Source organism: Euprymna scolopes, chromosome 1 (assembly GCF_053919585.1).
Source record: "Euprymna scolopes isolate OS-2025 chromosome 1, ASM5391958v1, whole genome shotgun sequence".
In the NCBI taxonomy this organism is placed as follows: Eukaryota; Metazoa; Mollusca; class Cephalopoda; order Sepiida; family Sepiolidae; genus Euprymna; species Euprymna scolopes.
The window spans coordinates 106,994,971-107,067,059 of NC_136482.1; positions in this window are offsets into that span (position 1 = coordinate 106,994,971).

Genomic DNA, 72,089 nt, shown 5'->3' on the forward strand with positions numbered 1-72,089 from the left:
TTTATAGAAATGTAAATTATGAAAGATTATATTACTTTTTTAAATATGACATTCCTATATGAATATATGTCAAATATTATACAATTATTTATAGAAATGTAAAAATAATAGTTATCATTTTGATTGCTTTAAAAAAGTAAATTTCGTTTTCGTTCTATATTTTCCAACTTTTTTTTTTTATATTTATGTAAACCCAGTTCTAACATTGCGTACTGAATTTTTAGACATTGCGTACTGAATTTACGGAAAAGTCGAACATTGGCTCTTATTGTCATTAGGCTTTTGACATATGTAATCATTCCATATAGTTTCATCTGGATTTTTAATCTTTAATTTAATATTAACTTTTAGATTTTTCCCATTTCATAAACTCTTTGTCGTATAACATTTTTTTGCATTTGTGATTTGTTTTTATATAATTAAGTCTCAATTTTGCTTAAATGTAAATTTGCTAACATGTTTGCTCTAATGTAAAGCACACATTTATTTTAAAATCCATTGATTAAGAAAATCGTAATATGTCTCATTCCAGTATCTTCTCGAACAATTTTTTGTGAAATATAATTTACAGTCTTAAAGTTGAACAGTATAATAGACTCCCCACATAGGGATGGTTCACAAAATGATTTAAGGTGAGGATCAAATCTCATGGCTATAGCCTATGTACATATACTCCACTACATCTCACACTACTGAACTGATCACTAAGTATGCAACCATAACGAAATAGAAACAGAAATAAAAAAGATTTGTAAAATAAAAGTTAATATATATATATATATATATATATATATATATATATATATATATATATATATATATATATATATATATATATATATATGTGTATATATACTAGCATTTCAGCCCGGCTTTGCCCGGGTGTTTTGAGGTGTACGCTTGGCAAAACAAAAAAAAAGTCAATTTTTTTTTAATTTGACCCCTATTATGACCACTTAAAATTTATAGTTTCGGGCTCAAATCACTTTATTAAGTTAGATCCAGGTTCAAGGAACCTATATCTAAAATTTCAAGTGTCTAGACCCAAAATTGTCGGAGGAGTTTGGTAGAGTTCTTAAAGGTCAAATCGTTGAAATTTGACCCCTTAACAGCTAAATTTCTGGCTGACACCCGTCACATCGATTTTCCCAAATCTCAGTACCCGGTATTTCAAATTTCAAGTCTTTAGACTAAAAATTGACAGAGTTATTGGCAAAACAAAAAAAAAGTCAATTTTTTTTTAATTTGACCCCTATTATGACCACTTAAAATTTATAGTTTCGGGCTCAAATCACTTTATTAAGTTAGATCCAGGTTCAAGGAACCTATATCTAAAATTTCAAGTGTCTAGACCCAAAATTGTCGGAGGAGTTTGGTAGAGTTCTTAAAGGTCAAATCGTTGAAATTTGACCCCTTAACAGCCAAATTTCTGGCTGACACCCGTCACATCGATTTTCCCAAATCTCAGTACCCGGTATTTCAAATTTCAAGTCTTTAGACTAAAAATTGACAGAGTTATTGCGTAGGGAAATGTACACAGAGAGACAGACAGACAGACAGACAGACACGTTCACTTTTATATATATATATATATATATATATATATATATATATATATATATACAAGGAAGACGTATTATATCTATCTATCTATATATATATATATATATATATATATATATATATATATATATGCGATAGTTCAGGATGAATGCAAAAGTAAACTTTAAGAGAAACATGAGACATAGTTATTCAGCATAAGGTATGAACATAAAACAGAAAATAAATTATTTCTTATTTCCTGTATTAATAAAACTCTTGTACATCATATAATAATTCTAGTCATTTTTAGCCATTTAACTTTTGAATAACCTTTCAAACGGTAGAGATGGCTTTCATGGTTATATATATATATATATATATGATATATATAATATAAAGCTGAATATGTGTGTGTATGTGTGTCAGGTCACGAATAGGGCCGATATGGTTGACTATTTAAAAAAAAAGTGATTACATGTACTGGTAGAAGATGAATCGAGACACAGGAATGGGTAGTTTGATCTAGCAGAACGGTGGTTCATTAAAATTGTGGGGTCTGCGTTCGCGCCTGGTCCACAAGGTATGGAAATAAAAAATTTACAAATTTCCAAAAAAAAATGTTTACAAGTGTTTTGATATAGATGTACATAAGAATACTTTGATAAGTATGTTTTAAACTTAAATAGGGTGGTATAATTAAATTGAAGGAGTCTTCGTTCGCGCCTGGTCTCCATAGAATGGAAATAGGCACCCACTTTAATAAAGACTTTTCATATCTGTCTACGTAAGTATACTTTGATAATTATGTTTCAGTTTGAAGAAATACGGTATAATAAAATTATGGGGTGTTCGTTCGCGCCTGACCTCCATAGAATGAACATATGTCACAAAGTTTAATAAGGTTTTTTAATATAGATCCACAGAATATTGTGATAAGTGTTTCAGTGTGAACAGGTATGGTATAATAAATTATGGGGTTTATCTATTTTACTTTTACTCTCATCATATTTTGCTTTGGTTTTGATACCCCCAAATTCGAAGCTATGTCTTTACAACCCTTCCTTTTCATAACCTATCATACTTTCATAAATCAGAATCAATTTTTTGTAGGCTGTTTTGGAACCCAATCAACGACGGGTACTTTTGCTAGTATATATATATATATATGTATATATATATATATACTTATATATGTGCGACCACGTGTATGTTATTGTGGTTGTGTGCACATAAATGCACACATATATATATATATATATATATATATATATATATATAAACAAATATGTACTCATCTATGTATATGATTCAAAATTACGTACGTAAGTACATACATCGGCCATAATATGTTACGATCGTCAATAATTACAATTTTAATATGTACAATTTTCTCTTAAATTACATTCGTGCGTATCATCACTATCTGATGTTTGCCTTTTCTATTTTCCATGCGCTGAATTCAGCGTTACTAAAGTACTTTGACTGCAGTTTACATGCGCTTCCGTTGTTGTTATTATCGAAGGCCTCAGAAAGAAAATTATATCAAATCGAAATGTACCCACCATAGCATGGTAAAAGTTGGTTGGACGAATGCGCCGAATACATCAATGTTGAACCTTATTCAGGTGAACACTGCTGATGTCACGAGGAAATGACTACGTTCTTTACTCGGTTTCGAGATGAAAGAACTTCCGGTGTCTTTTTGGCTAATGCGTCGGAACGAGACTCTTCCTTTTCAATGGAAAAGAGGCAAAAAAGATTCGCATCCGATTATTGTCATCGACATTACTAGACTGACTTTTTTTAGCCTCCGCCTCAAAATCAACCAATTAATCCTGACGTTTTGCTACTCGTAGTGTGTAATCACTTAGAATTCCCTTTCAGTTGACTATATATATATATATATATATATATATATATATATATATATATATATATATATATATATATATATATATATATATATATATATATATATATATATATATATATATATATATATATACATATATATATATATATATATACATATATATATATATATATATATGTATATATATGTGTGTGTGTGTGTGTGTGTGTGCGTGTGTGTATATGTGTGTGTATATATATATATGTATATATATATATAGTCCACATCGAGGTTATTATCTATCTAGGCATATATATATATATACACATATATATATATATATATATATATATATATATATATATATATATATATATATATATATATAGTGACCTCGACGTGTATGTATGTACGAATGCACGCATGTATTTAGATCTCGAAAAAACTTACGACAGAAGCGACGGATTTTCACGATATATATAAACATTTTTAAGTGCAACACTTCGGACGCAAATATCGAAAAATTGGTCAAAACCTATATGCCTTCACCCTCAACTGGGCCTTGTTCTACAGAGAGGAGTCGCTTTTTAGCCGATATTTTCGATAGTCATCGTCTCTTTTTGATTTTCTACCCTTAATTTAAACCTATGTCACTTCCAGTTTGACGATGGGCGAAACAACAAACGGGTCACGTTTTTTTACGTCTGTTTGCTTCCTTCGCTGTATGGGTTCCAGCCTGCCTACCTACTACCACCTTTTATCTATATAATTATAAAACTCAAATAATCTTTTAACGGATGTTTTAAAACCATATCTGTTTACGACTTCCGGTTGCGCATGCGTACATAAACAAATAATCAACGCAACAATAAAACGTATTGTTCTACTGTGTATGTTTTAAGCGTCCCAATTGTTTTTTTTTCGCGTTTAAATTATCCAAATAAACAATTGTTAATACTTTCTGCATTTTTATAGCGTTCATTTACGTATTACGCTGTTTTTTTACATAGGCATCACCACATTATCAAGGCTCAGAGGCCACTCAAGGATAAGGGTTAAAGAGTGTACAGTAGAAATTGGTCAATATAGTAATCATTAGTAATGACAATTTGGTAAATTTGATAACTTATATGGAACGGCTCATCAAGAACTTATTTACTTTAGACTTGAACACAACCATATTGTAGTCAGCCGGAAAGCAGGAAAACTTTTTTTTTAAGTCACAAGTATCACGGTCATAGGTAAAATAACATACCGACCCAACGGGTAAAGGTAGGCCTAGTATATATATATATATATATATATACATATATATATATATATGTATGTATATATATATATTATGTATTGAGACATGTTTTCATGCAGCCATGTATTGTTGAATAGCATATGCACCCACACATATATATATATACATACACACATACACACACATATATATACATCTACATACATAGATACATATATATATACATACATATATATATATATATATATATACAAATATATACATATACATACATACACATAAATACATATGTATCCACATAAACAAACATAAGTAGAGAGATAATAACATACATATTTATGTATATATTAAACTAAATAATTTTAGAATATTAAAATCATAAAATTAAGCTATTAGTTAATGAATTATATTTTAATTTACTATCAAAAGCCAATATGGAATTATTATGAGAATTTAAAATTTAATCGGCATACATATAAACCTACACACATCTATACGTATATGTAACTGAGAATGTGTACGAATTTTATTATTAACAATTTGTTTAAAGCAATTACTAATATTATCACACTATTATGCCTTATATAAGGTGTAAATTATATCACATTTTATATGCGTTATAAAAGGTGTTAATTAAACTTGTTAATAGGTTAATAAGGATTAAAATTAAAATTACATTATTTTAGCGGAGACAGGTACCGTGCATACTTTACTATGGGTGAAAACCATCTATCAAAATGAATGACTTCTTAGTTATAATATTCGTTATTGTTGTACGGATTAGATTAAAACATAGGCAGAATAGAAAACTTATATTACACTTAAAATATATAATATCTTTTTTTTATATTTAAATATACATTGGAGTTGTGTGGTTCTGGGTTTACGAGGGGCGTGCAATAAGTAATGCCCCTGACCCACTTCACATAGCAACGAAACTTGGCGCAGTTATTAGTCTTTCTCTACATAGGAACAACCCAGAGTTATGTATTTCTCTCATCGTTTGATGCAGCCCTGGAGACCGTTCTTGTAGAACACACCAGGTTGGTGCTCCAACCACGACGTGATTCAGAAATCAAGGGTGCATCATCTAGGAAACGCTTTCCTTTCAAAAACAACTTCGTGTCTGGGAAGAGGTGAAAGTCAGAGGGTGTAAGGTCAGGAGAGTAGGGATGATGGGGGAGGATTTCATAACCAAACGCCCGTGCTTCTGATCTGGCGACATGCGATTTGTGGGCCGTAGCTCATGGATTAGAAAATTCAATAGTTGGAAGTTTGTTCCATGTCAGAAGAATAATGTGAAGGGCATATATACACATACATATACTAAACAGAAAAATGCGTAATGTGCGGACACATGCACATATGCAACTACACATATACACATATAGACAGATAAAAAGGAGGATAAAAAAAATGCAATAGACTCATTAAATGCGTTAGTTTTTAAGCTTGGCAAACCTTGTCGGATCTAAAACATTTTTCTTCTTCCCAGTTCATACATATACATACATGTAGTTATGTAAATATTGAAACATAAACTAAAGGGGAGAAAAGGTACATAAGTTTTTTTGTTTTTTTTTACATAGGCGTCACCACTTATCAAGGCCAAGAGGTCACTCAAGGATAAGGGTTAAAGAGTGTACAGTAGACATTGGACAATATAGTAATAAGTAGGTATGACAATTTGGTAAATTTGATAACTTATATAGAACGGCTCAAGAACTTATTGACGTTAGACTTACAACCATATTGTACCTATTTACTATGCCTCCCCACGGGACAGAGTTAGATACCAGGGTCGTTTTTTTAACGTGGAGAAAAGGTACAAAAATAAAACTTGTCTCAGTCGTGAAGGATTTCTCCTCCACCGACAGAGAACAAGAAATGGAAGTGCAGCATCTGAAGAACAGATGCTACACTTTGATCTTGACAAAAAGGCACAAAAAACACAACCATATTGTAGTCAGCCGGAAAGTAGGAAAACGGAAGACAATTCCACAAACGTGTAGTTCTAAGAAATAAGATTTGTTCATGGAATCTACGTTTAGGTTTAGGCACAGATAAAGAGTGGGGGGAATTATTGATAGTGTTTACAGCTAGATGTGTGTTTCTTGTGACAGCTAGGCGAGGGGGGACCATAGATTGAAACTCAGTTGAACACCTTCCATGAAAATAACGATACATCAGAGACAAACTCGCAACATCTCTTCTGTGAGATAGGGGTTGCAAGGAAGAGAAACTTACATCTCCTCCGAGGCTACGAAATCTATTTTGAACTCTATCAAGGCAGGACAAGTTCTTTCTAGCAGCTCCTGCACAGATGTGGCAACAATATTCCATCCTTGGAAGTACCTGGCTCTTATATAGATAGAGAATAACATTAGCAGTGAGATATTTACAGGATCGATAGAAAGATCCCACCATTTTTCCAGCGGCCTTGGCAACAGATTTGATGTACGTGTTCCATTTAAGATCAGGAGTAAAGGTCAAGCCCAGAAGCTTGTCAAAACTTTAGGCCTCCTGAAGACGAGAGCAATTCATTTCAATTGATGCCAGATGTGGATCAGAATGTTGATGATGTAAAGAGAGAAGCTTGGTTTTAGATGCATTAAAAGTATCCAGCCACTCCTTTCCCCATTGTACTACGTGCTCAAGATCAGAGGAGAGAGAATTGGAGAGAACTTGGTCGTTTACTGTCTTAGATGTGCTACCATAAATGGTAGTGTCGTCAGCACAAATGTCTACAAATGATGTAAGGATGTGATTTGGAAGATCATTAATGTAGATCAGGAAAAGAGTTGGGCCCAGGATGGACCCCTGAGGGACAGCGGCATTAATACTGTGAGCTTCTGAGTTTTGCCCATCAACTACTACTCTTATGAACCTATCAGAAAAAAATGATTTAATAATTGAGAAGACATTTCCAGCTATACCATAGCTAGATATCTTATGAAGAAAACATTTATGCAATACCCTATCAAAGGCCTTAGACATGTCAAGAGCAATTGCCCTAGAGAAATGCCTCCGTCGAGAGATTTGCTAATTCTATGAGATATAACTGTAAGCACATTTGCTGTAGATGTAGCGAAACGGAAACCATATTGAGTGTCACTAAGAAGGTTGACAAATTTGGTTCCTAAAATGCCTTTGATCAATAGAAGCAATGATTGTTTTGTTAATTCAATTGTGCAATCAGTTAATAAGTTGAAAAGAATTATTGGTGGAAGATTCAACAATGTGCTCATGAATTTTGGAAAGAAATGTATCTTAATTTTGAAAGGGATTTTCAACAAAAATTTATCTTTGCCAAATTTGATACTGCCAGATGCATTAGATTGCATCAACAAAATTGCAACTATTTTACAAATGAAATTTGCAACTGCAACATAAGTCCTGGTTGTGGGAGACAAGTGCAACTTCCAATTGATGGAAAAGAAGAATTGCTATTGCAACCAAAAAATGGTCCTCAGCAATTCAAATTTTTAATTAATCGAATTATGAAAAGTTCTCTTCTGAAAAATTGTGATACATGTTCTCTCAATTCAGAACATGAAGTTACTTCAAGAATTGAATTCCCACCTGAATTCAAATATCTTATTATTTAAATCAATAGATTTTTAATCAATCTAAATATTAATATTGAAGAAAGAATCAATTGTGACGTAATGAACTTCAGTTCAAAGAAGCAACAAATCTTTGGCAATAATTTTTCTCTGAAAGCTTCTGTCATTCATAGAGGACCAACTGCCAGAGCAGGACATTACACTGCTTTGATCAAAAATAAAAATGACGTTTGGGAAGAAATCAGTGACAATACAATCACAAAAAGACATACAAAATTTCCTCCCAAATTGCCTGACATTGTACTTTTGTTCATGGAAAAAATGTGAAAAATTCTATGTTTGGACTAAAACAATAGGCTTGAACTTAATTTATAGGCTTGGACTCAACGTATATTATTATTATTATTATTATTATTATTATTATTATTATTATTATTATTATTATTATTAACCAGTGGTGTCTGAAGGACTTTCCTATAAAGTTTTGGTCCTTGCAGACACTTCGCAAAGGTCTGTAAATAGGCCCATTGCGATTATTCACTGTAGGTTATTTATTTGAACTGGATATCAATTATACTCTACAAGTCTTGCTGCCTGCTTGAGATATGTAGCAGTATATGTAGCCAAGAAATAATGTTCAGCCTATCAACCACTGACCTGATTGAATGTGTTGTTGAGCTTAGGTGTGCTAATCAAAGTCCTTTGTAACCTTTACACACAGATACATGATGTTCTGGTGTTTCATACTCTTCACCACATTTCGGGCACGTGGGTAATGATGCCAGATCTAGGATTTTCTTGTGTTTCTCGAGATTACAGTGCCCTGTAAGGATCTGATTTACCAGATCTTTTTATTGTCTGGTGAGACTTAGGATACGTTTACATAGTCAGGTAGATACCCGACCAACGTTATCCTTTGTCTTTTTACAGTCTCTCCTTTTGTTCCACGCCTCCTTTAGGTGTTTCGTAGACCACTCTCTGATGCTAGAAAGACAGATAGCATACGGGACTCGAGCAAAGGGTTCAGGGCTCTCTATTAGAAGTTTTGATCCCTCTTTTGTCATTTTATCCACTTCCTCATTGCGCTGTATCCCTTCATGACCGGGGGCCAGGAAATAGATATGTTGTTTTCTTTTCCTAGATGGTTTAGATTTTCAATGCAGCACAGTACGGTTTGGGATCTTACCATACTATTCTCCAATGCTTTAATAGCTGCCTGAATATCTGAAAGGATAGCTATTTCCTGTTGCTGAACCTCTTCCATGATCAGAACCTCAGATTCAAAAGCCTTAAACATGCGCTATCTCTCCTTCTTCTTCGGTTTTTGTCGTGATGTTTACCGAATGTTAGAGCTGACTTGTCAGACTTAGGTCTGAGATCCTGCTCTTCGGTGAAGGCAGCGGTGGTGTTTGGTACCACATCCAATGGTGCCAGCTCATGACTGGTGTTTGGTGTTGTATCCGATGATACCTGCATGGTGAAGACTTTTGCCTGGAAGACCGTCCTCAGTTTACCAAGATAAGATTTTTGACAGGTGAGGTGGTTTGAGTATTCTATATAAACACTCGCACCAATCCTATCATTCATTTTAGATCCATCAGTATAGCATTTGATTACGTTGCTTTCCAGCTCTTTTTCATAATCTCTTGCGCCTGTTCTGTCATAAACCATACATGTGAAAAGCTTTTCAAATGATCTGGTTTTAGTCATAAGGTCACCCGGCACATGCAAGAGCGGTAGTTCCTTCCTAGCCTCATTACACAAATCCATGTGTCTCTTTGTTTTTCCAGTAGTCCCAACAGATCTTGACCACCACAGACCCATGAGATCTATTCTATAGGATCCCCATATCGCTTCTGCCTTCAGGAATTCTTTAATCGGAGGGATATTCAACAGCATCTCCAATGCTCCAGTAGGTGTGCTCGGATATGCTGAAGAAGTCATTAAACAAGCAAGTCTTTGTACCTTCTGGAGTTTCTTCCTCAAGTACAGTTTCTCTGTCCCGCGGATCCAGGAAACACATGCATACAACAAAATGGGACACACCATAGCAATGTATATCCACCTCATTACATGCGGGTTAACTGCCCAGGTTTTTCCCACAATTTGTTTGCATTGCATAAGGGCTGCAGTCGCCTTGGAGGAAATCTTTTCTATGTGGCTTTTCCTGGTTAGCTTACTGTCCAGGATTACGCCTAACAGCCTTGCCTCCTGCGAAAGTTTCAATTTCTGTCCACTCAGAAAAAGGTCACCAAGTTGGCAATTCCTTTTATATGTAAACAAGACCATTTCTGTTTTACAGCTACTGAATTCTAATTCATTTCGATTAGACCATTTATTAGGAATATTTAATGCCATTTTGGCAATTCATCTGACCAATGATGCTTTTGAACCCGCGACCAGCACTGTGGTGTCATCAGCATCAGCCTGGGCATAAATATTCCTATTTTTAAACTCCTTTAAAAGAGGATTCAGCATACAGTTCCATAGTAAAGGTGATAAAATCCCACTTTGGGGGTTTCATTTAACTACTTCCCTTTTAAAAGTTGCCCTCAGTAGTTATACTTAAACTGTTCTGTGCCTCACCATATACTCAATCCATCGGATGAGTACTGGTGGCACATTGAGTTCTCGTAGCAACTTGAACATACTGCTGAAGGGTATGTTGTCAAAAGCTCCAACAATATCTAAAAAGACACCGAGTGCAATCTTCTTTTTTGTTAGTTTACGCTCTATACAGATCACGAATTCATGAACCGCAGTCTCGGTAGAGACCCTGGCTCGGAACTACTGTGATTGAATGATAAATATTGTATAAATGTGTGTTTGAGAGCTAATTTTTTTTGACAATCATTAATAAATATTATAAATTTATATATTAATACAATAGCAATGCCTGGAAAAATCATGGATTATATGGAAAAATGCGCGCATGAAAAGTAATATTCTTAAGATTTTATTAAACCTGGAAAAGTAAAGGACAAGAAATTCAACCTGGAAAAGTAAAGAACAAGATATTCTAGTAAAGTAAAAAATAAGAATTTTGTAGACTTAAAATATTGCAGCTAAAATAAAAGTTGAATATTGATAAATATTTCATTTATTATTTGCATATGTTGTTGTTTATTGTTGAGTTAGAAAGGGTGTCAGTCGCTGGATTGAACTTATTTCCCCCCTATTATTTGCATATATTTGTGTAGTGAAAATTGTTTGAATAAAATTAATTCATTAGTTAGTTAGTTAGTAGATGGAATTAATAAGTTTATAATTTACATAAAAATGAATTAAATAATCCTAATTATGATATAATAACATTATTAATTTTAATGTAAATTATAAAATTATTAATTCCATCTACTAACTAAATAACTAATGAATTAATTTTATTCAAACAAATTTCACTACATAAATATATGCAAATAATAGGGGGGAAATAAGTTTAATCCAGCGACTGACACCCTTTCTAACTCAACAATAAACAACAACATATGCAAATAATAAATAAAATATTTATCAATATTCAAATTTTATTTTTAGCGGCAATATTTTAAGTCTACAAAATTCTTATTTTTTACTTTACTAGAATATCTTGTTCTTTACTTTTCCAGGTTGAATTTCTTGTCCTTTACTTTTCCAGGTTTAATAAAATCTTAAGAATATTACTTTTCATGCGCGCATTTTTCCATATAATATACATATGTGTTTGTACATATAATTATTACAGATTGTAATTTACTAAACGTAAGAAAAAAAAAACAATGCATTTTATTGAGGTCCCTACAAAATTGTTCAATGTCATAGTAGGGCAAAATATACTTTAATTTTGTTTTACAAAATCATTTTATGCTACAAAACATTACTTTATTTCTATATTTTAAAGTTATTATAAAACGCACTTTATGTTTCCAATCATAATTTAACGTATTTAATGTAAATACTGCAATTTTAATCATATTTCTTACTTTCAATTTTAATTTTTACTTCTTAAAATAGATGTAGATATAACGATCGATGACAGAGCTTTTTCGAAGATTTGTGTATTTATATGTATTTACTTATGTTTATAAACTTAAGACGATTAGTACGTGTTTTTATTGCAATCATGCATATGTGTATCTCCTTCTGATTAGTGTTTTTGTACGTTTTTTTTGTTTTGCGAATAAGCCCGTTGGGTTTTTACATTTTTGTATGTGTTAATATAGTTATCTACTCGCGTACCTTATTATCTGGCTGCCCTTTTTTTTCACTTTTTCTTGTTTCTTCGTAATTTCGATCTACGTCACATTGACTTCCCAAACCGATAGATAAGTGTTAATGTGTTGTAAACATCCTCGCAAGCAAAATCACTCAAGCCCACTTACCGTTTAAGGCGAAAGAAATGTATCTGTTCAAGTCCCTCTTTTAACAAACATACATACGTTTTTTTTAAGATTGGTTAAAATCCTTCAAATATCTGCATATTTTTGCTCCTACTATGAAATAAAAACTCGAAAAACATCTCCTACTCCACTATTCTTTAATTGGCGTAGGGTTTATCCCATCCAATAATAAAAAAAATAAAGCATCCTAAACAGTAAACTTCTGCGTATCTGCCAGAGCTGATTGCAACTGCCAAAATAAGCAGTATTGCTCAATGCATATTCACCGTATCCCTAAAGCTATCCGTGTACCGTAACAGTATTTCCGCGGAATCTTCCCAAATAGGACACACCATTCAGTTACGTACGATAATCTACAATCAATCAATTATCAACAATTCATTTTCAGAAAATAATCAGATTCTTCAACAATTATTAATAGCATTCTACGTAATATTTTTACAATAGCTACCACTTTGTGTTCCTCACAATTATTGACAATATAAGACTCGCATCCACTGCACTAGCAAATAGTAATCATAACAACCTAAACCTAAATATCCAACCAACTCTTAACTTTAATATAAAGTTTCACACTTATAATAAAGTGCAACATCTTTCGAATTCCACATTTATGTCGCCTCAATCTCTAAATAAATTATGGTGCCCATTTCTAAGCACGTATTTTCTGCTGTCAGTGAAAACATTGATAATAAACTAGGCAGATATTTCTTGAATCAGGAAATTTAGGTCTATAAATATTTCTTTCTCAATTAATTGCGTTATACTCTATAGATCTAAATCATACACCCCGCGCTTAAAATTTCGTAACTTTTACATTTCGGATGTTGTTAAGATAATATCTTCATGTCAGAGAAAATGTGATTACTACAAAAAATGAATTTATTCCACAATGCTAACATACAAAAACTGAAACTGCACCCATTTCAAAATCACTTAGTCAATCTTTACAGCACATAAATAATATAATAGTTCTAAATTGCCAATTTAATTCTGCTAGACTTAAAGTAAAATCAGCGTATATGATTCCTATTTTAGTCTCGAATTCTTCCAATATTTAAAAGTCTATATGTATTCGTAGAAAACTTATATCTAAGGTTTGCTCTTTTTTTCTCTCTCATATTATATTTTCTTTCCACTTACGAGTACAATTGATACTTTTACATTTTCTATTTTTGGAATTTGACCCTAAACTGTTAGACACCTTTTATTAAACTTAATCGTTGCCTTGTTATCGATTCACCAGTTACTTAAACTGCTCATCATTTGTCCTCTAAGCACCACCCACTTGACTTTCGAGCCTGGTCAACAATATAATCTAGAACAACTCATAATATGCTGACCAATGTAAATTACTAAAATCTATATTCATATAAATCTCGTATTTAACTTCTATATAAGACTCTAATCTAGAGTAACCTCCTCAAAACTCCAAATAATCTTTTTGTTACCATTAAAAACGATGAAATATTTTATTAATTTTTTTATTAGAATTTTAATTGTTTAATGTATATAATTTTGCATGTATTTTCCTAATTGCTATTTTACCTTTTTCTGTAACATATATTCTCTAAAGTAAAGACTATTAGTTATTTTTCATTGAAATTTTAATTTCTATTAATATAAAGCGATACCTTTGAATTTATTTCATATTTATAAATATACGTTTTTCTTTACGTAATGAATGTTTTTACATATATTATAACATTACACTTTAATGTACTGTATGTTCATAATTATAATTTGATTGTATTTAATTTTTCTACTGTAAGTTTATCTTATTTTTTAAAACTCGATGTTTATCTTTTATACTTCTAATTGCATAGATGTATATCTAAGTATCAATGACTGATCATTTTTTTAGGTCGTATTTGCATTTAATATGTTGATATATTGCGTGTCTGTTTATATACCTATTTTGTATATGTATATATGTGTGTGCAATATGTGTAAGTTTGATGTGCTGACATGCGAATTTTATTTTACATATAAAATATATTTATCGTCCACTCAACCACCTCCATATCATACGAGACCTTTAGTTTCTGTTTCCTTCTTTCGATAATTCTTCTCCTTTTATGCCATTTTAGCTCCTAAAATCTAGAGAAAAATCGTATTTTTTTTTCTAATGATAGATCGTCTGCCTTTTATTTAAGATTTAAGTTCATGTAGTATTTAGCTCTTTAATTATATTATCTCTTTCGGCAATAGTTTACAGTTGTCTCTAATCGACAGCCAATATAAGCGTTTCTATAAGCGTTTTCGAGCGAATCTTATCTTACGGCAAATTTTAAGATGCTACTAACGCATTGGATTTTATCCTCCAGCTACTTGAATTAAATTGCTTTTGTTTTGTATATGCATTTGTATATACAGCTTTTTCATTGGCTTCGGCTTATACCACTATTCCAATTTGTCGCCTGGAGATAATATTGAATATCATTTCAGTCTACTCCTTTTGGCGTCTTATCAGTTTTTAATCAAATACGTTTTCTTTAAAAAAGAAATTAGTTTTCAGTTAATCTACTAAAATACAATTTATTCTTCGGAGGATATGACTTATTGAAATTCCGTGAAATAAGAGAAAAACATTTAAGATTTGTTATTCTTTGCCGAAAAATATATTTGCCGTAAATTATAATCAAGAGAATTGAGATTCAACGTTCCTGATATTATTGCTGTATCTCCATGAGTTAGGGTTTTCATTTGGTTTGGATTGTTATATCAATATTAATACTAATATGTATACTTGCTTTAATTAACAGAATTATTCAATCTGTAAACTGAAATTATTTTTTTATTTTTCTTGAATTTGTATATATATATATATATATATATATATATATATATATATATATATATATATATATATACATATGTTACATGATAAGGGCTGTCCCCTGTTCATGTAAGTATAAAAATAGAGAGATTAGTTAAAATGAAAATAAGAGAAAGCAGAAATCGAACCCTGGACATAAGTTTTAAAGAACAATAGGTTTAAATGGAATGTCCAGTAAATTGTTAATTCGGATGAAATAAATAATAAATAAACTATTCAATTGTTAAAAGAATGTGGATAATAAAATGAGTTAAATAAATTAGATATGTAGGTTAAATTCCTTTGTGGAAACAACACAAGAAAAATAGGTTATTGGGAAATCAATGTCGAAAACGTGCAAAGTCGCGCATGTTGAAACACGTGAATTTTGCTCACGTGGCCGGGATGAATGGATTTCTCAATATAGGAGGTGGGAGTTAGTTGGTCGTAGAGAGAGTCAGAGACAGTCAGAGAGACAGTCAGAGAGACAGTCAGGGGAGACAGAGACAGGCGGACGTCTGAAACGAGACGTCACTTCAGAAACTAAGATGTGAAACTTTGAGTTCTTAATGAGGAAATTCCGACCGGTCGTATTAAATAAATTCATCATGTGTTTTGGATAAAGCTCATCTTTGTGTTTGTGATTTCTACAAAAAGGTAAATTGTATTGTTATTATATGTATGTGTTATAAAATGTCATTACATACACATCTCTCTCTCTCTAAGATACAACATCATATGTAATAAGACAAGAACTCTCACTAAGACTCATATCTTTACTAATAAGAACTCACGTAACATACGCGCACAAGTGGTATCGTCTAATACTAATAATAATAACTATATAACAAATCACAATTTGGTGTTCGTGAACCTTATGCATCAGCGATGCAGAAACCGAACCTGGTGTCGATACCACGAAAAAAAAAAGAAAAACAGAAACACAACGTTTTAAAGGGGTCCAACATAATTTAAAAAAATAAATAAATAATACCACGGAAAAGGAAAAATTACACAATCACAGAATTCGAAAAAGAAAAAGAAACACAACGTTTTAAAGGGGTCCAACATAATTTTAAAAAATAAATAAATAATACCACGGAAAAAGAAAAAAATCACACGATCACAGAATTCGAAAAAGAAAAAGAAACACAACGTTTTAAAAGGGTCCAACATAATTAAAAAGAATATATAAATAAATAATACTACGGAAAAAAAAAAAAAATTACACGATCACAGAAATGCGAAGAAAAATAAATGAAAAAAAAAATTTGAACATACACGCACACAGAGAACAAAAGATACAAGAAATATTAAAAAGAAAAAGAAGAAAAGGCCGATATGCCGTAAAAAGAAATTCGTAGTATTGAAAAAAAATAGTAAACAAGTCACCATGCGTAATTCATTGATAAATTAATTGGTTTGTTAAAAAAAACACACACACACATACACGCGAATGCAGAGATTGTGTAATCCATTATTGTTTTGAAATTTGTAGAAGTGTCATTAGAAAATCTGTGTCAATATGAAATCGTTTGGACGAATTGTTGAATTAAATCTGTCAATCAAAACAGGAATTTTTCAAAGGTCGCATGTACTTTCTTAAACAGCGTTTAAATTGTTTGGAAATGCATTTTGTGTTCATAGTGAACTTTTCGGCTTTTGCGTATTCATTTATTTGGTTTTTGAAAAAAAAGGGACAATTGTTTTGGACAGACTGTTAAATTGTTGTTTGTTACAGATGATTTTTTTTGTTGTTAAAAAAAAAGTTATAACTGTTGCAAAATGTTTAAATGTATTAAGGTATTTTTTTTTGAAAATGTTTTTATGATGTTGAACAAATATTGTAAATTGTCTTATGTATGTAATGTTATGATTTTCACAGCAAGAATTCAAAGTTATCCGTAAATATACATTATATTAAAATGATCTAGTAGAAAATAAGTTAAGACGTATGGTTTGCTTACAGATTCAGTTAGAATTTTAGAAGGGGGACAAGAATTAAAATTACGTAAACGGGTATTTGGAGAGTTTTTAGATGTGATAAGCCGTAAGAAAGGTGTTTTGCTTTAGCATTTGGTTTTGTTGTTTTTTTTAGAGATCCTAAAAATTTTTTCTCCAAGAAAAGTGACTTGGTAGGGATTGATAAGTACAAGAAGTGCCCCTATACGAAAAATTTGGGAACCTGGTTAATTAAGTGCTTAAAATAAGCTGGTTGCACGTACCGACTCCAAGCAAGTAGTAAGTCTTGGCTTAGTTAATAAACAGGCGTTGGAAAGAATACGAAAATTCTTAAGGGGACCAGTAAACCGATGAGAGGTAGTCCCGAGACAATCACATATAGCTTAATGAAGTAAGAGACAGGCAAAAATATGCCGTAGATTACGTAAGAAAGATATAACCTTGTATTTTTTTTAGAGAAGCATGAATGTGGGATATATCTGCTGGATCTTGGAAGCCCTGGTGAGAGAAAAGCAAAATCACAAACAAATCGGGCAATTAGATAGAATTTAGGCGCAATTAAGTTGTTGGTCGCAGGAAACGTGTTAGTTAGTTAGGGGTGATATTTCTAAATCCTCGTCGAAGTTTCAAGAATCCAAGCAAGGAAATCCGAGTGAATCCGTATGAGAGAAAAATGGTATATCTTAAACTTCTGAAGCCAATCACAAAGATTTAAGTATATGAGCTTTGGTATGTCCCGTATGAGATAGTTATAGAATAAAAAAAAACAAAGCCATACTTGATAAGACTAACCATGCGGAAAGAGAGATCAGAACACTTTTGAGACGAAGGAAGTCGTCCATTTCGAGAAAGGTGAAAACCTCTAGTCTGCGGCATATGGGTGGCTGGAAAATAGCTGATGTGTATCATAGGTAAATATCCTACACCCAAAAAGTAAATGCCACAAAGAGCAGAAAGGTCCTGGTCTTATAACAAAATAAATAATTGTGAAGTCGGCTGTGAAGGGCTGACTGAAAGAGATTTTTTTTTTGTTTTTTTAGCCTGATTTTTCTAGCCGTGTGGTTGTGTAGATGTAAAAATAAAAAAAAATGTACTAAAGTTAAAAATGCATACATTTTTTTGTGACATATGGAAGGGAGGGATGTTACATTATAAGGGCTGTCCCCTGTTCATGTAAGTATAAAAATAGAGAGATTAGTTAAAATGAAAATAAGAGAAAGCAGAAATCGAACCCTGGACATAAGTTTTAAAGAACAATAGGTTTAAATGGAATGTCCAGTAAATTGTTAATTCGGATGAAATAAATAATAAATAAACTATTCAATTGTTAAAAGAATGTGGATAATAAAATGAGTTAAATAAATTAGATATGTAGGTTAAATTCCTTTGTGGAAACAACACAAGAAAAATAGGTTATTGGGAAATCAATGTCGAAAACGTGCAAAGTCGCGCATGTTGAAACACGTGAATTTTGCTCACGTGGCCGGGATGCATGGATTTCTCAATATAGGAGGTGGGATTTACTTGGTCGTAGAGAGAGTCAGAGACAGTCAGAGAGACAGTCAGAGAGACAGTCAGGGGAGACAGAGACAGGCGGACGTCTGAAGCGAGACGTCACTTCAGAAACTAAGATGTGAAACTTTGAGTTCTTAATGAGGAAATTCCGACCGGTCGTATTAAATAAATTCATCATGTGTTTTGGATAAAGCTCATCTTTGTGTTTGTGATTTCTACAAAAAGGTAAATTGTATTGTTATTATATGTCTGTGTTATAAAATGTCATTACATACACATCTCTCTCTCTCTATGATACAACATCATATGTAATAAGACAAGAACTCTCACTAAGACTCATATCTTTACTAATAAGAACTCACGTAACATACGCGCACAAGTGGTATCGTCTAATACTAATAATAATAACTATATAACACATATACATATACATTCAAATATTATTTGAATTTATGCCGATTGCATGTTTATTATTATGGAATCGATCCTCTATTGAATATTGCACGAGGAAGAATTTGACCAGATACAATAATAATACAAATGTAGGTCATCATATTCCGTCCGTATGTGTTTACAATATCAATATATCTTTCTTTCTTTCGTTGACATCTATACTGATGACACGACTATCTATGGCAACACATCAAAGGCCGTAAATTATGATGTTCTCTCTGATTCTCTCTCCTCTGATCTTGAGCGCGTGGTACAGTGGAGGAAGATGTGACTGGTTAACTTTAAGGCATCTAAGACAAAACTCCTATCTCTACATCATAAACGCTCTGATCCCCATCTGGCATCAATTGAAATGGATTGCTCTCGTCTAGGGGAGGTCCCATGTTTTGATAAGCTTCTGGGTTCGACCTTTACTCCTGATCTTAAATGGAACACATACATCAAGTATATGACCAAGGTCGCTGGGAAAATGGTGGGATCCTTCTACCGCTCCAGAATATATCTCACTACTGATGCAATTCTCTATCTATATAAAAGCCAAGTACGTCCAAGGATGGAGTACTGCGGCCACATATGGAGGGGCAGGAGCTGCTAAAAACAACCTATCCTGCTTGACAGAGAACAAAATAGATTTCGAGGCTTGGTGGGGGATACCCTTTTCTCTCCCTGCAACCTCTTTCGCACAGAAGAGACGTAGCGAGCCTATCTTTGTTCTATCGTTATTTCCATGGCAAGTGCTCGTCTGAGCTCCATTCTCTCGTCCCCCTCGCCAATCTTTTTCAAAAAACACCCGACTAGCTAAAATCACCGTCAATACTTTCCCCCCACTCCTTATCTGTGCCTAAATCAAAACGTAGATTCCATGAACAAAGCTTCTTTCTTAGAACTGCACGACTGTGGAACTCTGTTCCGCTTGCCTGTTTCCCTCCCGTCTTCAACCTGGATATCTTAAAGTCCAACACAAACAAATTCCTGATGAACCGCCCCCCTAAGTAATGCCACTTTACCAATTCTCCAATACTATTGCTACACTATCTCTTTGATTACTGTACACACAATAACCCTTATCCCAGACTGGCTCTTCGGCCTTGATAAGTGGTGAACTCCATGTAAAAAAAGAAAAAAAAATTACATCAGCTGATATTTGGGCTGGACAATAAATGTCATGGAAATTTCTGATTACTGTTTTGTTCCAAAATATGCAAAAGAAATAAATGTTTTACGACGATTTAATATGGAATGTCTTATATACCTCAAATGTAATTAATAAGAAAAAAGTAAAATAAAATGGTGGGGTACACCTGGGCTTTTACACGGGATCATTCGATTTATAGTCAAATTCGCTGCCTATGTGCTATGTTTCCGGGCGCAGGCAAATCTGTTTAACTCAAATTCTAGTCCAGACCAATGGCCGCTGCCAGCGATAAATCAATGGTGAGAGGCTGTTGCAATAATGCAAATTTATTTGTAAATGCTATCAAAGAAGGTGGAGAGTGCTGGACGTCTGGGGAAACTTGTTGTCACTCGGCTTCCATGAAACATTACAGGTTTTCAGCCAGACCTATGATGACATATGTGGAAGCTATAATAATAATAATAATAATAATAATAATAATAATAATAATAATAATAATAATAATAATAATAATAATAATAATATAACCAAGATTAATACTAATCAAACAATGAACATCTTTACAGCATAACTAAAGGAACAGACTGGTCATGTATTACAAAAAAAAACACATCTAGGAATCCCGCAAGAAGAATAAAAATGGATGGCGGAAAGAAAAACGAGGGGTCACAATATTTTATACATAAATCAAAATACGGTAAAATAAGTCAAAAGCAAGAAAATAAAACAGAGTAATCTTATGGATTGACTATAAAAACATCCTACATACAAATAGACAGATTATTTAATATACACGTAACAGATCAACACGTACAGGCACGCGATATACAAAACAAAAGTAACTGTCTTTATAAGTCGAAGCATCAGACGATACACGAACATCGATTACAGAAACATGTATACCTTAAATAGACCAGAAATGCATAGACAGGATTATAAAAACATGAATACAAATCATTTATTAGATTCGCTAATACAACATTATGAGGGTGGATCCGAAAGTAAAGCTACTTAGTTTCTTAAAAAGAGCTACAGAAGCCATCAAAACAAACGAGTAATTGCGCTCTAGAATTTAGTTTTCTAGGAATACACAGCAATTCTCTGTACTTTTAATAAGAATTTAATCACACAACTCTGCTTTTGCCGCATGCTCATGGCGGATTTCTTTCAGAAAAATTCACACACACAAAATATACAATAGAGGGCTTACACTTTCACGTAATAAATATATCGATATAGCCAGCATAACAGTGTAATCTGCCATCGTTTCTGATCCATTCAGGCGGATAAATAGGTGTGATTACCTTTGGGACGTCTCTCGCATTTACTATATAAGCTAATCGATATTATCTAGGCACATAATTAAGTATCTCTTAATAAACAAAATATAATTATTTCCTGGATGTATAGGTATAACAATTTATCTATAACAGACAACAATATAAGAAAAATATAAATATTAATATAATAGTTAATATTACATGTAAGTTTTTTTTTCTGTTAGGTAAACCTTTAATATTTACAGTTAAATAGATATTAGTTCATTATTTTTATTTGACTTACTAATACGATGACGGTGAACAGAAACTCCAAAATAAACACTTCGGAGTGATTAAATCAAAGTTGTAATACCCGTAAGAGAATAAAGCAAAATTGTCATTAACTTCTTTTAATTACTAAAATAATCTAATGAAAGCAGGAAAAACGCGGGCAATTAAACAAATAAATTCAAAAACGCTATGCATGTTTACAGAGCTTGACGGAAAATTACGTGTTTAACAGAATTGTCCAACAAAAATATTTAACGACTTATGGTATCCTTTGTTTTTATGTTTTATAACTGAACAGGAATACATCTATTTTTAATTTATTGTTTTAGACTTTCGTAATCTCTCTCTCTCTCTCTCTCTCTCTATATATATATATATATATATATATATATGTACATATATAAACAGAACGTCTGGTTTATTCAAAATCGATAAACTAGAAATTTACAATCGCGTTTTCTGTGAAATTTTATAACAGTGAATCTTTATCATCTAACTGTGTTTTTAAATATGAAAAAGTAAATATTACCTTATTTAAAAAAACAAAAAAAAACAAACTTTTATTCGTCGGGGAAAAGATGACGAAAAATAACGATTCTGACTATAACACACGTTTTTTTTTTAATCGTTAAAATAGTAACACAGAAATTAATATTAAATACGATTTTGAATTTAACACACTTTTTTAATCGTTAACATAGTAACACAGAAATTAATATTAAATAAATAAAAATATTTTTCATAATGTGGGACTATTTTCGCCATTTTATTTCCGTAAGAAATGAGGGGTCCACGAATTGATGACTCCCGAATAACAATATATCATTATCTGCTTAATCGATAAGTATAAACAAGCTTCACTTTTTATTTTATTTAAATTCATTGTGGCGGTCCTTATGATAAAATTATACTATTTTGAAATAACAAAAATAAAGATTCTGACTACACGTGCATATAAAAAAACTTTTTTGGCAGGTTTGGAGTTTAGGTGGCGATTAAACTTGAACCCAAAACAACTCAAACCAAAAACGAAAGGGACACATTATATCGATTCACCGAATCCACGACCATTTGTCTTTGTCAAATACATTGATAAACACTGTGTGCTTTTCCGAGTTGATTAAACCTTTTACATGAAATAAAAACAAACAAATTATCCAGTTATGTAGAAATGTAACTTACCTTACCTTTGCTTACATTTATTTGTTTTGGGACAACTTTTCGAATCTATGTATAGTAACCCTCCCTCACCCAAATATTAATTGAAAAGTAAAATTTTCGATTACAAAATAGACCAAAAAATCGATTAACCCTTCCAACATTTTAGCAACGTTCGGCTTAATCAATTGACTGCTGGTCGAGCCCAAACCATGATTGATGGGAACTCTTAAGGATCCTGGTCAGATTCTGAAAGAGTACCGTTTTGTTTCCATTTTTTTAATTTTTATTTTACACTTTTGGAGTAAATTGCTGTACTAACAATATAAGAACATGCATTTTCTCTTATTAGATTTTTCATTACACCAAATTGAGCCACTGCAACGCGTTGCAAGGTACAGCTAGTTAAGATAATAAGAATGATGAACTAAAATCATGATTATTTATAGATATGGACACTATAAAGTTGAATTGGGCTCGTCTTATTTAGCCTCGCAACCGCCACTTTCATAATTCTGTCTTTGTGTTGCATTTTCACATTACATAAGCGATATTTTGAAAAAAGAGAAGGAATAGTCGTTTTGAATCGGGATCTACTGATACTACTCTTGTTGTTGTCTACTGCTCATATTATATTCTACACCTAGCAGTTTCCATAAAAACAATTATAGAATTATTTTATCTCAAAGCAATTGTAAAAGGATGTTTGCTATTACTTTCCTTAAAAATTGTCAACACAATCTGTTCACGTGTTTTAACGTGTTTTTTGTTAAATGAAAATAATCAGTATGGATTATTGTGTCGGTGTAATATTGATCTTTCTTATGTCAGTGTATATTGCTTTGACTAGAGCCTATGATTACACTTTCGAAAAGTGTAGGGAAAGATATTGACAGTCGTAATCACAGTATCAGACCTATATATATATATATATATATATATATATATATATATATATATAAATATATATATATATTTACACAGTGATCACCACTTATCAATGCCTAGAAACCACTCAGGGATAAGGGTTATTGCAAGTACATTACGTTAGTGTGGAGATTTGATGAAGTGTTTACTTAAGGGGGTGGTTCATTAGGAATTTGTTAACGTTGAAGAAATCCAAGTTGTATTCCGGTGGGAAGCAGGCAGACGGAACAGAGTTCCACACGCGTGCAGTTCTAAGAAAGAAGCTTTGTTCATGGAATCTGCGTTTTGATTTAGGCACAGATATAGAGTGGGGGAAATTTTTCACAGTGGATTCAGCTAGACGGGCGTTTTTCGTAAAATATTGGCGAGGGGGGACTAGAGATTGAAGTTCAGACGAGCATTGGAGTTCAGACGAGCATTGGAGTTCAGACGAGCACCTATATTTTGTAACATACTATTTTTATACTTCTGTTAATACACCCTTGTAAATCAAACATCGTGTAATCATAACAATCATCCACCCTACAAAATGAAAATGTGTACACACACATACACACACACACCTACACACATTCAAAATGTAGTATATTGGATATTCCAGCAAAAAGTAATAACAAATATTAGTTTCTTTTTATCTTACTGAAATGCGTAACTAAGTCGACGTGTCGTCTTTGCGAGTGTCTTAATTAAAATTTAGCATTTTGAAATATATTAGATCAAACAACAATACGTAAGATGTTTCATGCCAAAAACATCTGTTTCATTCCCAAACTTCCAACAATTTCATAGGTAATTATATGTCAATATATAACGTTTTAGTCATTTTATAATCCTCAATATTTTTTTACAATATTCTTCAAATTATTTTTTTCTGAATCATGAATAAGCATATTAGCTTAGATTTAAATTATTTTTAATTTCAAAATTATGCCTTAATGATTGTTTAAAGCGATAGAACAGATTAACGTTGACTATGAAAAATATTTGCACGTCGAACACATATGGCATCATTTTTCTAATTAGTGAGTGATGCAAATTCCGTCATTCATTTTTAAGGAATCAGGATATTCTATTGTTGGCATTCAATCTCTGATATCATTCTACTTTGAATGCTTGCAAGAATGAAATTCACTAATTACGGGTAAAGCTCCATAGAGGTTACTAAAATACTAAGTGGAAATGTTTCTCTAGAATTGAAATGGATTCGACATTGAAACAAATTGTTTAAGTTGATGAACACTTATATAAAAAACGAAATTGAACATCATATTTAAATGTTTGTATTATATTTGAAAAAAAATGTTATATAATATGTATTTAAAAAGAAATACGTAAAATATTAGTATGTACACAGAACCTATAATATATATATATATACATATATATATATATATATATATATATGTATATATGCATATATACATACATGATGATTGCAACGTCTTGTCAGACGAGTGCCATTCCCTAAGATATTTAAAATCCATGAGCCCAAATGTCTGAGTGAGTATCTATACAAATATGATGTTACAGAGTCTTGGCTTTGTACGACAGCTAAGTCTCTCTCTCTCTCTCTCTCTCGGTTCAAAATGTTGAGATCCAGCAACAAGAATGAGCAAGATAGCCAGCAACAAATTAAACTGCAGACCAGCTTAATGCGGGTACTGATCTTCCGCTTTATGTTTTTTTAAATCAGAGATTTGCTTCTCCTAGAAAGGTTTCCTTCACCACGGCTTACAGGAGCCCTCTCTACCCCAATACACATATACACACCGAAATATACATACATACATACATGTGTGTGTGCACTTCCAATAATATCCTTGATGTCGGTGCTATTAAGGATACGGTTCTAAATTAATGATTACAATGATTTTTCTCAACTTCTCATATTAAGTTATTAAGATTTTGCTGTAATATCAGTGAAATCTTTTCTTTTTTCTTTACCTTTTCATGTACGTGTGCCATTTTTTTCTGATATGCTCCTTTTACAGATTTTTTTTGTACTTCACTGTAACTATAAATTATAAATACAAAGAGATTCATCATTTTACAGGCGTGCACAGAACAGGCTTTTATTGATAAACAAAAGAAAATAATAAATAAAGGATTATTTCTGAACTCGAAAATGAGAATTTTTTTTTGCACTCATACCGATTCCCGTACACCATATTCGTGTAAACCAAAAACACCGACTACAAAAACGATCGTGGTAAGTTCGATACGTAGCCCGAGATCAGTGTTAGTCTAGCTGCACTAGAGTTTGTGTTATAGCGAAAACGTCTACACCAGTGTATGATTATATATATATATATATATATATATATATATATATATATATATATATATATATATATACCATGAATTTGTGTCTATTTGTGTACTGATATTCATATTAAATTCCTTTTTTCCATGTATTTAAAAGAAAAAAAACTTTGTCATGTATTGGTCGTGGAACTGCATAGATCCGCAAAAGATCTTGCTTACTTGCATATTCATTTAGACATCCAGTTTACTTAATTATAGTTTCCCGGTTTTCTTACAGGATTATCATCTTTAGTACACTATTATGTGTAATCATCTTTAGTAAACTATTATGTGTAATTTTCTTACAGTATTATCATCTTTAGTACACTATTATGTGTAATATTAATGCAGATATTCTACACTTGGGTAATATTTGCGTGATCAGGTTATAGTAAACGCAAACTTCTTTCTACATATGTATATATATATATATATATATATATATATATATGTATATATATATATAATTGAACGTGGCAGTCTGTGTGTGTGTCTGTGTGTCTGTGTAAATTTCCCTATGCAATAATTCTGTCAATTTTTAGTCTACAGACTCGACATTTGATATACAGGGTAGTGAGATTGGGGAAAATGGATGTGATCGGGTTTCGGCCAGAAATTTCCCTGCTAAGCGGTCAGAGTTCAACGATTAGACCTTTGAGAACTCTACCTAACTCCTCTGACAATTTTGGGTCTAAAAACATGACATTTTAGATATCGGTTCCTTACTAACGTGATTTGAGCCCAACACAATAAATTTTAAGGGGTGATAATAGGGGTAAAATTTTTTAAACATTACCCCTTTTTTTTGTCCAAATACATCTCCAAATGTCAGGGCAACGCCGGGCGCCCATTATAGTTTATATCTATATATATAAAAATGTAACTCTTGGTTCGTTCGCAATTAATTGTCTAAAAATCCACTGGACGGATGGCTTCCACGTTCTGGTATAATATGTTTACTATATCCATGTGTGTTTTTATATATTTCTTTTTAATTATAACATTATACTTACTTTTTCTATGACAAAAAGGTGGGTTTCTTTGTACAGATAGGTCATTTTTTTATTTAGGGACAATTATTTATTACCGCTTCCTGTCACGCGGCCAGTGTTTCTAATTTAGCGGTTTTCCTGCTAGATCTGGATATTTCGTTTGCAATCTAGCGGGAAATTCTAGAAAATATGGAGATATTTTGCACCCACAAACCTGCAAGCGCTTGAAAATACTTTAAAACATAAAATAAATTAATTCATGCAAGTAAAAAAAGTAGCATTTATTGCCTTTGGTAACAATTATTTATTGATTATTTGTTTTGTTTTTCACCTTTTTTTTTAACTTAACCATTCTTAGATATCGCTATAAAATCGAGTTTTCCAAATACATTTTAGGTGGGGGGTCATTCCAACCTTCGAAGTTTAGTTTAAAATACGAAATTTAGAAGAATTAAGTCAAAAATTGTAAAAAGCAAGAAACAACAGCAAAAAAAAAAATTATATCAATACAGTAGAATTTAATTATCTACCAACCTAAATACTTTTAACATGCTAAAACAAAGTTTTTTGTTTTTTTTATTTTTCTAATTTCAAAATATGTTGCACCATTATTGTGATGTTTAATTTGCAATATATTTCAATTTAACTTTTATTATAAAAAGTTTGATTTTATGATTTGTTTCCTGCAAAAAAAAATACCCTCTCTGAAAAAACAGGTAAAACTAGCTGATAAAATACGGAGCTAACCGCTTCAATATAATTCCAGAAAAATATAGTGAGAAAACACGGAACATTTTATATATTGAATATACTATATTCATAATTTTTTGATGCTAGGAAGTTAAAATATGGAGTTTTATTTTTGGGGGGGATTATCGATTTTTGAAAATTTCAGATGATAAAAGTTAAAAATCTAGCGATTTTCTGGACATTTCTTTCTCCTGATCTCGCGAGTTTTTTTTTTTTAAATCTCAGTTGCCAAAACTGCATCACTAAAAAAACAATGCAGGCTTAATGTAAACAGAATGTGTTTACAATATCGGTAAATGTTCAATGGGTTTAATCACATGATTATTGATAAATAAACCGCACGTGGTCGCTTTCCTATTAAATATTCATCGAAAAATGATAGGTACAGATAAAATGAATTCCAACGCTCAAAGTGTATAAACATTTTGACCCCTCGCTTGACTTAAAAATTCACCAAAAATCAGGAAATTAACCAATTTTAATGAAAAGTGCAGTATTTATCAAATAATGATCGCAGAATATACTGAAGTTATTATTTTTACTTAACTCTTAGTGAAAATACTTTAAAACATAAAATATACTCATTCATGTAAGTAAAAAAAAAGTAGCATTTATTACCTTTGGTAACAATAATTTATTCATTATATGTTTTGTTTTTCACCTTTTTTCGGCTAACCATTCTTAAATCCCGCTATAAAATCGATTTTTACAAGTACATTTTAGGTGGGGGGGCATTTCAACCTCCGAAGTTTTGTTTAAAATACGATAGAAACAACAGCAAAAAAAATTATACCAATACAGTAGAATTTAATTATCTACCAACCTAAATACTTTTAACATGCTAAAACAAAGTTTTTTGTTTTTTTATTTTTCTAATTTCAAAATATGTTGCACCATTATTGTGAAGTTTAATTTGCAGTATATTTCACTTTAATTTTTATCATAAAAAGTTTGAGTTTATGATTTGTTTTCTGCAAAAAAAATACCCTCTCTGAAGAAACAGGTAAAACCAACTGATAAAATATGTAAGCCTTCTGGGGAGCTAACCGCTTCAATATAATTCCAGAAACATATAGTGAGAAAACACGGAACATTTATATATTGAATATAGTATATTTATCATTTTTTATGCTAGAAAGTTAAAATATGGAGTTTTTTTTTGGGGGGGGGAATTAGCGATTTTGGAAAATTTCAGATGATAAAAGTTAAAAATCTAGCGATTTTCTGGACATTTCTTTCTCCTGATCTCGCGGTTTTTTTTTTAAATCTCAGTTTCCAAAACGGTATCACTAAAAAAAACTACAGGCTTAATGTAAACAGAATGTGTTTACAATATCGATAAATTTTCAATGGGTTTAATCACATGATTATTGATAATGTAACCACGTGATTGAAATGTAATTTAAATTAACCACACATAGTCGCTTTCATATCAAATATTCATCGAAAAATGGTACGTACAGATAAAATGAATGCCGACGCTGAAAGTGTATACACATTTTGATCCCTCCCTTGACTTAAAAATTCACCAAAAATCAGGAAATTAACCAATTTTAATGAAAATTGCAGTATTTATCAAATAATGATCGAAGAATATAATGAACTTATTATTTTTACTTAACTCTTAGTGAAATGTTTTATTTTGTTTAAACAAAAATACCTTTACTAAAGTTATGGTTTTCAGTAGTAAATAAAGAACGCAAGAATTTATTTTTGCTTTTTTTAAAGCATCGTAATTTGTAACAATAAAACATATTTTTTACAGTAGCATTACGAAAAAAGTCCCTAAAGTCTGTATTAATGAATTCGATCTAACTCGAAGAAAAATGAATTCTCGCATACTATTCAGGAAATTAAAAATTCAATTAGATTCCTATTTTAATCACCTAAATTATTTAGGGTGAAATGAGTATAGGAATTTATAGCTAAACCTAAATATATATATATATATTTTTTTGCTTAAAAAAATAGCATTAATACAGTAAGTTAGGTAAAATTTGCATAGAATGCTCTGCTTTACGGTTGTTGTAAAAAATGGAACGGAAATTTGAATTTCGTTCCCTTTTAAATTCGGTACATTTTTACATTACGTCCAACTCATCGTTCACATTCGACACATCAACTTTTATAACTTTTCTGGTATGTTGGCAAGGTTAGGGGTGTCTATTCCGAAAGACGTTCTTAACATGGGTAGATTGGTAGGTGTGTCAGAAATTTCGTGAAAAATAGTGAATAATTTCACCTCGTTTTCCAAGCTTATAACTCCTCGAAAAATGTAACTCAAGCCCTATTTTTTCAAGTAAGGGAGCAAGGACCTAGGTTTAATTAAAAAACAAAACAAAAACACACAAACAACGTGTTTAAAAAAAAAAAGGTTTTAAACTTCGGACTTTACAGGTAAATTTCTAAAAACTCTACATTTTTGTTTTAAATTTGAATATATTATTTATTGACCTTTTCTCTTCAATTTGCGATATATAACACTTTGGTGAGTAAATTATTTACTTTCTAATAGACATTTCAAAATGGGAGGCGTGAATTATTTGACCTTCTGTCTTTCCAAGCTTATAACTCCTCGAAAAATGTAATTCAAGCCCTAATTTTTTCAATTAAAGGAGCAAGGACCACGGTGTCATAAAAAAACAAACCCGAAAGAAAAAACAAACAACGTGGTTTAAAGAAAACAGGTTTTAAACTTCGAAATTTACAGGTAAATTTCTAAAAAACACTACTTTTTTGTTTTAAATTTGAATATATTACTTACTGACCATTATTATTATTATTCAATTTGTGATATATAAAACTTTGGTGAGTAAATTAATTATTTACTTTTTAATAGACACTTGAACTTGGGGAGGCGTGAATTAAAAAACCGTTTGTCTAAAATATTATATAATGTTTATTGGAAAGGGCATAAAATTTCACATTGACCCTGAAAATATCGTAAAAATAGAATCAATAGAAAAATTTTGATAGATTTTTAAACTTAAAAATTGAAAAATATTGAGTTCGTAAAATTCATTAGTTGAAAAAATTTTTTCTATTACTTTTAAAACAACTTTATTAGTTTATTTTGAAAGTATAACCCATAAAGAAAATAACACCCCATATTTACAAGAGAAATTAGAAGTTTTTATATTTTATTCACAGTTTCGTGATAAGGGTGTCAAAAATTCTGATACATCTACTAGATTGGAGTGTTTATTCGTTGTAAACGTACCCTACAATGTGAATGGTAAGCTGGACTTATGTAAAAAATAACAAAAAGATATACCAAACTGACTTTTTCGTTTAAAAATGGAATTATTTCCCTTTCGTTATTAACTTTTTTTATTTTAATAAATATTTTTAGTTTTATATACATAAAGTACAATTGTTGAATGTTACTGTTTTTATTATATTCGTTTGAGGGAGGCACAATTAAAAAATTAAGAACGATTTAAACGAAGCGAAATTTAAGTTCCCGTTCCATTTTTACAACAACCGTAAAACAGCACATACTCAGCAAGCTTTATTGTAATTTATAAGCATTATGTTGAAACACTAAATCAACATTTTGTTTATTGTTTTGCATAATTAATGATGGAAGTATTTTCTGTTTATTTTCTGAACATCTGTTAAAAAAATAATTTGTACATTCTCTTGAAAAAAAGAATCACATTTTTCTCTACTTTCACATAACTATTTACAGTGTTCATGTAAATCATTCATCTGTTCTTTTTATAATAAAAATTCCGTTTTCAAAGAGAAACGTTTACTGACAAATTTCTTAAAAATAAGTTTTTTTCTTTAAAAATAAGTTTTTTCCTGAAAAAACAACTTTCACCTAACAATTTATGGTAAAAAATTAATCTTTTTGGGGGAGAAAAAATGACAACTTTTATTAATTAAAAAATTGCAAAAAATAATAAAAGGAAATAAACGAACAAAATGCAATTTTTCTTGAGGAATGTGTTCCATTAAAAAAAAAACTGAACCACAGCAACGCGTGGCCGGGTACAGCAATATATATATATATATATATATATATATATATATATATATATATATATATATATATATATATATATATGCATACATAATTTTGTTTAAAAATATTGCTACATAACTCCTTTGTCTGTTTTTGGTCTACAAACACTACACTGAATATATAGGGTATTAGAACCCATGCAAAACATTATATTTGGGTTTCTGCCGGGGTAACTCGGTGTAATACTGTGAAAATTAAATAAAATATTCTTGGTGACGGTCGAACAAAAGCATTACAAATATGCATGCAAAACGAAAGAGCTATTGGTTCCGTCAATTGTGATTGTCTTCATGCAGCAAACATATATTCATAGCTTATGTATTAATATCAAATGAAAAGTAAATCGTAATGTAATGGCGCACGCGTAATGTTTGATTAACCTTTGTAAATTCTTATTGTATATTGTCCCCAATATAATATCTATATATTAATTTGCTTGGACGTACGGTGTCACGTCATCATCATCGCAAACATTAATTAATGAAACGCGTCATCATCATCGCAAACATTAATTAATGTGAATTATCTCCCGTTATTGTTCACTCTTTATTAGTTAAAAATCATTAAACCCTTTTATTTTCCAAAACTTCCTAGACAACAACAAAATATATATATATATATATATATATATATATATATATATATATATATATATATATATATATATATATATATATATATATATATATATATGAACTGTCTATTTATTGTTCTGGATTATTTTAAAGACAATTATGCATAGAAGGTATCGTTCCACCGTTTAAATAGTATTTTACTTACATTTTTAACGATGTCTTCTGTTTATTATTGTAGTGAATACGGAACGAATATTCTATTTTATTCAGTAATAAATATATTTTTTACCTTTAACGTTACGAGTTCGTTTTTTTTTTACTGTGCCACTTTATCTGTTTTTTTAGTTACTTTTGAGTGAGCCTTACATAACAAAAAATATGTTTCGAAATAAATGTTACAAAAGTCAAGAATGACTTTTTTAAATAAATCACCAAAGTCACCATTCGCAAATACAGAGTCAAAACATATTTTACGTCTTGTTCTGTTTTGTTTTTGTTTTACGGCATATCAATCCTTTTTCGTGTTATTTAATGCCGAATCGAGTAATTTTGTAACATTTATACATCTTCACGTTGTTTACATAGTTATTATTTATGTTTTGTCTGTTTTATTTTGATGGACACAACAATTTTTTTTAATATGAAATAAAACACTTTGTTTCATTACTTACGATTTAATTTATTTAAAGAAATATTTATTTCCTATTTAAAGATTTTCAGTATAATTTATTTAACTGAAGAAATATTTATTGTTAATACATATATTTTTTCCATTATTTTTATTAAATTGTTAGGTGAAGTTTCAGATTAGTTAACGCCCCTCCCCATATTAAGAATGGCTTTCAGCATGATTCTTACAATAGCGGTATCAAAGTTTGTTTGTTTTTTTATTTTAAAACAAATTATAAAAAAACAAAGATACAAGACCATTAAATTTTTTTTCATTAAATCGCTATTTAGGTGAAGGTTCAAAATAGTTAACCCTTCTCCCCATAACCGTTTTTTTATGCAGTAAAATACTGTTTCAATAATTACGGTTTAAATAAATATTTATTCCTTATTAAAAGATTTACAGTATAATTTATTTAACTGAAGAAATATTTATTGTTCATACATATATTTTCCCTTATTTTTTTACATTCTTAGGTAAAGTTTCAGAATAGTTAACCCCCCTCCCCATATTAAGAATGACTTTCAGCATGATTCTTACAATAGTGTTATCAAAGTTTATTGATTTTTCTTATTTAACAAAAATTATAAAAAAGATACAAGAACATTTTAAACATTTTTTTCATTAAATGGTTATTTAGGTGAAGGTTTAGAATAGTCAAACCCTCTCCCCTTATTAAGAATGGCATTTTTATTATTTCAGCGTGATGCTTACATTTTTCTTAATATAAAAAAAAAGATACAAGAAAATGTTAAGCCTTTTTTTTATTAAAATGTTAGATCAAAGTTCAGAATAACTTACTTCATAGCCAATTAGCTGTAGAATAATCAAAAGAACTGTGTTAGTCAATAGCACACAACAACAACAACAACAATAATAGCAGCAACACTTACCAAGGGTCCAGCTTATGCACAAGACAGATATAAGATTGAGCTGGACTGAGGGCTTGTATTTATGTACAAGCATATCCAATCATGTGATTCAGCCAATCACAATCCAAGGAATAGACTGGCCCATGTGTGCACAATGGAATCTCCCATTGTGCCATAAATAGTTATCCTCTTTCATGAGAAGCAACTTTAGTCTTTGTCAAGTTATCCACAACTTGAACGCTGACCGAAAGTCCACTACACAATCCAACATTAGCCAGCTGTATTAAAATGTTTTAGCATTTAATACCTAATAAGGTTTTCGCTTCAATTGTCACAAGGAGACAATATCGATTCAAAGGAGGTAATTCGTCAACAATTGTTTTAGCCGAATTTTACGGTAAAGTGTAGTGGACTGGTGGATATATTATACATATCCCCCAGTTTGTATTTATTTGCTTCCCAACTGAGCAAATTAGGTACAAGGCCGTTTTTTAATGTGGAGAGAGAGGGGGGAATGGGGATCAGCTCCCGATGAGTGGGAAATGGGAGTTTGATAGGAACTGTTGGTATGAAGGGTTGCCCCTACATTGATCAAGGTAGATATGTGGGGTTACCCCCACATATGGTCTTTGCTTGCAGTATCTGTTGGAACAGATACTACACTTTGATCTTGTCGCCCGGGCCGCAAAGGGCGGGGGCCAGTGTATATACATATCCCCCAGTTATTCATTTGATAAAAGCAATATTTTATGAGCATGGTTCTTCTTGCCAGGCAATGGGTTTACCTGAACCAACAGGTGATCCTCCAATAGATAATATGACTCGAAATACAAACGGGCCTAATGTTGAATTGTTAAACAATGAACAATTAGAGGTCTTTAATACAAGGCTGTCATGGCAACTGAAAAAGTAGCCCCACACAACAATTGCTTCTATTTAGATGCCCCGGCCGGATCAGGAAAAACCTTTTTATTCAACATGTTATATGATTACTTTACCTCCAGCAGTACTGTAACCGCCACTGTGGTATCGCTGCAATGCTAACTTCAGGGAAAACACTCCACAGTATATTCAAACTACCTGTACCTCTGACAGAAACCAGTGTCTGTAACGTTTCTCCTGTATCAGGGCATGCTTCTTTTTTGAGAAAGATAATGGTATTCATCATAGACGAAGCCTCTATGATACCTAATCATGCACTGCTTGCTCTAGATAGATGTTTACAAGATATAATGGGTAACGATAAAATATTTGGAAAATTTCTCATACTTGGAGGTTACTTCAGGCAAATTTTGCCCGTAGTGACACATGTATCACCTACATCTATTATAGACGGCTGTCTTAAAAGACGCCCATTCTGGCATCAATTCAGCCAATCACAACTAACACAAAAAGTCAGAACTAATATAAATGAACAGGATTTTTTCTAGATGGCTCCTTCATCTTGGTAATGGTACACTAACGAGCAGTCTTAATGACGTTCCTGTAGATGCCATAGATGTTCCTGATGAGTCGGTATGTAATGCTTCTCTAATCTCAGAAATATTTGATTGCAGCCGTCAAGAAATGGAAAATAGAATCATCATGACTCCAAAAAATACAGAATGTTTAACAGTAAATGTAGAAATTCTAAAAAATCTTCCCGGAGGAATAAATACATATTTAAGTACAGATTACATCTCCGATGATGATGCTGAACTTCAAAATTATTCTATCGAGTTCATAAATTCATTAACTCCATCTGGAATGTCATCTCACCGACTTAATGTGAAAATAGGGGCAAGAGTAATGCAACTGCGAAATTTATCCATAAATCAAGGACTTTGTAATGGAACTAGGATGAAAATAAAAGAATATCATCAAAACAGCATCTTTGCTAATTAATTAATGTATCTAATAGAGGTTCCACAGTTATCATTTCAAGAATTAAGTTAAAGCCAAGTGATACAAATGTTCCGTTTGCATTTCATCGGATACAGTTTGCAATACGATTAGCATATTCACTGACAATCAATAAAGCACAAGGCCAAACTTTAGATAAGGTTGGTATATATCTTCAACAACCTGTATTTTCTCATGGTCAACTGTATGTGGCATGTTCAAGAGCTCGATCTAAGCACAGTGTGAAATTTAAGGTAATGCAACTGCACAGAGATGATAATCAGGGAAGAAAGCGTAGTGTAACATATACTAAGAATATTGTTTACCGTGAAGTGTTATGAAAACAATCAGGAACAGCTATGGAATCTAAAAATTAACTTGGATGTAAATATGATTTTGGAAAAAAAATGTTTTAAATTGCTTTCCTTATATTTAAAATTCATAATTTGATGAAAAAATAGTGTACAGTTTGTTTGACTTTACTTAATTATATAACATTGACATAAATTTGATAGGTACAACCTACCTCACATCATTTTGATTATCGAAAAATAAAAATTTTACTGTGCTTCGTAAGATTTACAGAAACACTTCATTTTATATGCATGTAATACACAAGAATCCGAATATTATAACAGATTACAATGTTTTTATGAAAAAAAACGTTTGTACAGAAAATTCAAAGTGTTCTATTTATATTATCAGGAAGTTGTGATGCATTAATTGAAATCTATATCAATAATTCGACTTAAAAAATAGTTGTGAATTTCCAAATCTTCATTGAATAAAATTCAAAATAAATAGAAAAGTCTATTGCATATGTAAAAGTTGACGGTGTCTTATTTAACTTCATTAAAAGCTATCAAAGTCAACCAAGAGCTGCTCAATATTCTGGCTTAATGGATCATTTAGCAAGGAATGAAGATGGCGATTCTGGTGTACCAGTTATTCTACCATCTTCATTTACAGGAAGTCCTAGGAATCTTTAACAACTGTATCAAGATGCAATGGCAGTTTGCTGTAAATATGGAAAACCAGACCTATTCCTTACCTATACATGTAATCCAAGATGTTCTGAAATATTAAACAACTTGGGGTCATCAGAACTTGCACAAAATCGATGTCAACAATGTCACACAGTTTTTTTTTAATTCACAGTCTGACTCCCAAGAACCTGCTGACTGACCACTATTCTCACTCCAAACAGCTGATCGACGTCCCTGTCACCGCCTCAATAATCACCAGCACTTCCTAACAATATCAACAGCATCAGTTACGATCGCATTGACCTTCAATAAAAGTTTAAACTAAAGTTCTTTGCTCTACTTGCTTCCATACGTTCATTTTTGTAATATAACAATAAGGAATTTCTTACTGATGTGTTTTAAAAGATTTTAACTACCGTGGAATTTCCACGGGTCCTGCTATTAATAATTAATACAGCATCTACATTAATCAAAATATCATATTAAAGCTAGTGTTCCGACTGGGCAATGCCGAGCGTCTTCCTTATATATATATATATATATATATATATATATATATATATATATATATATATATATATATATTTAAGCTACAGAAAATCACAGAATATTCCGCGTTTCATTATCGTGAGAATTAGTCAGGCTATGGCTATGTATCCGAAAATTTTCTACGTTTATTTCCCTAATGCTTTTTCCTATATGTTTTCATCACTCAAAATACCTACAAATATTTTTCTGTGTTAAAATTTTTTTTAATATCCCCTATGTTTCTCGTTTTGATGGGCATAATATGAAAATAATTAATTACCGCTCTTCTCCGTTATCACATCTACCGATTTATTTCTCGATATCTCCCCAACAATCTATTTATTATTTGAAGGTGATAAAGTATGGAATAAAAATAAACATTCGAATAGTGCATTACATAAAAAAGGAATATTATTTAACTATCAACTGCAAGAAAGATATTTATCCCACCTTTACATGAATATATATATATATATATATATATATATATATATATATATATATATATATATATATATATATATATATATATTCCTGGTCAAAATCATAAGACCACTTAAGAAAGTAAGCGTTTACGCATATTTTGATTTTTAATCAAATAAATAATTAAAACCATTGCCTAAAGGGAAAATATGATGGAAAAAAATTAAATCCGCTTCATTCGAAACCTTATCCCTGATCTAGTAATTATTTGTTAAAAAACAAACATTCTCACCTGGTCAAAATGATAACACCACTTTAATAAAATAGGCTTGTTTTGAAAAAATGAATACGAAAAGCTTTCTATGTTACTAAAAGCTACTTGTTAGTGGATACAATCATCCTACTAAATTATAAATGGGAAAAAGGGAAACCATTATCAGAGTTTGAGAGAGGAAGGATCTTTGAGCTTAATAGGGGTGGACTTTCCCATAGAGCCATTGCAAACCAAGTGAATCGTAGCAAAACGGTCATCACAAATTTTTTAAGAAATCCAGATCAATATGGGAACAAAAAGAGTCAAGGTTGACCAAAAAAATAACCCCATCACTGGATCGCCATATCAGAAGTTTTTAAAAAAAGCTCCAGTATGAGCTCAAGTCAATTAAAAAGCCAAACAGCAGCAGAATGTAGTCCTAAAACCATTAGAAGTCATATGAAAATGAAGGGTTTCAATCATTTAAAGCGACTGCAGAAACCACAGCACAAAACTAACCGACTTAAATATGCCGCGAAACACCAGACATGGGATGAAAAGAAGTGGGAAAATTTAATTTTCTCCGATGAGAAAAAGTTTAATCTAGACGGTCCAAATGGATTTCAACACTATTGGCATGATAAAAATTTGCCCAAAGAGACTTTTTCAACTCGGCATAGTGGAGAAGGATCTTTAATGATCTGGAATGCTGTCTGGTCAGCTGGGACCCTAAAATTGCAAGTAGGGAAAGGCCGGCAAACATCATTGAAATACATTTCAATGCTTGAAAATGCTTCTATCAGGACTGAAGGTCCACGTCTGTGTGGAAGAAATTGACTTTTCCAGCAAGACAACGCTGCGATACTCACTTCTCGACAAGCATGAGAATACTTCTCTTCAAATAATATAGAATTGTTAGATCATCCAGCATGTTCTCCAGGCCTCAATCCCATGGACAACTTTTGGGGATGGATGGCAAAAGAAGTGTTCAAGGATGGAACCCAGTATGATTCGATAAAGGAACTTTCTTATTAAGTTTTCAGTACATGGGATAACATTCCTTCGCAACTGATAAAAAACTAAGTAGTAGACGTTAAAAAATAGCTTTTTTTATTACTCGGCAGGATACTCCAAAGCAGGTGTGCTAGACAATCCGTAATGTGCGGAGTTTAAAAGAAGGCTAATTATTCTCATCAGAGGAAAAACTGTTAGCTAAGTAATCAGATAGTCATGCTAAAAATAAGCATGCCTACGTTTTTGGTGGTTACTGCATAGGATTAAACTAAACGTTTTATAAGTTTTAGCCACAAACATAAAAAAATATTAGAATAGTAATATGGAAAACGGTTCATGCGAACAGTTCATTCAGAGTTTAAAATTAAGACGAAAAAAAAACAACAACAACAACCAACCGTATATAAAAACAGGTTTAGTGTAATAAACATTGTTAGTTGCAGGAAAATGAGCAGCAACAGGTGCTCGCCTGAGTGGCCCAAGTTCAAAAACATTTGAAGACAGCCAAAATAATGCTTACATTTTGGCTGGATGAAAATTAAAAATGGGGAGGAAAAGAAAAAGAAAGTAACGTAGAGCTGAAAGCGGGTAACGCGTTGCCATGGCAATGAATATGCGACGACCGGAAACACCCCAGACAATGAGTTTATAACTTTTGGAGCTTTGTTTTTCCTTGATTCATAAATTCCTTCTCTAACTTTTCTGTATATATATATATATATATATATATATATATATATATATAGAGAGAGAGAGAGAGAGAGAGAGAGAGACAGACAGACAGACAGACAGACAGAGAGATGTGGTAGACAATTCTGATTTTATGAAATGAGTGCAGATCGATCTGAAAGAATCTCTTACAGACATTGCTTGGTGTGTCGTGCACCGGCCAGTCATGTTCTGTCACGACTCAACAATAACGATCTATCTCTTGCCGGAGGCAAGTTTGTCTACAATGTTTATCTTAAACTCCCCAGACTAAAATAGATTTGTTTAAAACAAATTGTTTATAGAACATTAATTCTTTTATGATCTTTTTAAAGTTGCCAACGGCCAGAATTCCATTACTTTACATATATTTTATAACAAATCTCCTTCCAGCCGGCTCTCATGAGTAATCATAAACGAGAAAAAAATCCTTGCATATATCTCTGTATAATTCAAACATTCTGCAGTTAAGAACTGAGATTCGAACGTTATCAATTACGTGTTAAAATATGTAAGTGTTTTATAAGCATTTGCGATTAGTCTTACGTTATAAACATGAACACTTTCAATTTTATATATTTTTACATAAATTGTTCCTAGATCTGATTATGTAGTTTTATCAGATAAAATTGTTCAGTATTAAATATATTATTTTTTCAATAAAGTACGACTGCTTTTATTGAATTACAAATATTTAACTGAAAATTGGATTAACTGTATGTAGACAGATACTTTTTTATTGTTAGAAAAAGTGGACCTATAACAAAGTTGGCTACCTATGCCCGGAAGTTGTTGCTTGGTATTTTTTTTGTGCCTAAGTACATACAATACAGACGCTGTAGGAAGCTTGCCCGTGAACATCGTACATGACACCGCCACTGGGTAAATCAAGGTGAGCCTAAGACGAGACCAACTACTGTAAACGATAGTACTTCAAATTTGTGTAATTTCATGACAAAATATAATTAAATTGATTGCTGAAGCTTTTTTAATTTCTATTGAAGAATTTAATGATCATGACCGAGACTAGAATCTAGAGAAATAATAAGGTGTTCCTCACCTAGAATTTCCTGAATAAGTTGGTTATAAAGAAAGGAACCATGTCGTACTTAGGGTCTTGAATTGCAGTCTCCGTAAGCCTAGGAGGATCCACAGCGGTTTTGTAAGTGAAAGTCTTTCTAAGAAAACGTAGTATTTCATTTCAAACACTAAATTGCAAGATAGTGTTTTAAAAGCCATTGTTTACATTTTAGTTTGACTGCGAAGAAAGTGGGTTCTCTCTACCGTGTTAGAAAGCTATTAAGGCCTGAAAGCATCCTATACCTCTATAAGGAAACCATTCGCCCATGTATGGAGTATTGTTGTCATATTTGGGTTGGTGCATCTGCCACTAATCTCTCGCTCCTAGACAAGGTTCAAAAGAGAGTCGCCAATCTGATAGGTCCTGAACTGTCAGCTAAACTTCAGCCTCTGTCCCATCAACGAAATGTTGCATCCCTCTTTCTGTTCTGCAAGTATTTTAAATGTGAATGCTCTGACGAACTGCAAGCACTAGTGCCCCCTCGACATAAATACCCCCGACAAACCCAACAAGCAGCTAAACCCCACCCCTTCACAGTAGAGATCCCTAGATGCAAGAGGGTCTTTTACTCCAGTAGTTTCTTCCCCAGATCAGCTAGACTTTGGAATTCCGTTCCGGATTCCTGTTTTCCCGACTGTACTGACGTTGCTGCCCAACGTCCTACACAGTACCCCTGATGCTTATGTCCCTGAGAGTAGCCCCCTTCAACAAAGTGGCAATATGCCTTGTTTGGGGTGAAAATGTAATTTAAAAAAAAAAGGTTATTCTTTATTATTTTCGATGCGTATGTTATAAGGTTTTAGAGTTAAACCCATTTTTGACAGCATTTTTCACATATACTAGTGTTAGATTAAAGTGGAAAATTGTAAGAAAGACCTCCATAGTCATGTCTATAATGGCTTTCAAAATAATAGCGTTATTATTGCAGCATGGTATCGTAGATGCATATGTATATACCCTGACTGTTATAGAATATGTTTATATATACTTTAACTCACCCTAAACAAGATATATAGCTGTTGGGGGTAAATAGATAAGATACATTTTCAGCTATATGAAAATCATGAGAACATGTTCTCGCAGCCATTTGATTTGCATTTTATACAAATTTCTGCAAAAATATAGAGAACGAGATAATACCAAATGCCGAAGCTCCGATGAGAGCTGCTTTTAAACTAAAATCAATCTAGCATCTGCGAAACGCAACAGTAAAAGAGTGCGATTATTATGACTCTCACGTGTATCGAGACTATATGCATAAACAGAGTAGGAAATTCATTAGTCCACATTCGCTTGTAAACTAAAAACAGAGAGTCAATATTACGGCGATGTGTTATGGTGATAGTGCTAAAAATTGGAAAATAGTGGTAAACCTATAAAATGGGAGTTTTTCATAACTCGCTCTGAGAAAAAAGAAGCTCTAACGCAAACGTGAGAATGATTTTCTATAAGTGTGTGGATTATGACTTTAAGTTGTTATAGGATTGTGTCAGGAGTGACAAGTTTTATAGACCGGTAGAGGGAGGCCACTTTTCTTTGTGGCAGATTTGTCAGTATCTTCTATGTACTTGTCTGTATATTCTATGTACTTGTTTCAGCACATTATTGAGAGACTTTAATGTGTGACTCTCGGGCATGATGTTATCCATCTAAAAAATGGGCAGTATTAGTTGCCTTAGTTTCATTAAATGTTACCATCCATTAATATATTGATGCATGCTCCATATTAATCATTGTCACTTTCAAGTATTTATTAAATAATGTCTTGGTGACAAAAACAAATGATCCAAAAATTGGAGAAAAAAAACGCAAATAAAATGTATAAGTTTATTAAATGTACAAATATACGAACCAATGTGTCTCTAATACCGGTATCGTAGAATTTAAAGTGTAAACCTTCCTCTAAATATGTAGGAGTTTGTCGCAAAAATATTTTTCATATAGCAAGGATTTTAGTTATGTTTAACATTGCTTCATTAAAATACGTAACGTGGCCGCAGCTGAGATTGAACTAACTACACGAGTTTGTAGCGTAATACAAATCTTGTCCGTAGCTGAGTACTTGATGCTTCGCCAGGGCTATGAAGGGTATTTTTTATCGTGACGCCATCACTAAGTGGGTTGATTACCACAGTTTAAGGGAGGCCCATCTACCCTCGAGAGGACGGACCGCACCAGTTTCATAAACTTGTCTTCACCTTACAGTACATGCAGTGCCTCGTTTTCCTAAATGGTCACCCATCTGGTACTGGCCAGAATCAACGTTGCTTTACTTCGGTGATCTGGTGAGAACCGGTGTGTAAACGTGATTGTGCCGTAGCATTGCCTTTTCACACCCACCCACGCGCGCATATATATATATATATATATATATATATATATATATATATATATATATATATATATATATATATATATATATATATATATATATATATATATATATATATATATATATATACCCACAGACACATATATGTGTGTGTTTTTGTGTGCGTGTTTGTGTGCGTGTGTTTGCTCATTACTCTGATGAGTCATGATTTAATTCACTATTTGTTTTTAAATCCCATAAGCATTGTTTCATTGTAAACAACTAATGATCCCTGACATAACATTATAACCTATTCTGAACCCGTGAAATCAAATTGATCCGGCGATTGCAGGAAATGTATTGACACCGGCAAAATAATTTACCGAATAAGTACACCAAAAATGATGTATTTTATTATAGTTTTATAAGTCATGAAACATGATTCTACTAATATAAGAATATCAATAAAGTAATGTGGTTAAACGGAGGATTTAATAATTATATCATACAAGCCTGGGTGCCCGGCGGTGCCCGACGGTGCCCGGGTGTTTGGGTGTGTGTGTTGAGCAAAAAAAAAAAAACAAAAAAAAGAAAAAAGAAAAAATGTTGTAGTAGGCAGGCAGACAGTCTCGAACCCGGGACGCAGAGCAGAAAATAAAGTGGAAGTGTGTGTTATGGTGTTAGTTGAGAAAAAAAAAAGAAAAAAAGAAGGAAAATTGCAAACGCAAAAAGGGGTAGTAAGCAAGCTCGAACCCGTCACGCCAGAGGAAAAAGAGGGGAAAAACCGTCTTACGGATGTGCCCACCGTGGTTGTGACGTCACGGGCTGCCGAAAAAAAAAAACTGTTTATGTGACGTCGTGGAAGTGAGAGTTGAATGACTTGCTAAAAATATCAGCGAAAAAGCCGACCCTAACTGAACAAAAGCGCCCAGTTGAGGATTAAGGAATCAATGTTTTTAGCTAATTTTTCGATTTTTGTCGTCCGAAGGGGCGCATTTCAAGGAGATACCAATGTCGTGAAAATCTGTTGACTCTGTCGAAAGTTTTAGGCATACATACAAACATACATACATACATTTAGACAGATTTTTGCCCTTTTTATTATAGTTATTTTATATTTTGGGTTATCCACGAATAAATGTCGAAAGCTTGGAGCAAGCTACGAACGTGTCGAAACGCAATCAATGTAGACATAGGTATCTCCTTTATTGACATGGAATAAGACTTATTTTTTGTAGGCCAATAGTCACTTTTTGAGTATTACAAAATAAATGCATTTTCTAGGTTTTGGTTTATGTATTTGCTTATCTGAGTTTTTCTATGTAGGAACCTAGCTTACTTCGCCGATATACATTAAATTAAACATAGATAGTAGGTATAACGAGAAGCTCAATGTCTAATTAATTTTTTAGTACCACATGTCGGAGATCAAGCATTCAGAAATATTTTTATTACATTTTGGAACATATTTGTACTCTGCAACATGCTATATATATATATATTATCATTATAGCTATGACAATTGTTTTTACTCTCGAGTATATATCGGACACAGTTAGAAACAGTTAATCAACAGAGAGCCACACAACACTATATGAAAGCATATATGATATCAAGGGATACCCACTCGAGAGTCAAAACAATGAAAAGAATATGCTGTTGTCCTTGCCCAAATTATCACACATCTTTTTAACACAGAGGGTGCATTTTATAGGAAATTCTATATTTACCATATTGCTTTTAAATAAAAAAAATCACATAGAATATCCACCTGTAAAAGACCGATTATAGAACCAATTGGATAAATATAGTTAACAACAGAATCAGAGACGTCTTATCTTAATGCACAAAAATGTACACTTTTTATATAGAAATGATAAAAAAATGACAACAGATTCAAGATTTAGACTTCATTTGATTTTAACCCCCAAGTAAAGCACAGTGCCAGTTTAAGGCAAGGGGTTAATATTTGGTACAAAATTCGCAGGGTTATGATGTAAGGATTTGGCAGCAACATATCTGTTCACATTATACTTGAACTTCACCGTGTAAGTACAGTCGGGGAAACAGAGATACGGGAGGAAATACCAAAGCCTTGTAGTTCGAGAGAAGAAACTATTTGAGGCAAAGTCTGTCTGGCATTTAGTGATCTTTATAAAGTAGAAATAGGAGTTTACTGCTTGTAGTGTTAGTAGAAAGTATTTATGTCGATGCGTACAGGTGTTGTAATTTGGTCAGATCACCTTCTATTTGTAAAATAATAGTAGCGATTCAACGTAGTAGACGTTAGAGTGAGAAATTAGTAGCAGATGCACCAAATAAAATATGACAACAATTATCCACACGTGAATAAATGGTGGCCTCGAAGAAGCACAGGAGTCTAACACGTTATTGATAACCCATCTTTTCGCGCCAGTAATAACATTGTCCGCGATATATTTGTTCCATTAATGTGTCCGTGATGTGTCAAGACGAGGAGTGTAGACGAAGCGCTTTCGGGTAGTGTATCATTGTTCAGAAAGTTTAAGCTTATTCAGATTGACGCGAAGATTCATAAGGCATTTTTAATGTTGATTTCAAATGATGTATCTACAAATTATTGTTTTAATACCTTTATTTTATATATCATTTTAAAGCGCGTTTTATTGATTAAATTACAAACGTGTCAAGACGAGTATTCCTTCTTTTCAGAAGGTTTAATATAAGATTAAAAAAAGCAAATTCGCATCAGCAAAAGTAAACAATGAAAGTGATTCAAAATAAGTTACGCATGAAGAAGATGCCATCAATTAGATTCTGTTTAATTATGAGAGTAAAAGTAAATATGACTGCTGTGGATTTCTGCAGACACTTGCGAGGCAGATTTAAACATTATTGAATGCGAACGCATGAGGTGCATCTTTTCGAAAAAAAAAAGAATTGCCGTAAATGGCCACAAAAGTAGAATGACTGATACAAAGCTTAGGTAATTCGAAATTGTATTCTTACTATCGCATGCAGTGAGAATTGAATTTTCAATCTCAAGAAAAAAGTGTTTCTCTTACCGCGATGTGTGCGAGTGATACTTAAAAGACGATTGCAAATTGTTTAAGATTTCTTCTCGATTATGACCGACAGAACGAGGGCAGGCTATCTCAGCGGATCAAATAAATCATCCATGCATATTCTAGAGTTTTACACGAAGATTTCCGAAGTCTACAAATCACCTTGTTAGGTTCGAATATTACACCGGCTGAAACGTTTTTTGAATAACACTTACTGTTAGAACAATAGCCTGAATAATTCAAATGATACAGGCGACATACACCTGGTCACCGATTCCCCAGCAATATAAGTGATGTTCCCATCCACGCGGATCGCTGTCCATTTTTCTTCTCATACAATAAATTCCCGAGTTGAGAAGTTTTGAACAGTCAATAATATCTTTAGCATCGGATATTTTTTTTTCTGCTGGCTTTAAAAAGGAAACGTCAGTATCGATCCAGACGTGCAATCTCCCCGCACGCATCTCCCACTCTCCGTCACACTCGCCAATATCACACACATGCAAGCAAAACGTATATTAGGCTACACATATACTTCTGTACACATACCATATGCAACATGAACATAAGTGTAAATAACTGACTAACATGTTCGCACACACAAAAGTAAAACATCAAACAACATACAACAATATTAATAATGTTCTCGAATTAAATTTTCTTTTCTCTATGTATTTGTATCAGCGAACAATCCGTTTTTCTATTATTTTTTTTACTAACAATGGCATCTGGTTGTAACCTGGACTCTTAATAAAATTATTATAAAATTGCCTATAAATAAAAATTCTTATTCAGCACTCATTATCCCCCTTCTGGAGCAATGCTCGACCATCATAGCTGTCTCGTGCGTCCTCGACTTATCGGTGATTAGTCTCGCATCTCAGTAGGCCCTCGATAATCAATGTCCAGCGATACCCCTATCGCTCGACATCTCTATCTGTTTTTTACAGGCTATCCCTTCGACTACCACTTCACCTGCAAAAACATCAAAACATATGCAACATGCACTAATAACGCTAAAGTTATATATACACGCAGGAAAGGGTTAAATATGTCATTGTATATAGTACATTATAAATGCAAAAGATCAGTGCTAATCATGGGCGATCACTCGCCTGCTACTTAGTCTTACAAACATGATCTTCCCTTGGATCATTACATAGTTTAGTCCAGGGTTAAATGTGTAGGCAATAATGGTTTATCAAAAACTGCCTCTAATGTAATTGTCCAGTTCATGTACATGCAATCAGTTTATCTATATTCGTTTTCTTTCTCAAGTATCTCCCCCGGGACCGTGCCCTTTTATGTTATCAACACATTTTTTCTTTTGTTTTCTAATGCCCTTCGTCCAGTTCATTGTTTGATACAAAAGAACACGCATTTAATCTTTTTAAGAGCGGCCATTCGACTTTTATTTATGTTTAATATCTCTTTTTTTAATTACCTTGGCTCTATAGTCTCTATCTTGAGTCAAAGTTCACACAGCGCAGTCTCTTGGTTCATTCCCCTATAAAAGAAATCGGAAGTCAATTTCATTTGCTTCATTAGTTCATGTTCGTGATTTGAAGCGATTCGTGCTATTAAGCCTTCTTACTCGCTTTCTAACACACCACACCACCGTCATAAACCTCACAGTTAGAATAGTTATTATGCTTATCCATCTTCACACCACACCCACTTTATGAAAGCTGGCCCATGACCCATAAACATCTTTAATTTTTTACTTGGTCTGCAATTTTTTCGAATTTACCCGATACATTATTTTTTTCATCCTTGCTAGGCAATTGGCTATTCGAATCTTTGATCTACAAGTTTCAGTAACCTATATCCAACCCTGCCCGGGTGAGTCCGGAGGGATGGTGTTAGAGCCAATAATGGGTTAATATTGTCCAGTGGGGTCCCATCATCGACAACATTGTTCCACATCCCGAAATTTCTTTTTCTTCGAACTCATAAGCGGCTTTTAATGGAGAGGAGTCGCTAGCCGCATGTTTTCTAGCATCTCTCGCAACTGATTTAATCTTATGACACTTGGGAATTAAGTGTCTCAACTACAGCGTGATTAACCACAACCTTTCAGTTAAACGCAACTCAGGACTGTTTGATCTGCGCAAGCTGGATCAACCCGTATAATCCACTGTACGTATTTCTGAAACAATGTTTCTTCCTTTGATGCATCCGTCTTCACCTTACAGGAGAGGTTTCATTTTTCTTCATGAGGATATTAATGGACCAATTATAGTGTCAACACTTCCCTGGCTTTCCATAACCTTAATAACCATAACCTCAACCTTTCACTTCCTAACAATGAAAACCACATCTCTTGTAACAGTTAATATCGAGAATCCCTCCTAATTTACATGAACGAAGTTTTATGCCCCTTTTCTAAACCTTTTTGGATACTCTCGTCTCTAGAGTACAGAAACGTTCCAATATTTCTCTTGATACTTCCGTATCTAGAGTACCAGAGGCGTAGCAATATTGATTTGGATATTTCTATTTCTACAGAACTGGAAACGTTCGATATTTATTCACACTGTACTTCATTAGCGACACGTTTTTTTTCTGGATGTTTCTGTTTCTACCTAGCAGGAGACGCTTCGTATTTCTTCAGACGGGACTTGTTCAACAGTACTGTCTATACTTTACAGAGAGGTACGGTATTATTTTATACTGGACTTTAACAACGACATTTCTTTTCTGAATGCATCCGTTTCCATCTTGAAGGAGATGCTTCGTATTTTTTTCAAAAGTACTTCTCCTCTGAATGTTTTATCATACAGGAACGCGCAATGGAAAGTTACAGCATCGACAGTCTCCCGAATCTTCATTTGCTGAAGCCTAGCATTTTCCAGCAACGACCACCTCCATGTTTGTAATATTGTATATCACGAGTCCTCAAAGCCTTTCCAATTATAGGAATCACTGCCCTCTCCTCTCTGTTTTTTCAAACCCTGTAACGTGCATCCAGGAGATAAGCGCCCGCGCGTTTGCGTGTTGTGTGGGTACGTGGGAGAGACGGATGAGGGGAAAAAGACTTACCTCGAGACCAGCTCAGCGTTACCGACCAAAAATAGAAAAGAAAGACCAAGATGGCGGCCGCCGTCTTTTGTAAAGTATGATGTCTCGCAAAGTCGCACGAATTCTCGGAATATGCAAATTTAGCCGGCCTAGAACGAAGATAAAAGCGGGTGAGGGGAGAGACGTGGGGCAGTGACGATTGAGTTGGCTGGGGAATCGTGTGGCTGTTGCTTCTTGTGCCGTGTTGAGGATATCTTACCGTGTTAAAGAGAGAGTCGGGCGCCATTTTGAATTTTTCCTTACACTTTTTCGTTACGAGCTATTCCGGCCATTTGGCCTCTAGGACTATAACCAAGTCGAAATTTGACTTAAAGCTCATACCCGAGTTTGACGGGTCCACGTCCATTGTCGACTGGGTTGAAAGGGTCCGGCTGACGTGCGACCTTTGTGAGGTGAAAATGGTACACACTGTGATTCCCCTGAGATTGGCTGGGGGTGCCTTGAGTGTATATCAGCAACTCAGTGCTGCCGAAAAGGGAGATGTCACCGCAATTAAAGCTGCGCTGTACAAGGCATTTGCCATGGATCCTTGTACGGCCTATGAAAAATTTGCTTCCCGAAAACTTCTACCGGAGGAAAGCGTGGACGTTTTCTTCGCTGAGTTAAAGAAACTCGCAGTTCTGTTCGGTGGAGCGGTGTCGGAGCGGACGCTCGCGTACGCGTTTGTGGCGGGCCTTCCCACTCGGGTGAATCAGCTACTGAGAGCCTCAACCAGCGTTTCAACAACGACCACGGAACACTTGATGGAACGTGCTCGAGCCATCATCAAAGATGAGGAGGACCTGGGGGAACCAGTTGTGATGGCGACACACACAGGCCAGATTGGCGCTCGGGAGATTCCGAATCAGAACCCTGCAAGCAATGGGAAATGTTTTCGCTGCGGCCGACGCGGACATTTTGCAAGGAATTGCACCAACAGGGGGCGTGTGCGCTGTTTTAAGTGTGGCGGTTTGGGGCATCTAGCCCAAAACTGTGCGGGAAACGTATCAGGGGAGAGGACGTCAGCGCCGCCCTGCTCCCCGAGCAAAATTTGAACAAGGCGCAACCAGTAATGACCGTCTACGTAAACAGGATACCCTGCTCAGCACTTCTCGACTCAGGCTGTTCGCATACTATAGTGAGCACCAGGCTGTGTCCAAGTTGGACTAAGAGGAAGATCAAAGTCACCACGATAGGAGGCGAGACCCAGACATGCTGTGGAGCTGGAACTGTCAAGATCTACACGGACACCGGTGCAGCCACTAAGATCAATGTGCTCGTGACCCAAGGAAATATCCTGGGGTTTGACCTGTTGCTCGGATACGATGCCATCAAGGCGCTGGGGGGGAGTCGCAATTCATCGGGATGGAAAGGTGCGATTCTTAGAGGCCCCAGTGTGTGCAGCGCTCCATATCGATCGGCTGGATATTACAGTGGACTACGACTCGCGCAAGAGGGCCTGGATTGCATCTTGGAAGTGGACCGAGGGAATGGCATCGACTAAACTCAAGAATGGGGTTGCAGAGTACCCTATACCCAGTGAGGCCCGAGCAGAATACGAAAGGGAACTAAAGGCGTGGATCCAAGATGGCTGGTCAATCCCCTACCCTGAGGACAAGCTTGGGCCTCCCAAGGGTCTAATACCTTTGATGGCAGTAGTCCAGCATAACAAGTCGAAAGTACGGCCCGTGCTGGACTATAGGGAGCTCAACAAGCATATTGAAGCTTACACTGCCGATGCTGACGTATGCGCCAGTAAGTTGAGGGAATGGCGTCAGAAAGGCACTAATGTCTCGATATTGGATTTGCGAAAAGCCTATTTACAGGTGCGAGTTGATGAGACGTTGTGGCCGTTCCAGACAGTCTGGTTCCAGGGGCAGAGGTACTGCCTTACACGCCTTGGCTTTGGCCTGAATGTGGCACCACAGATCATGAAGACTATTGTCAACACAGTATTGTCCCAAGAAAAGCCCATGAGGGACTCAACGTCAGCTTACATTGATGACGTATACGTCAATGAAGATGTACAGACTGCGTCGTGTGTCAAAGAAAAGTTGGCTCAGTTTGGTCTGGAATGCAAGAATTCCGAACGTTTAAGGGAAGGAGCACGTGTATTGGGATTGGATGTTTATGAAGAAGATGGCACCCTACAATGGAGGCGTGGCAGTGAAATTCCAAGCATTCCCAACCTCGTTACAAGGCGGACCGTTTTTTCTTGGTGTGGAAAACTTGTTGGTCACTTACCGGTCTGTGGCTGGCTCCGCGCAGCTGTTGGTGTGATTAAACGCAGAGCAAATTTAACAACCACGGGTTGGGATGACATATCCGATGATGTCCTACTAACTCTGATGATTAAAGAGACACTGGAGAGAGTGAACAAGAAGGGCCCTGCCTGTGAGCGGTGGTGTGTTAACGGAGACAACGTAGGTGTGTGGGTTGATGCCAGTTCTTTGGCGTTGGGAGTATCGTTGGAGCAAGGAGGAAACGTGTTCGAGGATGCGTGTTGGCTGCGGCCCGTAACAGATTCTCAGCATATCAACCTTGCAGAGCTGGACGCTGTTGTAAAGGGGGTAAATCTGGCCCTGCAGTGGCAGTCTAAGAAGTTGACCTTGTACACAGATTCTCTCTGTGTCTACCACTGGGTGTCTGACACACTTTCAGGACGGACACGAATCCGTACCAAGGCAGCAAGCGAAATGTTAATACGGAGAAGGCTACACACGCTAAAAAACCTGGTATCTGAGTATGGGCTATCACTGAGGGTCACGCTGGTGCCATCACATTGTAATCGTGCTGACCAACTGACCCGTGTACCTCACAAATGGTATGAAGCCGCGAAGAATGGAATGGAGATTACTGCTCGATCTTGTGCAGTTGCAATCGATCCATGTCAAATACAAAAAAATCATGCACAGAGCGGTCATCCGGGTATCAAGAGGAATCTTTCTTTTGTGAGCCGTGCATACCCAACAGTGACCAAGATGGATGTCAGACAGATCGTCAGAAATTGTGAGGCTTGCCAGTCTATTGATCCTGCACCAGAGCGATGGCAGAAGGGTCGCTTAGAAGTTGAGAGTGTGTGGCAGCGGCTGGCCATGGATATTACCCATTACAGTAACAAGCCCTTTCTAACTCTCATTGATTGCGGGCCTACGAGATTTGCGGTGTGGCGGCAGAGTACCAGAAGGGTTCAGCAAATGTTGTTCGCCACCTATCATCCATTTTTTTTTTTGAGCGAGGTGCGCCGGAAGAGCTCCTGACTGACAATGATGCAGCGTTTTGTAGCCAGCAAGTTCGGCAGTTGTTAGATGAGTGGGGTGTCCAACTACGGTTGCGTTGTGCGCATGTGCCGTCAGGAAATGGCATTGCTGAAAGAAGTCATCGCAGCATCAAGAGAATTGCTGCCAGGAAGCGATGTACTATTGCGGAAGCATCATATTGGTACAACATTACGCCAAAGGACGGGATGTCCCCTTCAACCGCACCTGCGAATGCTATTTACACGTACCGAGTCGGAGTGAAGGGAATCAACACTACGCAGCCAACCGACAAGGGAACATATAACAGATATGAAGTGGGAGATCCAGTGTGGGTGCGGCCTCCAGGAAATCGGTGCACCGACAAGTTTAAGCGAGGAAAAATATCTGGAGTGATTAGCCAGCAGTCTGTTTTGGTCGATGGAACCCCACGACATGTGCGAGACCTTCGCCCAGCTACCGAGGTGCGTCACACAACTACAGAAGAAAGCAGTGAAGCGTCTAGCGATGAGCTGCCGATGCACGGATTCAGTGAGCCCCTTCCAGAGACTGATAGCGATACTTCATCTGATGAGGCAGAACCAGATCCAGAGCCCGGATCTGAAACAGTGAATGTACCTCTTCGCAGAAGCACACGCACTAAAAGACCCCCCCCAGTGCTCTCTATGTGATCATCAGATCAGGGGAGAGTGTAACGTGCATCCAGGAGATAAGCGCCCGCGTGTTTGCGTGTTGTGTGGGTACGTGGGAGAGACGGATGAGGGGAAAAAGACTTACCTCGAGACCAGCTCAGCGTTACCGACCAAAAATAGAAAAGAATGACCAAGATGGCGGCCGCCGTCTTTTGTAAAGTATGATGTCTCGCAAAGTCACACGAATTCTCGGAATATGCAAATTTAGCCGGCCTAGAACGACGATAAAAGCGGGTGAGGGGAGAGACGTGGGGCAGTGACGATTGAGTTGGCTGGGGAATCGTGTGGCTGTTGCTTCTTGTGCCGTGTTGAGGATATCTTACCGTGTTAAAGAGAGAGTCGGGCGCCATTTTGAATTTTTCCTTACACTTTTTCGTTACAAACCTTCCATCCTCCTTAGATAATTACGACTTATCCCCCAAAAGAGTTTAATTTTCTGGTATATTTCTTCTAATTTTTTAAGTAATAGTTAAATGCTGCCTATATATTCTCTGGTCTATATCACACTGGTTACAAATCACTCACTAAGGTCATTTACTGATGTGATAGCGTGATTATCACCTAACTTAGTTTCCTAGGGAGGCCACAATTTTTCATTCTCAAGGCTTCTGTCACCCATACGAGCTCCAGTATGTACAGTAGCATGATCAGATCCATTTTCGTCAAGATATGGAGAATTTCTTCCGTTAGCTTCATGGGTTACCTTTTCATTCCGAGACTTAACAGTCACTTTAAATCCCCACGGTGCCTTACGAATGACAATCTAGTCTTCAAAATTCACCTCTAAATCTAACATTTACGGCAGTTTTTCACTTAACGACAATCAGAATGAATATGGTATTCTGGTGGCAGTAAGAGTTTCCAAAGGTAGGAGATTCTCTTAGAGCTTAGCTTCACCCCGATTAATGCAGTATACAACGTCATACCAACCTCTGCTTATCTGTTTCGCCGCCGTTAGATTTTCCTTTGTTCATAACCTCTCACATGCTGTCTGACTAACACACCAACTGCCGATACATCGAATACCAGAATTATCGACCACGGAGACATCCAGAACCCGATTCGTCATCACCACCGCCGATTGCACGATCGAACAGGACCCTTGATCGACCATACTTATCTCGGCCAATCCAAGTGGGCCGCTGATTTCTTGACTTTCAACTGTCGACCAACATTCAGTTCGTATGCCTCGTCGTTAGCGTGTTGTGCTATCTCCTCTCAGAATTGGAATTTATCCTCAAACAATTTATCTGAAACAATCATTAAATTTCAGTATCCATCTGTAATTAATTCGGCTTTAAAATAAAATAAAAAAAACTAAAAAAAAATAGGAGCTCAAAACACAGCAGAATTCGCTAAAATACACATTATCGGAATATGTGCAACGTCGAGTAACCCCTGTGAGGAATTCCTGAAAATGATTTTGCTTGAAAATAACCGCCACTCATTCAACCACCTTAAATTTTGCAGTTTTAATGATAGGGTAAAAGAGAGATTTGACGCATGCAACTGCTCGGGCAATCGACAAATTTCATTCTTTACTAATTTGGACTAAATGCGTTCTTTATTTCTTTTTTCCACTTACTATCTTTCTATTTACAGTGGACCATTACGACTTCCATCGCTATGTCTTTAAATACAAAATTATGGCAAGCCTTTTCGCCCTTTTTTATTGATTATTTCTATCGTTTAAATCCATTTGTTACAAAACATCTAATCAAATGGCCATCAGTTCAGGCGGTTTCATTCTTCGAATAATCGGCTAATCGATGTATTTGTTTTTCTATTTCTAATTAGTTGTCTTTTCCTTTCAGTTTATTTTTCTCTCCTTAACTGGTCTAATCTACAGTCTATTCATAAATAATACAACACTCACTCGCCCTCCGTTTTTTTCTAAGGTTCAGTATAAATTATCTACCTCTCTGGATCCTTATATAATAATTGTTTTCTCGACTCTTGATTTTAAGTTCAAATATGTGTCTATTCCTGAGTTTAATTGTTTGCAAATCATTCTTGATGAAAATCTTCAATTTAATTTTTAAAATATCAGATAAAATATTTTCTATGTTTTAACTTTAATTCACAGACGTATCAGTTTAAATGCTTTCCAAATGTTGAATTTGATTCACAATAGTATCTGTTTAATTTTTTCAATTTCTATTCAACATTGTTTTCAATTTAATTCCCAGAAGTATCAGTGGAATTGCTTTAATTTTGTTCCAATTTTATATCTAGGAGTATCAAGTGAATTTTTCAAATTCTTTTCTTAATAACATCCGTGCGCAATTCTATACACCAGAAGTATCAGTCTTGTTTTAAGAATTCCTCTCAATTTATTTCCCATAAGTATCAGATATACATTATCTCAGTTTTGACTCCCTCCAAGAATTACTGATTTTCTGTTTCTTAGTGCAAACACCTTCAATGTATCGCCAAGAGCAGAACAGCACTAGAACGCATCCTCAATATCAATTATATGTTTTATTTAATATTGCCTTTCTTCTCTAAAAGAGTAAGTTTGAGCACCCTCAAGTTCTTGTGAAAAACCAAAACAACATTAACACGCAGACGACAATATATTTTTTCAAAATCAGAATGGTTAGTTTATAGACTTCACGTTGAGCGTTAAAAATAAAATACTCAATCAGAAATAATCATTAAAACTATTTATTAGTTTTATCAAACACATTTCAAAATCAGAAACAATCATTTAAAATGCTTACAAGTTATTATCAAACACAATTTGAAAATCAAATGTAATCAGTTTAAATGCTTACAAGTTATTATCAAACAGGGTTGGCAGTTTGATAAATGATCGCCTTTTATTCCTTAAACAGAAAAGCAGTCAATTTTTTTAAAAATTTGACCCCTATTATGGCCCCTTAACATTTATTGTTTTAGGCTCAAATTAAGTTAGATCCATGTCCTTGGAACCTATATCTAAAATTTCAAGTGTCTAGACCCCAAAGTGTCGGGGGAGTTTGGTAGAGTTCTCAAAGGTCAAATCGTTGAACTCTGACCCCTTAACGGCCAAATCTCAGTACCCTGAATATCAAATTTCGAGTTTGTAGACTTAAAATTGGCAGTTATTGCGTAGGAAAATGTACACACACAGACAGACACACAGACAGAGACAAACACAGAGATACACAGATATGTTCACTTTTATAGATAGATATATTATATCAAATAATCTTTTTTCTCGTAATATTTATATATATATACATATATATATATATATATATATAGAGAGAGAGAGAGAGAGAGAGAGAGAGAGAGACAGACAGACAGACATACAGACAGACAGACAGACAGAGTAAAGAAAGTGTTGAGAGCGCGTGTGTGTGAGTTTGTTCCCTGTGGACTCGAAAACAGCCGATTTTTATGAACTTTCGCACGAACATATTTCATGTGCCTGAGAGTGTTTATACTAAGGTTTTGAATTGGAAATTTTGCAATAAGTATCAATACTCGATAATCGAAATAATCCAATGAAAGAAGGAAGAAACGATTTGGAGAAAATGTAACACCTTACACAGCCTAACATCACAAGTGCATTAAAGAATATTTTTACCAAACAAGCCGAAAGGCTTGACATAAAATCAACAGTATATTATTTGATATGACAGGAGAGCGTTCGAAATGAATGCTTCTATTTAAATCGAAATAAGACCATGCGTTTTGTCATTTTATACTTAAATTCGAGTGTTTATCACCACGCAAGTAATAAGTCCAGGAATATAAAATCAGTAGTAGGCTTTATATCAGTGGCGCGTTTGAAATAAATGGTGTTGCTAGATCACAATTAAGGCATGATACAATACTGTTGCATTTTAAAATTTAATTTAAGCAATCATATATATATATATATATATATACATATATATATATATATATATATATATATATATATATATACACGTATTGTAAGATCAAGAGTAGGTTCTCTACACTGCGATGCAGATTACAATATATTGTGGAATAAGTTACTGCGAAGGAGGTATGTGAAGGTTTTTGCAGGACATCGCGATATATCCTTAGCTAGAGAAGGGAATCAATGAATTTAATTGAAAAATGTAAGATTTCGCTTATTTCGACATATTTTCTTAAAAATGGCACGATAAAAAAAGAATACACAGACAAGGTTTTACTTATTTTAAATTTGTGGGTCATTTATTGATGACACCTTGCCGCACCAGTTTCAGCCCTCAGTGTTTGCAAACTAGTATATAGCGTATTACCAATTATAATTTTACACGTCTGGGCGTCATCAGTGCGTTGAAAAATCTATTTCTGAAAGTTTCACACAAGACTAAACAGACCTTTGTTTTTATTATCACAGCGGATATTCATTTTTTTATCCATAAAATATATCTTTATATATACATACGCATATACATACTTACATATATACATACATCTATAAACATGTATAAACATTTATATATCTACACACACGCACACACATACACACACGCACTCACAAACACACACAAACACACACATATATGTATATGTGTGTGTATGTGTGTCAGAGAGGGAGATAGAGAGAGAGACATAGAGAGAGAGACAGAGACAGAGAGAGAGAAACAGAGCAATATAGACACAGAGAGAGAGAAACAGAGCAATATAGACAGAGAGAGAGAGAGAGACATAGAGAGAGAGAGAGAAACATAGCAATATAGACAGAAAAAGAGAGAAAGTGGAAGACAGGGAATACAGATACGTATAGAAGCACTGTGTAGTAAATATATTAAACTTGTTACAGTACATTTGTTTTTTTTTTGTTTTTTGTGAAAAATACCAAAATTCTGTAATCTTATTTAAAAATATATTGCTATACAATCAGAACCGTAGATTCTGTGTTTTCTTTTTGATAAATTCTTAACAAATCCATACAGGCTTTTGTAAAGCCAATAAGAAGCACTCGATAAAGTTATTAAAAATCTCAAAGGGATTTTGTCTGTTCTTATGGGTATCTTGAATGCAGAATTCCATAGATATTCGACACAAAGAGAGTTCTGTAAAGATTTGGTATCACTTGCAATGTCAGCATCGAAGAGTTTTATACTCATGGTAAAACTTTCATCACATTCTCATTTACAATCTCACTATAACTGTATATGTCCCTCTCTGTTTCCACATGTTTTAAAGTACTTATTATTTAAATCTGTAAAAATAGCTACCAAGGACCAAAATTGAACAAAAATGGACATTAACAGATGTAAATCGACTGAAACATCGGTTTCTTTTCATATAATTCCTTATCGATCTGACGACTAATACCTGAGCTCTATATGTTTTGGTTTCGAATCTATCAGATGTAACCCGATGTATTTTCGATTATTTTAGCTATCACTATTATATGTAAGGTGCAATATAATAATAATCGATAGCAAATTGATTCTGTGATAATAAATATGAAACCTGCGGTTTGTATTACTGTACACATAGATTCGAAAAAGTTGTCAAAAAACAAATATATAACAAATAAATGTTATCAAAGGCAAGATAAGTTACTTTTCTACCAAACTGGATACATTTTTCGTGTTTTTATTCAACGTAACATGTTTATTCAGCTCGAAAACCATACAGTGTTTACCGATGTATTGGAAAATTCATAATGGCGTCTGACTCTCTCTTTAACACGGTAAGTTTGGGAAAAGGTGTTATAAATAAATAACTGGATAAAATACTGTTAAAAACTCGCTCAATATATGTTACCATGACATAGCTTGACATATATTCGGCGGGATTTTAATAGTATTTTGCTAGTTTTTTGTTTATAATACCTTTTCCAAAACTTACCGTGTTAAAAAGAGAGAGTGAGGCGTCATCTTGGATTTTCCAATACATCGGTAAACACTGTATGGTTTTCGAGCTGAATAAACATGTTACATTGAATAAAAACACGAAAAATATATCCAGTTACGTAGAAAAGTAACTTATTTTGCCTTTAATAACATTTATTTGTTATATATTTGTGTTTTGACAACTTTTTCGAATCTATGTGTACAGTAATACATACCCGAAACCTGTCTTAATTAAAATATCATATTTTAGTGAATTTTACACCCAGGCAACGCCAAGCGTTCCGCTAGTATTCGAAACCTTAATGAAGTAGCTCGCCATAGCTTATTCAAGTTAAAAAGGTTAAGTAGAAATTGTGAATTAATCCTATGGTGTCCCTTAGAGGATTTTAGACATAAAATTAAACTTTCATAAAAAGTCGGATTTACTTAGAATTTAAGAGAATATAATCCTATAGATTACTTAAGAAAGTACTTAGAGATTAGGGTATTGCTGTATGTTTTACTCAGTAAATTTTCCATGAAAATGAACGTAGACTTTAATGGATTCGTATCGAACTCGGGAACATTCATGTTGAACTCTCTAATACGAGGAAATCCCGAGCGAAACCATATGGTAGACATTTCTCGTTCCGTCACACATGTCAAGATAGAAAAGTGTTCCTCAAAACCAGATTATTCTGTAGGAGTACCTCCGGGCATCGTCGTTCTGTGTATTATCTTTAATAATAATAATGATACTACTACTACTACTACTACTTATAATAATACTAAAAATAATAATAATAATAATAATATAAATAATAATAATAATATATACATATATATACACACCACACCCATACCCACACACACACACATCCCCTCCCACCCACACACACTCACACGCACACACACACACACACACACATATATATATATATATATATATATATATATATATATATATACTAGACTACCCGTGACCCGTTGGGTCAGTATGTTATATTAGCTATGGAATTCATGTACGAGCGTGACACTTGTGACGTAAAGAAAATATTTTTTTGGACATAACAGAAACATTTCTATGAAAGTATATTAAAATGTAAAAAGAATATAGATAGATTTCTATGTGTGGTTCTGTTTATTATAATTGATTATTTTTGAAAAAAGAATTTACAGCTACTGAATTATAGGTGGTTGGCTATACTTATAGGTGAAGTTACACTGAACAAATACTATTTGTAGTTAAATTCAAATTTTGATATATCTGCCTTTATGTTGTTTTACATCGTTCATTTCTGTATTACGTTTAAGTCATTTTATACCCCACTCTTCCCATGCCAAATAATAATCTCGAAATAATAACGTTAATATTTCAGTGTCCCAATTGTTCTTTTGGTTTTTGTTTATTTTAAACCCCACTCCTCCCACGTTAAATAATAATTTCGAAATTAATTAATATTTCAGCGTCCCAGTTGTACATTTGTTTATTTTTTTGCTGTAAAATTATCCAAATAAACAATTGTTAATACTGTCTGCTTTTTTTTTGGTTTACATCGTTCATTTCTGTATTATGTTTAAGTTATTTTAAACCTCACTCTTCCCATGTTAAATAATAATTTCGAAATAATAACGTTAATATTTCAATGCGCAGGTTATGCGCGCATGCGCAACCGGATGTCGTAAACCGCAAAGTGGGTTGCATACATCGTTACAAGGTCATTTGAGTTTTATAATTACATGTATATATATATATATATATATATATATATATATATATATATATATATAAATGTAATATTTGGTTCGTTAAAGGTGAATAAAACCATATTTCTACGTTACCAATTTAATTGAAATTTTCAGAAAATCTATTTTAAAAGTCAAAGAATATTTGCATGTTATTAAAATAATTTAATATTGCGAATTATAAAAATATTAAATTATAAATGAAAATATTTTTCGTAACTGCGAGATTGTCCCGATTTCATTTCCGGTAGAAATGAGCTTTCACTTATTGAGATAAGTATTATTTGTATTTATTTTTATGATACTCATGCAGAGAGTGATCCGTGCTGAAATAATAACGTTATTATTTAAAAAAGCCATTCTTAACATGGGGAGGGGAGGGTGTTTTGTACTTTAACCTTACAATTCTGAACTGTAACCTTACAATTGAATAAAAAAACATATCGTAAAACTTTAATTTGGAAATACGATTTAAAAAATAGCGCGGATCACTATCTGCATTTTTTCCTTTTATTATTCTCAAAGAGTAAAATTTTCTTATTCATGAAAAGAGTTAAGCCTACGTAAATAAATAAATGTATGTACACGTGACAAATTATCAATAAATGGTGGAGTTACTTTTTTTTAAAATTTGTATGATGAAAAGAGTTAACGTAAATAATCTTTGTAAAATTAAGTGCGAAAGTGCCGTAGTTCTACTTCCATGCGTAATTTCTATACTGATAGGTTTTTGGATTTTTTTTTCACTGGATTATTATTGATTGGACACTAATTAAACAGATTATTGAAAAAAATTAAAAAAAGAAATCATTATTTCGACATTTGAAAGTGCTGCTCACTTTTTAGTTACAACGTTCTGATAAATCAGTCACCCATTTTGTAACCAATAAAAACGCGATATATCAAAACCATAGAAAGTAAAAAATATGAGTCTCTACCGCATTTGTAAGTCAGAAATATATTTGTTTCTCAAAGAAAAAAATAGATTGAACATGACTTTTTATTGTTTTTATGAAAATAAAGTTTCGAGCTTTTAAATTTGTTTTTACTTATTTAGTTAAAAGTCAGTTTGTGGGTGTTTTTTTTTTAATAATTTGTTTTTATGAAAGGTGAGGGTTTTTTGTTTTTTTTCAAAACTTCTTTTTTTTTAATTTTCTAAGTATTATAAAGTTCACTAACATGCTGGAGAAATGTTGGTGCTAATGCAGAGAGTGATCCGCGCTATTTTTTAAATCGTATTTCCACGTTTAATTAAAGATTTATGATATGTTTTTTTTTTATTCAATTGTAAGGTTAAAGTACAGAATAGGTACAACACACCCTCCCTTCGCCATGTTAAGAATGGCTTTTAAAATAATAACATTATTATTTCAGCACGGATCACTCTCTGCATGAGTACCGAAATGTTTAATAATTTGGTATTTTTTAGAGTAGGTCTACCTCCACTATTTTCCTTTAAATGACGAAATGCAAAGGTTTTCGAGTATGCTGAATTAGGAAATCGCATTGAAATTTTGCGGAAATCAGTAGTTATCAAGATATAAAAGTTGTATTATGCGTTGTATTCTTTGGCGGCCACCTTTTTACGCGCGCACGCGCCATAAACAAATGCCCGCTTCGTTAACATGCGACCATTTTATATCTCCCGAAGACACTTCCGTATTTAGCCAAAAAAAAAAAAAAAATTGGTGACAGATTTACCAGAACGTGGTAACTAAAAAGTCAGTACCCCTTTCAAATGTTGAAATAATTTTTTTTTTTCAATTTTTTTTTCATAATCTGGTTAGTGTTCAATCAATAATAATCCAGTGAAAATTTTTTTAAAAAACCTATCAGTATAGAAATGCGCATAGGGGGTGGTGATTGTTCTATAACTCCGCCACGTAAGTAAATAAATAAAAAATGTCACGTGTACATGCGTTAGCCTTGACTAGGGGGGACTAAGGGAACGCCCATTAAATGATTCTGCGGGTCGCCATGGAAATCAACGCCCAATGAGTACCAAAATAGTTTTCATGATATTAAAAAAATTTTTTTCGAAACGTAGGTGATCACTTTTCCATGTAAATTTAACTTTAAATGAGCACCCACTTTCTGGTCACCCGGGGAAGGGGCATTTATTTTCGTGTTTATTGGCTTAGAGGTTTTTTGAAAAGGCATTTTGGTACGCGAGTGCATATTTAACAGTTTTCGTCTATGCTCACGCGTAGCATAAACAAAGGCTACGTCTGTGAAATGGAAAATAGTCCCATAGTTCAGGGGTTATTACCATGCAAAAGAAATCAAACAAAAAACTTTTTAGCCAAGAAACACACAGAAAAAAAAAACCCAAAAAGATAGAATCCATTTTTTTCTATCGAATCCATTTTGCTGTTTTTATTGAAAACTATTTCCCCCCCCCCGGATTTTTGATATACTTTTCCATTAATGGCCGTGCGTCTCACGTTCGTATATAACAACATTGTTTTTGTAGACTTCGGTGTGCTAAAAACGAATCTGCAAGCCGTTTTCGTTGCAAAAAAATAGTTTTTATATGAAGAAATTACTTTTTCGATAAAGTGGGCGATAACTTTTCCATGTAAATTTAACTTAAAATGAGCACCCTATTTCTAGCCACCTGAGAGAGGGGGATTTTTTCCCATGTTTATTGGCTAAACAGCTTTCGTTTATGGTCACGCATAGCGTAAACGAAGGCTACGGCTGTGAAATGGAAAATAGTCCCAGAGTTCAGGGGTTATTACCAAACAAAAGAAATCAAACAAAAAACTTTTTAGCCAAGAAACACACAGAAAAATGCCCCTCTCTCAGGTGGCTAGAAAGTGGGTGCTCATTCTAAGTTAAATTTACATTAAAAAGTGATCACCCACTTTTCGAAAAAGTAATTTCATTAATATCATGAAAACTTTCTTTTTGTTACGGAAACGGTTTGCAGATCCGTTTTTAGCACACCAAAATCTACAATAAAATATTTTGTTATATACGAACGTAAAACGGGCTTTAAAGTAAAATAATACCGGATTTTTTGGAGCAGATTTGCCGTTTAGTTGTACAAATATCCTCAAACCAGTTAATCACTAAAATGAACTTTTAAAAGTCGTCACCTGTATCGAGCAAAATTTTAAAACCACCGATTATATGCCAGCCTACGTCATGATAACATATATTGAGTGAGTTCCTAACAGTATTTTGTATAGTTTTTAGTTTAAACTCATTTTCCCCAAATTTCCCGAAACTTAACGTGTTCGATACAGTCTGCCGCCATTTGTATTTTTCAGATATACCGATAAACATTGAATGTTATTTGAACCGATTATACATTACATAAAAACACTAAAATCTTATCCAGTTAGGTGGAACAATTACTTTTCTTGCCTTTGATAACATTTATTTGTTATATATTTATTTTTGACAACTTTTTTGTATCTTTGTTTAGTAACATGAACCCTTTTCATTTAATGTAACGTTTAGTCGGCTCGAAAAATAGTGTTTATCGGTGTATTTGAAAGCTACAAAGTGGCGGACACTGTTGATTACTTTAAGTTAGAGAAATTCAATTAAAACTAAAAATACTATACAAAATACTGTCAGAAACCCACCGATTATGCCAGCCTATGTCATGGTAACATATATTTGTGGGGTTTCAGACACTGTTTTGTATAGTTTTTAGTTTTCAACTTACTTTCCCAAACTTAACGTATTCAACAGAGTATGCCACCATTTCTGTTTTTCGAGCCGATTAAACATTTTACATTACATAAAAAAACTAAACAATTATCCAGTTCGGTAGAAACGTTACTTACCTTACCTTTGCTTTCATTTATTTGTTTTTGGGTAACTTTTTCGAATCCGTGTATAGTACCCCCCCATAAACCCAATATTAATTACTAACTCACATTTTTGTATACAGAAAAAAAAAAAAAAAAAAAAACTTTTAGCGTTTCAACATTTTTGCTACGTTCGGCTTCATCCACTGATTGTTGGTCGACTCCAAACCATGAATGATTGACAGAAACTCCCGAGGATCCAGATAAAATTTTGCGAGAGTACCATTTTTTTTTTCTTTTTCGCCTTCTTTTTCACTTTTTGGAGTGGATTGCTGTACTAAGAATATAAGAAACATGCATTTTTCTCTTTTTATTAAATTTTTACATTACACCAAATTGAGCCACTTCAACGCGTGGCAGGGTACAGCTAATATATATATATATATATATATATATATATATATATATATATATATATATATATATATATATATATATATATATATTTAAATCATCCGATAAGTATCGCCAATCGAAAAAATCCGATTCTAAAAATAAGATTTCCTTAAAGATATAAGAGAACAATTTTTACGGAGGAATTTTCATATGTCACACCGGCAAGGTAGATAATGCAATTTTAGCAATTGTTTCTTACCAAGAAAAAAGAATTGTGTTGACGTCTGGAGTTGTACAGCATTCAATTACGGATCGAATGATCTTGGGTGTATCTAAACATTTTATTTATATCTTTCTTATTAATAAATTTAATTTTCAATAAAGGAAGATCAAATCGCCGCAAATCATTTCTTCGTTTGCATGTTTTAAAACTAAACAATAATCAGAAGTGACTTTTCTATAGCATTCATCGTCAAGCCTAAATATCAGCTGACGTGATATTCTAAACAAACACAGACAAAATTCGATGAACGATATTATCATTATAATTTTTTATATTTTTTTAACCGCCAGGAAAAGTCATTCTCCGTAATATATAATCTGTATCTCTATATCTATCTATCAATTTATGTACAATTATATAAATGACATTTTGTGTATGTAGTCGTGTTAATTCGTTCCTTATGGACTTCGAAACAGCTCAACCGATTTTCTTTAAACTTTACAGAAATTTACTGTATAAATCTGGGAGTGATCTTAAGTTTTATCTCTGAATATCCGCTGTAATTACCGATAAACGGTATTCGAAACCGTTATTTTTATTTATTTATCATCGTTAAAACTATTTCTTCCATATCGTCGCTTAGCAACAATAATAGAACAACGGGCAGTGAAAATTATAGTGTGGGTAAGTTAATAGCGTGTTTTTGGTTGTTGTTTTTTGGGGTTTTTTTTTGCATGACGTGATCTGTAGGTACAAACTGTGCACGTAAATGTCGTTCATTTTTTATCATTAACTCCAACGACTTTAGTAGACTTGAAAATCTATGTGGTTTTTGTTGTTTTTACTCGCGTGGAAGTGACTCTATAAGTTACTCCGTCGGTCGGTCGGTCGGTCGGTTAGTCGGTCTGTCCGTAACACTTTTGGTGCTTAGAATTTTAGGTTAAGATCAAAGGTTAGGTTAATAGATGCTGTTCTTAGCTTTTAAAGTTTTTATTCGACCTTTGGCCAAGATCAAAGTGTAGTATCTTTTCCGGCATATTACTGCCAGTAAATACCATATGTGGGGGAAGCCCCATATATAAGACCTTGGTCAATGTAGAGGTAACCCTTCATATCAATTGTAACTATCCGTCTCCCATACGGCCCGGGGAGTTGGTCCCCATTTCCCCTTCACTCCTCACATGAAAAATCGGCCTTGTGCCTAATTTGCTCAGTTGGGGAGCAAATATATAGCAAACCCACATATAAGACCTTAGTCAATGTAGGGGCAATTCTTCATATCAATTGTCACTATCCAGCTTCCATACTTCCCGGGGAGTTGGTCCCCATTTCCCCTTCACTGCTCACATTAAAAATCGGCCTTGTCCCTAATTTGCTCGGTTGGGGACAAATACATACCAACCCCATATGACAGACCTTGGTCAATGTAGGGGCAACGCTTCATACCAATTTTCACTATCCAGCCCCCCTACACCCAGGGGAGTTGGTCCCCATTTCCCCTTCACTCCTCACATTTAAAATCGGACTTGTGCCTAATTTGCACGGTGAATGAGCAAATGAATACCATTTTCTTGGCCTTTTGGCAAAGATCAAAGTGTAGTATCTGTTCCGGCAGATGCTGCAAGCTATGACTAGCTATGACTAGCAAAGACCAGATGTGGGGGCAACCCCACATGCCTGACCATTAACCAGCTTCCATTTCCCACCTCTCGGGAGCTGGTCCCCTTTTTCCCTTCCCCCTCCCTTCACTCCTCACATTAAAAATCGGCCTTGTGCCTAATTTGCTCGGTGGGGGAGCAAATAAACACCATCTGTTCCGGCAGATGCTGCACTTAAGATAATTTGTACCAGTCAATGGAGGGGAAACCCTCTATACTGGGACAATTATTATTTTTGGTAACCAGAGTGCCCCCTTTTTGGGGAGCTGGTTTTTACCTCACATTAAAAACGGCCTTGTGCCTAATTTGCTCAGTGGGGGAGCAAATAAATACCATCTGTTCCGGCAGATGCTGCACTTAAGATAATTTGTACCAGTCAATGGAGGGGAAACGCTCTATACTGGGACAATTATTATTTTTGGTAACCAGAGTGACCCCTTTTAGGGGAGCTGGTTTTTACCTCACATTAAAAACGGCCTTGTGCCTAATTTGCTCAGTGGGGGAGCAAATAAATACCATCTGTTCCGGCAGATGCTGCAAGCTATGACTAGCTATGACTAGCAAAGACCAGATGTGGGGGCAACCCCACATGTCTGACCTTTAACCAGCTCCCATTTCCCACCTCTCGGGAGCTGGTTCCCTTTTCCCCTTCCCCCTCCCTTCACTCCTCACATTAAAAATCGGCCTTGTGCCTAATTTGCTCGGTGGAGAGCAAATAAATACCATCTGTTCCGGCAGATACTGCAAGCTATGACTAGCTATGACTAGCTATGACTAGCAAAGACCAGATGTGGGGGCAACCCCACATGCCTGACCTTTAACCAGCTCCCATTTCCCACCTCTCGGGAGCTGGTCCCCTTTTTCCCTTCCCCCTCCCTTCACTCCTCACATTAAAAATTGGCCTTGTGCCTAATTTGCTCGGTGGGGGAGCAAATAAATAGCATCTGTTCCGGCAGATGCTGCAAGCTATGACTAGCTATGACTAGCAAAGACCAGATGTGGGGGCAACCCCACATGCCTGACCATTAACCAGCTCCCATTTCCCACCTCTTGGGAGCTGGTCCCCTTTTTCCCTTCCCCCTCCCTTCACTCCTCACATTAAAAATCGGCCTTGTGCCTAATTTGCTCGGTGGGGGAGCAAATAAATACCATCTGTTCCGGCAGATACTGCAAGCAAAGATCATATGTGGGGGTGACCCCACATATCTGACCTTGGTCACTGAAGGGGCAACCCTTCATACCAATTGTCACTATCCAGCTCCCCTCCTCCCCGGGGAGTTGGTCCCCATTTCCCCTTCACTCCTCACATTAAAAATCGGCCTTGTGCCTAATTTGCTCGGTGGGGGAGCAAATAAATACGATCTCTTCCGGTAGATACTGCAAGCAAAGACCATATGTGGAGGAAACGCCACATATAAGACTTTGGTCAATGTAGAGACAACCCTTCATTCCAATGGTCACTATCTAGCTCTCCTACTCCCCGGCGAGTTGGTCCCCATTTCCCATTCACTACTCACATCAAAAATCGGCCTAGTGCCTAATTTGGTCGGTCGGGAAGCAAATAAATACCCTTTTCCTGGCCATTTGGATAAGATCAAAGTGTAGTATATGCTCTTAACAGATGCCCCACTTACATTTGTTACTTTTCCTTGACAATGGAAGGGGAACCCCTTCCATGCTAAGGCATTTTTAGTCGCATGCAAATCACTCCATCGGTCGGTCTGTAACACATTTTTTTTAAGCAAGGAGTATGGAATAATATTTTCCCCCGATTTATCAGAGAGGGACCTATGTTTTTAATGCGTCCGTCTGTCCGTTAGTCCAGATGTTTGACTGATAACCGTCCAATAGTGTTTCCTGAAATTTTGTCACAAATTATATCTTTATATATAAATATGCATAGCACATTTTTTTTTCGAAAAATCATGTTTTGTCCAGTAACATTTGATCCATACATTAGATTTTCTGAAAGTTGCCTAAAATGTGGAGGGCATGTTTCTTAATATAAATTAAGTATGGGTGAACCTGGAAAAAGTTTGCCTCCCGCTGGGATTTTTTGTGCTGAAAACGCCCTTTCCTCAGGCGCGTTTCTCATATTTCTCAACAAAAACTTTATATGTATGTCTATATAGTGGTTTCCCATGTTGCTGAATGTAAATATACATGTGTTAAGGTGTGAAACTGCACTGTCTGTCAATTGTCACTGGAATTCGGCATTCAAAGTGGCTCGTCAGGGTCAAAAATGTACCAAAATTGCAGAAAATTACACTTTTTGGCCCATAAATTTTTACCTATCCATTAGATTTTTCTGAAACTTGTCCAACATGTGGAGGCCATTGTTCTTAATATAAATTCAGTATGGGTGACCCTGGTAATATTCTGGTTAGCGTCCCCCGGGTAGTTTAGTGCTAGAAAACATACATTTTTGGGACTCCCATGCAGCACCAATTTTTTAAACTATATTTCATACGGATGAGGACCATGCATGCATGGCTCATTTTTTAAGCAAGGGGCATGGAGTAACATTTTGGTCGCCCAATTTATCAGAGAGGGGCCTATGTTTTTGGCGGGTTTGTGTATCCATTAGTCCGGAAGATTGACAGATAATCGTCCATTAGTTTTTCTTGAAATTTTTTCACAAATTATATTTCAATATATAGATGTGCATAAGGGTTTCCTCTCTCTTGGGTCTGAGAAAGCCAGCATGCGTCTATTGAAAACTCTGTATCTTGGTCTATGCCTCATATCAGTAGATATAGCTTTCATTGCATGTCACCAGAAGATTAAGAACTGTGGGATCTGAACTATTTATCTGCTTTCATAGTAATATCTTTAATTCCGAGCATCTATTAGCATACCTAGGAAAATCCTCGCCCAAATCTTTCGTATCTTCGATTCCTGGCGAAATATTGTGAGTAACGTTCCCACATTGACATGATACTGTGCATTTATATACTTTATACATGAAATTCTTTATTTGAGAAATATATTCTCGTATCCTTACTTCTTTACTCATCTTAAATCTCTCATAATCCATCACAAACTTCCTGTCTTTATTCAATATTTTATGCCACTCAGAAACTGATGATAGATTCAAGCAATATAGTTCAAATGTAGTCCAAAGCTATAATTACATTTCTATGGGGTTTTTCCAAGTATCAAACTGAATTTTATTGCATATTGTTCTTATAAAGTGCCCATACGCCCAGATTACTATATTGAAATTCACCAGCTGTGACACTCAGGCTTTAGTAGGATGTATTCCAATTCCTGATTAGCAGTCCATGTTATCCAGATATCATAAAACTGGGGTCTTATAAGATGTATAGCAATAGCATATTGAATTTCTTAAAGTCTCTGACAATTTCAAATACCTGTACAAGAAAGGTCTGGAAACTTTATGAATTACCTCATATATATATATATATATATATATATATATATATATATATATATATAGAGAGAGAGAGAGAGACAGAGAGTGGCGTCCAGACTAAGGGGCAAAATTTTAAAACCTAATATTTGTTAGAAATAGCAACTGCGAAAAGCTGAGATTTTGACAACTGGTAGTCGTTAACGTCCATAATAACATACTAAAATTTGAATCATTTGCAAAGAATAGAAAAGAATTAAAACATTTATTTATTTTCCAAGCAAGAACGTCCAATAGTAGGGTACAAAGTTGAGAAAAACAATGTAAACATCATGCTATATTCAATTTGTTTTTATTTCCTCTAAAGAATAAGTCTTACTTAGTCATTTGTAAACGTTGCATCAGCCGACACCATAGCCAAACGCCCAAAACTTGATTGCTCTGTGAGACAAACTATTGTGAAGCTACACAAGAGAAGAACGCCACTAGAGAGATTTCAGAGAAAGTGAAATGTTCCAAGAGTTTTTGTTTTTTTTGGCAGGGTTGGTAAATCCTACAATGACACTGGCAAAATAGTAAGTGCTTTTAAAACCGGTAGACCCCGCAAATCATCGGCAAGAGAAGATCGAATAATGCAGCGTATGTCATTAAAAGACCGTTTTAAGCGTTGCACAGAAATTAAAATGGTTATGAATAGTACCCCCTGTGATAATGTGTCAAAACAGACTGTTTCTAGACCACTGAAAAAAGGGCTGTTCAATTGAACTCCAGGGAAGAAAGCACTAAGAAGGGATTAGAATTTGCAAACAGGTATGTAATTCGAACATATGAAAGTTGGGCAAAAGTATTTTCCATGTTGAAAGTAAGTTAATTTTTGGAAATGATGGAAAAAAAACCAATGCAAAGAAAACTGTCAAGTTTGGAGCCGGAAGCCTCATGGTATTTGGGATGTTTTTTAGCCAACGTACAGCGCAGATCTATAAAAACATTGTTCAAGATTATGTGGGGTCAATCGTGCAGTATTCAGGCTTCGATACGGCTACCTTTATGAAAAATAATGCCCCATGTCACAAGGCAAAGATAGTAAAGAGTTACCTTAGCGTGCAAGATCCTGAAATTATGGATTGGCCACCGCAAAATCCTGACTTAAATCCAATAGACAACCTTTGGAAGACATTAGGAGTGAAAGTTATGGAAAGAAATCCCACTCACACGGAAGATTTTTGGGTGAAGCTTCTAAAAGAATTGTTTAAAATTAGTATTGAGGATTGTCAAGAACGGATTCGTTCTTGTTGTCGAAGACGTGCAGCTGCCATTGGAAGCAACGACTAATTTACTAAATATTGAGTGTGCATGCATTCTTTATTGTTTTTTTGGCTGTTTTCATTGTTTTTCTCAATTGTGTCCCTTACGTTCGGATGTTCCTATTTTAGAAAAAAAATGAATAATTGTTATCATTCTTTTTCTATCCTTTGCAAATTATTTACATTTTACAGTTGTTATTTCTAATAAATATAAGTTTTAAAATTTTGTCCCTTAGTTCTAGACGCTACTGTATAGCGAATAAGCGATGCTCTTTGTGTAAACAAATCGAGCATAG